The sequence below is a fragment of the Gymnoscopelus microlampas genome (assembly GCF_963454915.1).
Source record: "Gymnoscopelus microlampas genome assembly, chromosome: 9".
Lineage (NCBI taxonomy): Eukaryota > Metazoa > Chordata > Actinopteri > Myctophiformes > Myctophidae > Gymnoscopelus > Gymnoscopelus microlampas.
This window is the reverse complement of record NC_139946.1, coordinates 21888319-21960005: the sequence shown is the minus strand read 5'-3', so window position 1 is coordinate 21960005 and position 71687 is coordinate 21888319. Positions and strand designations below refer to the sequence as shown.

Genomic DNA, 71687 nt, shown 5'->3' with positions numbered 1-71687 from the left:
TTTGACTTGAACAACAAACAAGACAAATAACTTTAAAAAAATGTGTTACAGCATAAATATAAATCTTTTTCATGGGGGGCCCTGACACTACATCTTTTCACATTGGGGTCCACTGCCCAAATACATGTCAATTTGGGGGGTTGACAACAAAACGTTTCAGAACCACAGATTCCAAGGAAACAGCTGTAGGTGAATGGAGTCACTGACTAGTGAGCCGCAGGTAACAGGTTCAAGCCTCAGCTACAGCAGCAAGTCAGGATGTCATATCAAATAGGTATTATTAGGAGTGAAATGGTTGTGTTTCTTCATCCCAACTGCACATGACAGCAGTTTTATATCAGTTTACATGTACGTTATTTTCAGTGATGAAGACAAAACGCACAGACGTTCACTGTACTTTAGTACATTTTGTAAACGTATGACTCTGAGTAGAGTATAGCCTGACTTAAACAAACAAATAACAACTTAGTATAGTCCGATTATTTTTTACACAACTTACATTTTGTAATCAAACTACCAAAACGAAAGTTGGTCACCACCGAAACGAAAGTTAAATCCGAAAAAATCACTAAGTGTGGAGGCCAAAATCGTCCCCCCAAAAACCTGTTAGGAGTGCGTTTCAGGCAATTTAGAGTTGATTGGTAGTACTTTGTAGTGACTTTTTTTGGTCCCTAACATTCATCGAGCTCTGGACTTAGTAAATTTATTTTTTCACCATTGTGTCACTACCGAAACGAAAGTTTGTCACTACCGAAACGAAAGTTAAATCCGAAAAAATCACTAAGTGTGGAGGCCAAAATACTCCCTCCAAAAACCTGTTAGGAGTACGTTTCAGGCAATTTAGAGTTGATTGGTTATTTTCGTTTCGGTAAAATTTATTTTACAGAAACGAAAGTTAAATCCGAAAAAATCTCTAAGTGTGGAGGCCAAAATCGTCCCCCCAAAAAATTGTTAGGAGTACGTTTCAGGCAATTTAGAGTCGATTGGTAATTTTCGTTTCGGTAAAATTTATTTCACCGAAACGGTTTTAACTTGCTTTTCTATATACTTGCTAATACTAATATATAACTAACTAACATACTTACTAATATATAACTAACTAATATACTTACTAATACTAATATATAACTAACTAATATACTTCATGTTAAATAAACGTTAATATTTATTTAAGTGAAATGTATTCTTTCATTTACGTTTAAGTTTATTTTGAATCAGTATGGGATTTGAAACATTTCCTGCCAAATAATAACATTCTTCCACTAGGTGGCAGTTTTTTTGCATCAAAATAATTTCTGAGCCACACCAAGGTTTGAAAATGTTGTATGTTGTGCTTGTTGTTTGGCAATTTGGTACTTTGGTTTTACAGTATTTCATTTGGTCACTGGAGGAATGAAAGCAATGTTTTGTGAACCAGCGTTTTAGAGAGTATGAGTTCAGATAATATAATTTATGTTGGCTGTTACCTTGTTTACTTTACAAATTGTATCTAATTTCAGCAGGCCTGTCAAGTTCTAATGTGATTGTGCTTCTAGTTTTTTGTTTCATAAAGAAGAACTAAACTGACCGGTTCATTCTAAAATGCAACAACTTATCTGTAAAAAAAACAGACCCTTTTGACAAATAAATGCTAGATAGAACATAACATCTACTGGTTAACATCACTGTCAGTTTGCTGACAAAGAATACAGTAGACATTTGCAAGAGTGCAAATGGAGCGATGAACACCATAGCACCTTTTCTCTGAAGCGTACATTTGCTGTTTTTAAATGAAGGCCCACAATCTGTGCTCTAGACTAGTACAGGGGGTCCCAAACTTTGCCATGCCAATGACCCCCTAATATAGAGTTTTGAACATTTTTGACATGTAACACTCAATTTCTCTCTCTCTCTCTCTCTCTCTCTCTCTCTCTCTCTCTCTCTCTCTCTCTCTCTCTCTCTCTCTCTCCCCACCTCTCTCTATGTATACATATATATACACTACAGTTTATACAATGTATATTAAAACATAACATTCTCTTCTCCTGGCAGACCCCTGGTGGCCATGGCCCTCACTTTGAAAACAACTGCACTAGTAGAGTGGACAGTTAGAGATAACTGAGATGGGTGTGTGTGGCCTACATTCCTTCACTTTATGTAAGCTACTAACCATTCTGACATTGTAGAATTCACCATCATAATGGTGTTATATAAAATGTTGACAATATTTTCTATACAGTTTTTTCCTTGTAATATCCATGTAACATTACTGTGATTATACTATGTTTTGTGCTTCTTACTATATCATAGAATAATTTTGTTTAGATCTAAACTATCATTACTGTTGATCATCAAGTGACTTCAGACCTCAGTTTGGTATCCCACGTTCTGACACCAAATTGTTGTGATTTCGGTTGACCAACCATGTGGTCCCTCAAGAGTCTCCCTCTAACTAGTGGTGAGTGATGTTTCAGTTGAGTCTCGTGCGTGCTAATCTGAGTTCCCAGAAGTTTTCGCCAGCTCTCGCATACAAACGGAGGGGCGTGCAGTACAAGACGACACCAGGCAGTATCACATAGCAAATTCTGAAGTTTATTACACACATAGAGAATATATACAGTATTGGACACATGACGTGACCAGAACAAAATATGATACAAGGAAAAGAACGAGTAAGAACATGCATCCTGTATCATTGCATTGCAACACATGTATGTACTGGGTCAAGCAGATAAAGGTCATAATTCATAACAATTACAAAAACACAAGAGTCAGTCAGAGTTTGTGTAAGATTACTTTCCACACCATTGCTGGCCATAATGTGATAATACAGCATTATTTCATAATTTCAATCAGGTAACTCTACTTCCAATTTAGGTATTTAAAGTAATTATCTTTTACAAGCTTAGAATCATTTTATTTCCAGACGTATGTGAACACACATCAGTTGATTTCATAAATGATTTCAGACTCCAGGCAGTAGGTTTTATTCAAAGCATGGTATCATTTTGTATTAAATATTAAAATTGACTGCATTACATCATGGTACAGTGGAAAGGCAAAATGAAATTAGTAGTTCCATAGAGAACCGTGTGATTATCTTTTTGTTCCGTAAATCCATAGATTATTTTTTTCTACAATTAATTGTGTACAATTAATAAATGTATACAATTTTCATAGTCCAGTTCTAAAGTTAAGGAAAACGTGGTTGTAAAAACTGTAGATTACAGACCTGTTGGACAGTATGAAAGCAGTCTAATTCAGGTACAGTGTCTCTGTACCGATACATCATATTAATGGAATCCAGACAAAAAGCAATTGAGATTACATCCAAGTGAGTGATATTACAGTTCATCCAATGTTTCAGTTTTTTTTATGGATTATGTTTGATTTAGACATTAAAAGCTAATCAGAGATAAATCTGCTTTCTTGAGCAGTGTAATTATTGGCCGTGGTGAACGGATCCGCCAGGCACTTTTGTTATAAAAAATTACCATTTTATGGTCCTTCTCCTCTCCAACAGGCCACAGCGCTAATGATCCTTTGCCACAGTAATCAGAGAGAATGTTGGTTTTAAAAGTTCACTGGTAGCTGAGCTGTACTTGGGTGGTCTGGTCTACAATACAGAGTTCTTGCTTCTGCGGCCCAGATTGCAGCCTTCTTGCTTGTTCTTCTGCCAACACACGAGGCCAGTGATGATGCTGCTGGTAATGGCAGTGCACACCACCAGTGTGGTCGGTAGAGTAGTGGAGGTTGATGCTGTAGTTGTGGTAGGTAGTGTAGTGGTGGGGGCCGTAGATGGAGTGGTTGTAGTTTGTGTAGTTATCAGTGTGGTGGTTGTGGTGGTGATAATTGTTGTAGGAGGGGGAGGCATGGGACATATCAACTGATCCTCTGTCAGCGACATGATCTCCTGCCCCTTCAAATCCTCTGGATGCTCACAGACTTCAGGTGTAGTGGACTTGATTTTATCGGAGTTGGCCTTCATCCACTGGTACAGATGAATCAGTTTGCAGTTACAATGCCAAGGGTTGCCGTTGAGATAGACTTTGGTAAGTTTTGGTAAAGGTGTGAATATATCCTCAGGAAGAGTCTGAAGGTTGTTGTTAGCTAACCTCAGGGTGGACAGAGATGCTAGTTTTTCAAATAAGTCTACATCCAGTGACTGGAGCCTGTTGTTCATTAGATTCAGCTCTGTAAGCTTCTCAGGGCCCTCAAAATATTCAACAGACAAGGTTTCAAAATGATTTTTAGACAGGTCTAGCTTTTTAAGTTTATCCAGAGCGCTGAACAATCCATTAGGAAGAGTGCTAAGGTTATTTTCTTTAAAACTCAACTCTGTCAATTTGGGCATTTCTCCAAAGAGCACTGGAGGTAGACTAGTCAGTTCATTTTTGTCTAGAGTCAGTGTTTTAAGCTGCGGGAATCCCACAAAGAACTCTTTTGGTAACGCAGTCAGACGATTCCCGTCCAAATACAGCTTAGCCAATTTAGCTTTATGTTGAAACAAACTGGGCGATAATTCAGTTATTTTGTTTGCCTGCAAGTTAAAATCCCTCAAGTTGGGAAGGTTGTGCAATATCCCCTCAGGAAGGGAGGTCAAGTGATTTCCATAGAGTCTCAATATCTGTATTTTTTTCAGGTTTGAAAACAGACTTGAAGATATGGCAGTGAGATTGTTCTTGGCCAAATATAGGATCGTAAGGCTTTCTAGATCATCAAAAGTCCCTTCCTCGATGTATTCTATCTCGTTAACATGCAGTTGGATTTCATTTAGGTTTTTAAGGCCATCAAACAAGCCTTTCTCTAGACGACGGATCTTGTTGAGTTTCAGGACAAGCCTTTCTAGATTGCCGAGGCCCCTAAAGACTCCCACTGGGACAGATGTTATTGGAGTACTGGAGATCTCAATTTGTTTGAGGTTCACTAAGCGCTCAAAAGCACCAGGCTGGATAGACATAAGTGGAGTGTCCATGATGTTCACCTTTTCCAGCTGGGGGCTTTCATTAAAGACTCCTTCAGGGATGGCAGTGATCTGACTTTTCACAAAGAACACCTCTGTCACCTTTGTGTCCAGAAGTCGTGGTATGTCAGTTGTACGTGCATCAAAAACCTTCTGGTGTTCCATGGGACACTCAAAGTCACTTTGACAATCTGGAAATGATTCAGATGAATATTCAAGCAACAAAGGCAGAAAAAATAGGACAATCTTGCTTCCAGGCATGCTTCTTCTATAGAGAGAGAGAAAAAAAAGGTTTGGTATTGAGTTTGGGATCAATCCAGTCATTTCAATGATGGCGTTGACAATGTAAACTGTTTTAGGAGGCAGCTTAAAGCACATCCTTCTCTCACACTTCTTCACCGGAATTGCAAGCCATTATAATAAAGTGAATAGTTTAAAGCGTATAAAGTAAATTGATGTGGTTTCAAACGCACAAAATATGACCTACCTCATTGTCATTTGCTGCGCCAGACGTGTTATGGAAGGTTATTTCAGCTACCGAGAGAAACAAACAAGGGTTATGTTATCTCTTTTATGTACTGTATCTGGGCTGGGGTGTGTTGGATGCCTCTGTGAGGCGTGGCGTCAAAAGTTCTCTGCTGTGTGAGATAAGATAGATAGAATAGAATAGATGGATAAAAATAGTCCCCACTCCTTAGGGTGTTTTTTTTTGTCACCGTATAGTTGCACAGACGTGAAATTCGTCCCCTGCATTTTATTTACTGGGGTTAAGAGTCTTGCTCACACGATCGACATCGCTGGCCTAGCCTGGCCTGGCATCAAACCTGGGACAACCAGGACCTCTGGCTTCCCAGGTGGGCTCACTGTAACCATTAAGCTCTGGCCGCCCCTAAGAGAAATTAAAGTCCTTGTGCAGTGGTAAAGGTCTGTGGAGAATATCTGAAGAGTGCAAACTGACTGTGGAAAGTGGACTGACTAAAATAATCCAATGGCAGGTGTGGGGAATTCGATAGGTGTGGGGAATCAATTGGCTCATTTAGGCCACGGTTCTGGAAAACCACCTATCCGACCAACTCGATGCCGGGCACTGCACTCCCTCAGGTCCATAAAGTTATGTATAAGCTTCGGTCATCTGCGTGTGGCGAATTTGAAGTAGACCGGTTGAACGGTTCTCGAGATACGTGGATTACATACGTACATACGTACAGAGATTCCCTGCATTTATTGTAAGATTATTATTAGGGGGCCAAGCCCGTAGTGCGTAGGACCCCTATTGTTTTTGTTAGTTGTCTCCGCCAGGCCGAAGGCGTTTCAGTATGTTTAAGACATGCATGTTTCAAACATAGGACATGGAAAGATATGATTAACTGGATTTATTTTATTAACATTAATTTGTTTATTTGTATGGGACAATGCAAAGAAACAACATTGTGGTTACAATAAACATATTGGCTTTTCTTGTATAAAAACACTCTAATTACAATTAACACATTGCAAACAACAACAGTGAACCTGTATCAAGTAATAACATAATTAACATGATCATAAAATACTGTGTGTGTGTGTGTGTGTGTGTGTGTGTGTGTGTGTGTGTGTGTGTGTGTGTGTGTGTGTGTGTGTGTGTGTGTGTGTGTGTGTGTGTGTGTGTGTGTGTGTGTGTGTGTGTGTGTGTGTGTGTGTGTGTGTGTGTTTGAGTGCATGCATGTGCCTAGTCTATGAGTATGTATATATTTATCTATGTGTTTATCTATCTGTATGTACATGTTTGTGTGCACAAATGCATGATCAAAGAAATGGTCACAGATTTGGATTGGTTTCAGCAGTGATTTGATCCGGAAAACTGAAAGGTTGTTTAAGCTCACGCCTATAGACCAATTATTTGTTTACCAACATTGAGACTGGGTGCACAGGTGATTGTTTCACGCAATCAATTCTCAACCTGTTGTTTTGGGGTGCGCTCTTGTGTGTTGGCTGGTGAGGCGCATCCTAGTGAGACCTGACAGAATGGGTTTCATTGGGCGCATACTGGTTGCACGCATACTGGTTCTTATCAGTGTGAGGTCGTCTGTTAAGGGGTCTATGCCAAAAGAGAGGACTAGTGTTTATGTTATGTACAACAGTAGTATAAACAAATGAAAGCCTTTCTTGCCATGTACAGTACAATGGCTGTGCAGGAATTTGGCTTGGTTTCAATGGTGCAGGGACCTATTGACACTCAATGTGACAGAAACACAATGTGTTCCCTCACAATGTAAAACAGGACCTCAAATTCAGAACAACATAACAAACATGACATTCTACAAATGCCTTCAAATCAGTAGTTCTCACACTTTCAAGATTTTTCAAAAATGTTAAAAAATAGCAGATTTACAAGTTTGCGGCATGGCACGAAGTGACGCGCTGTGGGCTTTTATAATCTGCTATTTTTGAATAGCCAACACAAAAATCTAAAATGAAACAGATGCTTTTCCGGTTTTAATGGGTTAACTATTTTTTTCCTTTGAGTACTTAGAAAAGTGCTATATAAATTATATGTATTATTAATGTTATTATTATGTACAATCATGTATGTACGAATTTATGTTCAGTCTAATGAAACATATTGAAACAACATAAATCGCTTAGTAAAGTAAAATCTGCGTTACATATGTCATATCAGTCACACAATTATACCTCAGTGTAATAAATCTTTCTTTTCTGCACAATGAATGTTAAGATTTCAACTTATAACCATCACTAATAACAATTATTGTGACAAAAAGTCACACATTGGTAGTGGTAGCCCGCAGAACAACATCTTCATTCTCTCTGTTCCTTGGCCAAATTTTCCGAAAAGAAAAGGCATAAAGAAATGGGTCAATGACTGCACTGAACAAGGGAAAAACATGAACCAATTTGGCCTTTTCTGCGAAATGTTCAATTGTATATGTCACATCAGGTTGCGATGTACGTAGTAAAGCTCCCGCTATTCCCACGATACCAACAATCTGGTGTGGAACCCAGAGAGCAACGAAGGTAATGATGATTCTTGAGATCAGCTGGCTTGTTCGCTTGTTGCTGGACAGAGCCGTCTCTCTCACCTTCCGGTAAAGACAGATGTAGAAAGTTGTCATGACAGAGAAAGGCACAAGGAAAGCAAGACATAGCTCAACCACAGTGGCAGCCAGGGCATGCCCTTCCATCTGCGGTGGTCGGCTGCAGACAAAGCGCCCATCCTTCAACCTGCCATAGGAGGCAACTGATGGCCATGTCATGAGGCAAGACACCGCCCACAGTCCCAACAGCAGAGCCCTCTCACCCTTTTTGCCTATTTTAGACCAGCTGTGACGATGAAGTACTTTCACAAAGCGATGGATGCTCATTAGTGTCATAGTGAAAATGTTGGCAAAGAGGCTGCAAAAGTTCAGGAACGAGATGACCTTGCAAAGCTCGTAGTTTAGGTCCCATTGTCTCAGCGTGTCAACAATCCACACAGGCAGGGTGATCAGACAAAGCACGTCACAGATAACCAAGTTCAGCATCAAGAGATGAGTGTAGTTGTTCTGCTCCAATTTGCGTAGTAGAAGCATCAGCACAGCCACATTGCCAGGAATACCCAGGACACAACACAGGCTTAAGAGAACCGTTGCGGTCAGATTTGCTGGGCTTACGGTAAATTCCACTTGGCTGGAGGGTGAGGTTGGTGAAGTGAGCAGACGTGAGTTGTTGGAGATAAAAAGCTCTTCCATTCTGTTCTAGAACACAAACGTGTTCATGTTGGTTGCACCAGCAAGTATGTGGACCGAGGAGTGTTTTGCCTTAAATGGTGTGTGGTTTATATAGGACAGTAGATGTGTATATTATATTCTAAATATAGGCAGGATAGAGTAGAGAGACAGGAAGTTGCACAGCAAAGGTCCCTGAGGACTAGTCAAGCACTAGTTGAATTAAAACTATGGTGGACCTGAGTAAATTCCTTCTGACAACCCCAAATGGACATCCATGAATAATAAAGGAACAGCAATAACAAAGCAAGCGTAATTAAAATAATCAGAGATTAAGTATTTTGAAATTTTACCTTTTGAGTCACACAGATACTGTATGAACCAGCTACACAAGCATGGCTTCTAATAAGAAACATATACAGATATCCCCTGAACAAGAAAAGAAAATATGGTAATAAAAACTGTTTTATTACACAGCACACTTTAGATACAGTAAAAAAAAAAGACGACAAGCCACGTGACATTCTGATTCAGAAGTGTGAGATCTAGGTCCCTGGCTGTAACCTATACTATGCATGCTGACTAGCCATGTTTTATAGTGTAGTTACACAGAGAGGTGATGGATGGAAATGTTAAGTTGTAAGTGTAGATGTTCAGTAAACAATTTACAAATACTTCTTGCAAATGTTTATCATTTGAAAGAATGGTTGACTCACACTTAATTTTTTTTCATTCATGTCTACTCTAGGAGTTTCAAATTGATGGTCAACTTGATATAAAGACACCCTCCTCTTTACAATGAAAACAATCTCACTCCTTTATGCAGACCCAGTTGTTAGTTTCGATTCAAAATGATGTTCAAAATTGCAAATGACAATACATGACCTTTTAGTAAGTATTCCCAATTTGTGGGTAGTTTGTGAAAAACAACAGCCTTCTAATGGCTATAGAAAAGTGGCCAACAATCAAAACTTTAATTTGAGTGGTAATATATGGGATTTCAAAACTCAGACTACGAAGTCAATGTTGGATTCTAACCAACTCAAAGCTGTATGTGTTTCCCCTCTCTATCCTCAGCTTCCCGTCTCTCTCATGTCTCATGACCTCTTACAGTATGTTGCTCTTTCTCTGTCTGTCTCTTTGTCCATCAGATCTAACAGGCTATGTACCAGTCCACCACCTGTCGGAAGGCCTTGTATATCAAGGGATGATGGGAGCACACCAGTCCCCCACCCCGCCAAGCCTGAGCCCTCTCCCTGTTCAGGTCCCCCAGGCAGGCCCACTGGTCCTCATAAGCCCGGGACACGCACCACTTGGAGTGGTCATAATGGGACTGGAACAGAACCGGCCCGGGGAGCCGCACCCTCCTCACATTCATGACGTGTTTGGGAAGAGTGCAGTTGGAGGGCAGCTCGTGGTTCTGCGTCTGCCATGTCTCCACCAGCAAATCTGAACCCAGGGCTTGGGCAACCCAACCCGCATAGATATCTGAGGGAACACAAAAAGTATTTTGACAATGCAGTTTATTGATGAAATATGCTGCATGACTTTAATGACAAAACTGAAAACCTGATTTTATAACGTACTTCCATTGAGCTATTAGAATAAACTATAGAACAGTGTCCTCCAATAGTGGCTTTACTGAATAAAAGTTAATGAAGTTAAAGGAGAATTTTGGACTAAAGTTTTATTACCTTTTCTATGATGTTATATCTTAGGATGAATGGTACAGTAGAAAAATTTCATAACTCCACCCCTGAGCCGCCACAGCTTAAAAAGGTGCGCGGATTTTTTTTTTTGAGAGATCTGCTATTAAAGAGAGATAAGCTATTAAAATATGTGATCTGACCTAAGGCCAATCCGCTTCAACTGTAAGTGAGATTCCCCATTCAAGTGAATGAGGCAGCTTAGAGGGCTTTTTAGCTCTGGCGGACCAGGGGTGGAGTTATGAAATTTTTCTACTGTACCATTCATCCTAACATATCATAACATCATAGAAAAGGTAATAAAACTTTAGTCCAAAATTCTCCTTTAATATGTTAGTTTAATAAGTTAGTTTGCTCTCTTCGGTAACTCATGAGAAGGCACAATCCAGGTGTGTTGTTTGCAAAGATAAATGATGTCAAAATGACAAATTACATCAAACTCTCACACTCTCACACAAAGGTCACAGACACATACGTCTAAACATTCTAATTTCATCAAATTATCTCCATGTAAAAAAAAAGTGATATAGCACTAATGTGACACGAAGAAAACATTGTGGAAGAATACTTTTCCAACTTCAGTTCTCCAGCTTTACTGAATAACCATGAATTTCATTTCAAATATTAATTCAAGAACATTTTTTAACAATTATATACCTTTCCGAACATCAACGAAATGGCTACAATTTAAATAACAGCCTTTCCCCAAGAAATCACTTACCATCAACAAAATGTTCTGATTTGGCAAAACTGACAAACTTCTCTCCTTGGGCAGAGAGAAGATGGTCAACTCTTTTACTGAAGGACAGTGGTGGTTTGGAGCCCTTGCATAACTGGGCAAGTGGTGTCAAGTCACTCAGGAATGAAGCAGCCACAGAGCAATTATACACACGTGGGTTGAAATACACCAACTGCTGGGCTGTAGGTACAGTAGTTCACAGCAGAAGACAGAGAGGTACAGGAGAGAACAGTCATTGTATTGGTCAAGCACCACTGTGTGTTCAACAAAATTCACACAATAGAACAAAGCAAAGAAAGAAACAAGAACAATGTTGGTGTAACTTTACAGACATTTTTAGTTTTTCCCTTAAATTCATGGTTTATACTTCACTGGCTGTTCAGCCAGGAAATTACAGTGAAAGTAATTAGGAGAGTTATACATAATGCCTAGCCTAATATAAATGACATAATCTATGCATACATGATCTATATGCATTAAAAAACTTTAAATAAACAAAAAGCCACCAAAAAGTCACACCAACATTGCTCTTGTGAAGCAGTATTGAACTGCACTTTATTTATTTTTTAAAGATTGCTAAAATGTACTGTGGAATGTCTGTTTGCCAAGATTTCACATGAGATTGCATAGAACACCATCAATGCTGGAGTTGTGTCAAAACACATTATGAAAACGTGATTCAGCGAACAATCTGGTACTAGCCTGCTGTTGGCTAATGGAGCTTGTGTGTCAGAGAGAGAGGGGGGAGATCTTTTTTGCTTAGCTGGCTTATGGCAGTACAATGTGTGTGTGTGTGTGTGTGTGTGTGTGTGTGTGTGTGTGTGTGTGTGTGTGTGTTTGTGCGTGCGTGCGTGCGTGCGTGCGTGCGTGCGTGCGTGCGTGTGCGTGCACAGAGAGAGCAAGTAAGGATCATCTGTACTATCGCTATAGCCAACATTAGCTTCATAGTTCATTTCTAGACATTGTGTTTTAACCGTGTTCCCCGGTTTAGCCTGGAGTCAGCTAATGAATATTAATGACAAATAAGCAGTTGCAAAAACGTCCCGAGTTACAAGGGAAAGAGGCACCTACGGGAAAACATATTTTTCGTATAAATATCAATACAATATCAATATCCATCAATTTATTTATAGATAGTCAGGAATAAAAAATAATATTTGACTTCAACACCCTCTAGTGGACAAATTTGTGTACAGGCAGACAAATAAAATAAACAGACAAATTAAAATAGTTTTGTACTCTCAGGTTCGCAGTATCTCAACTATTGACCAGTTTATTTGTTTTTAAGTTCCATGTGCCACAACTTTATAAACTGTAATAATTTGGAATTTGTAGTGATTAATGAAGTCTGAAGGCTAATATATAGTATAATCGATGGACTGTTGCACAAACTATTCAGTCACTCAGCGGGAAAAAAGGTATCTTCAAGTAATGTTTCTCGAGAGACAATTGTCACAATGTTTATGGGGCATGATATAAATTAGCCTGGAGTCTTTCCACATTTTGTGTGCATTTGGCACCCAAGAACCTATATGGTAGTCACTGTAAATGTGTTTATAACAAATATAGTAAATAATAAGTGGAAGTTAGACAGGGATATGTACAGAATGGCAGTAAGGCCTGCCCTGCAGTTGCTTCATCATGTCCTTTCTCTCACCTATTATGGGGAACTGTGCATATTTGTAGGTCACGCACAGAGCCGTCTGGCCGTTGACTTTGCCAGAGGAGGGGTAAAGGTAGCCTCTCTCAGGGAACGAGGGGAAATGAGGTATACTGTGAGACAGCCAGAAGCCTTGGACGTGGTCAAAGAGCAGCACCCCTGCGGGATATAAACAACTATGACACCTCCAGTATACGTACGGAATGTGGAACAGGGCACGTAGGCTACAAACACTCACATGCACCTGCATGCACACCAACACGGTGTATTTCTTTCAGCAAAATTCAGGTTAAGGGTGGATCACCTTGTAAGAGTATTGACTGCAAAGCAGAAGGCCTGCAACACTCCAGGTTGAATAAAAGGCTTAAGGTGCACGGCTCAACAATGTCATGAAAGTAAGGAAATAGCCACGTTTTTATTGACCTCTCGCGACCGTTTACGTGAGAGGTAAATAAAAAAACTATGTGAAAACTTTCATCACCTCTTAAGAGTGCCTACAACATAAATACAGCAAGACTATATAGTCTTTACCGCAACTTGCCCGGGTTTGATTCTGACCCGAAGCTATTTGCTGCCATGCCCTTTCACTCTCACACTATCAAAAATGAAAGCTGAAATTTTTAACCTTTTAAGAAAATATTGTATTAGGTTAGTCAGTGATCCAGAATAAACACATTGTATCAGACTTTGCACTGGGTCCTCCCCCATGACGCCACTCATAAAGCACACAAGTCACTGAGTGTTGTGGATCACAAAAAGGAAGGTTGGTTTTCATTGGGTTATGCTCCTACTGTACAATTTACGGCAGACGCTCTTAATCCAGAGCAATTTACAGTAAGCAAGGAAAACACGAGGTAATACATCAAATGCATAGAAATAGTAGTCTAGGATCATAGAACCTATCATCAGTCTGAGCAGTATAATATAGAAAAATCCATAATCTGTACATTTAAACTATACACACTATAGGATGCCAGGTCTATAAATGACCTGGCATCTGTCTACATAACATGCTATCTAAGTTACATTTTCGCCTTTGCATAAGCCTGCAAGGTCGTCAAGGCTAGGGCAAATGCTACATAATGCACGTGTGTGTGTGTTCTCATGAGCTTTAGGTCTGGACAGGTTAAAACAAGGTTACACAGGTACAAAAGTTATGCAGCCTAGAGAAATAGTGAACATTTAGGAGTTTCATATTTATCCAGGTCTTAAAAAGCATTGGGCATCGCACAGATGAGGTTTTTATAGTAGTACAGTGTTGCTCAGTTCCAGAAGATTGTCATAGTTTTTGTTGGTAAGATTACTACATTTCTGCTATAGATGAATCAAATCCTCTGTCAGCATACATTGTATTCATTAGCAAAAAAATGTTTAAAATGTATAATGGAGCCTTGGCTACAGTACCTTTAGTGTGTCCATATCCTTTGATGTATTCCATGTCTGGAGGTCCATCATTGTAGAGAGTGTAGACTGAGCTATTGGACTGAGAAAACATTAGCTGTAGGCGTAAAGTAGAAAAGCATAACATCATAACATAATACAATTTGTTTCTTCTTTTTTTCTGGATTTGTTTCTTTGGACATACAGTGCATCTCCCATTACTGTGGATTTATGGGTTAGGGTTAGGGTCTATGGGTTAGGGTTCGGGAAGGTAGTGCTAGTTTTGAGGGAAAATACATGTAGGCTGAGGGAACATAGGTACGTTACCGTATTGCCTATACTGGTTTCTATGAAGAAACTTTGAACCTTATCTAACTATAAACCATGAATATAAGAATGGATATGTGTGCAGTCTATCAACAATCTATTTACATCCATATTCTGAAGGGAGGAACATCAATTACATCACAAATAAAAAGCCACAAGGAAGGAATCAGCTGTTCCTTTCATCCACATGGGGAATTCATCACTGCTTAACCACTAAACAACTTCCTCATGTCATCTCAGACCTGTCCGAGGACAAGTAATACAATTATTGTGAAAATAACAGATCTACAAGCTCACAACGCCTCGTGTTTGCAAGGCGTTGTCAGCTTGTAGATCTACTATTTTCACAATATTTATCTGTGGAAACAAGATAAAAAACAAAATGTAATGCCTCAACTCCTACATTCCAAGTGCTTATCAGGGTGTGGGGTCCTCAGTTCAAATATGATTATTTTGGGGGGTCGCGGCCTGAAAAGGTTGAGAACCACTGTCGGGTCTCTTCTCTACATGTAAAGTGTCTTGAGACAACTTGTTGTGATTTGACACTTTAATATAATTGAATTGAATTGAATTGCTCGAATGAAGCAAAAATTAAATTAATCAAAAAATAATATGTCAAATGATCCCACCTTGTAGGCGTGCCCTTTGTAAAGCTGGTTAAGTGTGATCCCCACGGCCCCCTGGCTGCTGTTGACCATAAAGTTACTCATCTGCCAGCTTCCCAATGAGGGGTCCAGGTACATGTAGTCAACTCCACTACCAACCTCTCCAATCTTATACTTGGGCACCTTGTATATAATAAACCTGTTAACAGTTAGAGAGAATGATTTGCAACCTACTGTATGTAGTAAGCCCTATATACTTCATTGCATGACGAATAGTGAAAATAGCCAATCTACCAGCTCACAACGCATCACAATGCAATGCGTTGTGAGCTTGTAGATCTATTTTCCCTATTTTGAAAGGGAAAAAAAACACATACTATTAATAATAAAAGACAATTTAGCCTATAACATGCCCAAAATATGTACGCCAGGTTAAAAGTGGTAAAATAAGATGTACAAATGGTTACAATACTGTATGCTTGTATGTAAGCACATCAAATGAGCTAATAGTCTAGCAATCAGCATTATAACACAATTCACAGAGTAGAATGTAGTAAGTAGGTCTTAGCCTTTATACATAAAATGAGTGAAGAGCACACAAAATAGAATAAATCAGTAAAAGGAAGAGAATAAAATTGAATAATAAGTGCCTCCTCAAATGAACACAATAAACTCACCAATCCACAGGCTCTCCAGCTTCATTCCTACAGGAAATGTCTGTTCTACCTGCTGTGAAACATGAAATCACAATAACAATATGCAACCATGAACCAAACCGTGTGGTCATCTTGAGTTAGAGAGAACAAAAAAGGAATTTAAAATCTCTCTTTCACGTTTTGTGTCGTGATTGAGCAACTTATGAAAGTGAATAAGACACATCTGACTGGCAATGCAGAACAGGAAGTCATGAGGAGTGTCGCATGACAGGGAAGTACCCGTTTAGCGACTAGGGGTTTTAATACTTACTGAACCTGTAGGATGTTAAATAACGTCACCTTATTAAACTAATGGCCTAAGTCATTTTTTAAAGTTTTTCAGGAAAAATAAAAAACTGATCTAGAACAAAACTATATGATATTTCTTAATCATTTCACCCAAAATGTTTATAACAAATTATGACTATTTAAATAGAAATAACACTGTCTGTCAGTTATGTAACATAAGAGATTTAAATAGGTTTAAATAGGATTAAATCTGACTTAGGCCAAAATAAAAAGCAAAACAAATTACAAAATGGCCTAAATCAGTAAATAATTTGGCTTAAGTCACAAAACCGTGTGACTTAGGCCAAACAAAAGGCCTATTTTGTCCTAAGTCACACTAGGGAGTTAGGCCATTATACTAAAAGGGGCGTGAACAGCATGATCCTTTTCAATTAGGAGATAGGCGATTTTACCAGAGGTAGCCAGTGTCATGAGGACCTGACTTAGGCAAAAATATCATTTTTGCCTAAGTCTGACTTAGGCCATTAGTTTAATAAGGTGACGATAACCAAGAACCTTGCATAAATACTTAGAAACTATTTTCGAGTAACGTTATAGCCCAGATTTACTATACCTCACTGTCACACACTCACACAAGAGAGATGGGTTTCATTCAAAAGCCTGTTTATCTTAACTTAAAATTTGTAGAGAAGTTTACCCCAGCGGTGTCACTGGAGTTACTGTGAATGTGTTAACAAAACAAACAAAAGTTGATTGTAAAAATTACAATTCTTACTTCCAGTTTTTTTAGCAAGGCATATATCTAGAAAAGGAGCATCTTTAAGGCTTGACATGGCATTCATTCTGACATACAGTACGTAATAAAACATAACCACATTGACCCTGATGTTCCCATTATGGGTATATCATTATAATTGGTGCATTTATATAGCGCTTTTATTCAAAGCGCTTTACATAGATTGTGCATTACATTCACCCATTCACACACACATTCATACACCGATGGCGGAGGAAACCATGCAAGGCACCAACCTGCTCATCGGGAGCAATTTGGGGATCAGTGTCTTGCTCAAGGACACTTCGACACTAACTCTCCTGGGGGAGCCCGGGATCGAACTGGAAACCTCACGGGTTCCATCCGGCCGCTCTACCGGCCACTCTACCCCTGATCCACTGCCGCCCCATGGTGAAAATGTTCAGAAATTGTGAAAAAAAAAAAAAAAAAAGTAGCACAAACAGCTGTCAAAAATAGCTCTTGTGAGCTTGTGGATCGGTTATTTTCACTTTTCAATGTACAGCAAAGTACTGTGTATAGGACTTAAGTGGTTATGATGGCACAAGAGTGAACTCGAGTCATCTAGCAGCCAAACAACAGACCACTCACAGTGCACATGGGACCCTGCTGGCTCATCCCCTTCATTATCTATGTAAATGTGGTGGCAGTGGAACAGGAGGTAAAGTGGCCACTTGGGTTCAATACCCGGTTGCTACAGGCTTAGTGTTTTGTTTAGGGTGGGGGGCATTTTCAAGCCTTTGTATTATTTGATAGAGATAGTGGACAAGCAGGAAAAGGATCTCGAGTCAGAATCGAACCCGGGTCGCCTGTGCAAGGACTGCACCATAATGGTTTACTGACTCTAAATTTGCTTGGGAATTTACAGTTACAGTAAATACTGATTATGTGCAAATGTGCAACTACTAAAGGGGACACGTTTATTGGAAAAGCCAAAGTAGACAGAATGTCAAAGAACCGTCAAACTATAGCTGAAGTGGCATCACATAAAAGATGTTTGGCTAGGCTGTCAGGTAGATTCCATGGACTTTGGGACCACTGTTACAATTATATAATAGGTTAGTTAACAAATGTATTGTTGTGTTTTACATGACAGCTGTAACATTTAGATGTTGACGAGGTTATCATGCAGTTTTGCTGTTTGCTTTACCGCTAGCTACTGGTTGATAATCCAGACTGACAAATGACCTCAAGCAGTGTTGTACTGTACTGGTTTTTCTAGATGTTTGAATATTTATGAACCACATGGAAACAACAAGCCTTTGTTTTTTTTGTGATTATCCATTTGGCTTTTTTAACGTACTGTCTTTACCTTTTAAACCGTCAATACAATATTCAATCAATCAATCAATCGAAGTGGTTCTCCACAGGTTTTGTTTTGGACTCAAACCTTATCTTCACCAGGAAGCAACGACCCAATGTGCTATGTTCCAATGTGTCCGTATCTTTCGGTTCACGACCCTCTGGTTGAGGCCTAAAGAACTGTGTACACAATGCAAAGGTAGGACCGCCCTGTCGACAAAATCCTCCATCAGGGGCAAAAGCATCTCTCTCTGAGGACTGTGTTGGTTTGGATAACTAACAAGAACTACACAACTTCTGCAACGAAAAGACTGGCAGATCAAGACACCATGGCTACACAGGTACATAGATTTAATATGTTCTTATTGGCATTCAATTCATTCTAGGGTGAAAAATAAATCATAACATTGTAATACTTTATTTGGATAATTATTTGTATATATATATATATATATATATATATATATATATACATAGATTTTTTAATTAACCTTTTTATTACATTTTCGTGTCCATCATTAAAACATTTCATTACATTTCACTTCACCCCTCAGCACAAATTCATTAATATTCTCTCTCTTTATCCTGTGTTCAAACATACCATCATACCCTCAGTTAATTTGGCGCTATATTTAATGGTACAGCATTGGATTTTGTGTCACCTGTGAGGGTCAATGACCATGGAGTCATAGCATTATCTACGTATGTATCTAATCACAACCAATTTCTAAAGTAAACTATCTATCTATAAATCCTATTGCACAATTTCATTTTTATCTATTTTTTACCTCAAAATATTTTCACTTAAGATATATATTTTCTGATTTCTTATTCTTATCCTCCGGAATAACCAAAAATATAATCATTATTTCTCAGTTGAGCTTTCTGTAGACAATCCTTCAGGAGAGATCTATCAATAAAATGCAAGCATAACCCAATGTCTGACTCTAAATACATTTTCACATTTACGTCTTGGTTCATAATGTAATGTAGTATAATATAATATACTGTAATTAATATAATAATGTACACGTATAGAGTCATAATATTTGTGTTGCCTATGGACAGAATGTGGAGTTTGTGCGGACAGGCTATGGCAAGAATTCAGTCAAAGTACTGTTCATCAGAAGAGAGGGACCCCATCAATCAATTATCGAACTGAATGCTACTGTGGAGCTCACACTGAAATCCCATAAGGATTACCTGGATGGAGACAACTCGGACATCATCCCCACAGACACCATCAAGAACACTGTCCACGCCCTGGCCAAAATCAAGGGGGTAGGTGTCCATCTGCAATGACAAATGTATAGCCAACATAAGGATGCGCCATTGAGTGTGACCCAATGTCATTTTGAAAGCCATTAGCTAGTTGTACGTACCATATCAGTATGTTTGGATAAATGGTTTGTTTAAACGGTATAGACAAATCCAAGATTTGGAATTAGAGCTCAAAACAATAACCACACATCTTAGTTCAGTGGTTCTCAAACTTTTTCATGTCAAGGACCCCTAAATCAATATTGGCCACAGATCCCCATCTGAAAATATTTTGTGCCAGGGACCCCATACAAGATTTGTGTTGTTAAAATATTAAAAAAATATTCCAAACGTTTCAAACCTTTTCACGATTTGTTGAAACTAGCAGATCTTCATTTTTCAAAATTGTTTTTTTCTTTTCTTTTTTTAAATGGCAGCTCACAATGTAGCAATGCGGTTCTTTGAGAGCTTGTAGATTAGCTATTTTCAAAATAGCCGATATATATATAGGGTTAAAGTGGTTAAACTGATTTGGATGCTATATTAACACATTTTGTGTTGTGTGGGACCCCCTGGAACTCCTGAAAAAGGTAGTGCACACACATCCGTGGTAATAAATCAATCAATTACCAAGTGGAGCTTTTTGCAACTTTACCAGTGTGCAGACTCTATTCTTTTTTCACCCCCTGGAACTCCCCCAAGAACCCCTGGGACCCCACTTTGAGAACCACTGTCTCACACTGCACTTTGTTTCATACATATCATGTATTCAGGTGAAGACCATTGAGCAGTTGTCTCTGGACATCTGTCACCATTTCCTGACAGCTTTTAACCATGTGCTGAAGGCCAAGGTTTCCATGGAGCAGGCTCCTTGGAGAAGGCTGGAGAAGGTATTACATTACATTACATTACATTACAGTCATTTAGCAGACGCTTTTATCCAAAGCCACAATAAGTGCATTCAACATAGGTAGGGAACGAAACTACTAATCACCAGAAGTCTTAAGTGCATTTCCTGCAAAAACAAGCAACCAAGAGTATACCTAGCGCTAAGGTATAGAACTCAGTGATCAGTCCAGAAGTTGAAGACACCTATAAGCCATTTTATTACACCATGTAAAGTCTGGCGTAATGTTAGCCTGGTTCCAGACGAGTGTGTCGTGTGATATTGTCTGGCTACGCGAGGCTAGCGTAATGTTTGCCATTCAAGGTCACATTGATGATTTCCCAGTTAATTTTGGACATTCTGCTCTTTTCCTTGAAGATCCTCTTTTTTGCCTGGGCCCTCATTTACTTTGGACCACAACCAAAGGGTGGGTGTAAAAACGATTGGAATCGGCATGTGTATTGCGCGAGGACCCGAGGGCGTCATGCGCCAAGTGGGAAGAAAATCCATACGGAATACGCTGATGTCATCAATATGATGTCACAGACTGGCCTAGACTCCATATTTGGGCATGCCTGACACGGAACTCCATATATGGGCATAAAAGGGACACAGACAGATACAGCAATCTATATGGACATAAAAGGGACACGGACAGACAGGCGGGTACAACAGGTTTCTGGCAATGGGTACAGCGGGTATTGTATAACTGGGTGGGGAATGAATTTCCAACTTGCATTATTCCTGAGAGGGCCGGTGAGGCGGCGTGGTGCCCGGCATCAAGTCTGTCGGATATAGGCAGTTGTCAGGAACCGCCGATCCTACTGATATGCCCATAATATGGGCATATACTGATGGCATCAGGGTACACAGACAGACAGACAGACTGACAGATGGGCTGACAACTGGAACAACGGGTATTGCATAACTGGATGGGGAGTCGTTCCCGAGTAAGAACTCTAGTCTAGTAATTTGAATTACCAGCTTTCCCCTCTGGGCGCAAGACATCCGGAGGCAACTGAACAAACAGATTCGAATCATTTTACAGTTAAACACCCACCATTTATTGTGGTCCAAATGATCCAACAATACGGCCCAAGTTTAATTTGTATATGAGTTTTTATTAAACCCCTTTAAGATCAGCTAAGATAATCACTGGCATGATTTAATTGTCTTAAGTATTGCTCTGGACAACAGCGTCTGCCAAATGAGGTAAATAGTAGCAGATAACATACAACATAAATGTACTTTATGCTGCTGTAAGGGATGTATACAATCTGACTGTTAAAGCCTCTAGTGCAATGAATCAAGTATACCATTAGTATTTCACATATTTGAAATGTTAACCATGCTGTCCTAGTTTGCCATTCATGAGTCCTATGATAACTGAAAGAGTTGCCATTCATTCAAAGTCTCTCTGTCTCTTCACAGAATGGGGTAGAGCATGCACATGCATTCATATACAGCCCAGAAGCATGGCGCTTCTGTGATGTTGAACAGGATCTCAAAGGTGCAGAGAAACAACAAACACAGTAAATGCGCAACACCATTGCATAACACCATCTAAAGTAGTAATACTGCATCGCAGTTGTATGTTTCCGCCAACCAGTTTACATCCATGTCTATAGTGAAGACTTTAAAGGCATTTAATAAAAGGTGATACATGTATTTTATTTAGGTGTAGGTTATCACTATACTGTATGATACATGTTTTGTGAGTTTGACCTTGATATTTACTTTGACCACCAAATTCTACCACCAAATTCTTCACTTCAAACTGTGAAAATGTGCATGAAATGCGTATGAAATCTTGAGTTATGGCCAAGAACGTGGTTTGTCAGTTCATCCAGGATTCCAAGTGGACATTTGTAACATCTGTAATGAAATTCCCTTGAGGCGTTCCTGAGATATTGCATTCATGAGAATGGGGTGAGGTCACAGTGACAATGTTTTATACCCCTTTTAATCGCAATCTGGTTGATCCTTCCACTGCTTGCCACGGCTGTTGTACCCTACTGGCTCACCTGCCAATGAGGAGCCCCCACCGGGAGGGCGTAGCACCTCTGTCCTACTCCAAATGTTCAACGTTCCCTGCTGACAGGCAGGGAATGTCCCACCCCAGCCCGTATTCGTGCAGTGACAAAGATCACCTTCGTCAACCAGCTTCCTTTCCCCAAACACGGCCAATTGTGTTTGTATAGACGCTCAGCAAGCCAAATGCACCACGGTGGATTAGTTACCTCTGACCACCAAAATCTTCACTTCATTTTATCCTAGTAGTAGATTCTAGTCGTAGCAATTTCTATCATAATTATCTATCATAATTAGTGAAATAATTATTGCGTTATGACTAAAGATGTGTTTCGTGACGTCACAGTGACCTTGACCTTTGACCACCATCATCCTTGAGTCCAAGTGAATATTTCTGCCAAATGCTATATTGAAATTGCTTAATGGGAGGGTGGACCACGGCCACATCACTCTGACTGAGACATAGCCATAAACAAACCCGATACGGTCATATATAGGCAGGGCCACGGCCATGTCACTCTAACTCAGAAATAACCATAAACAAACCCGATACGGTCATATATAGGCAGGGCCAAGGCCACGTCACTCTGAATCAGACATAACGATAAACAAACCCGATACGCCCATTGCATGTCACTATGACTCAGACATAACCACAAACAAACCCGATATGCACATACATATATAGGCATAGATCCGGTTAAAACATTTTTAACAACACAAATCTTGTATGGGGAACCTGGCACAAAATATTTTCAGATTGGGGTCCGTGGTCAGATACATATTAATTTGGGGTTCTTTGACATGAAAACATTTCAGAACCACTGGATAATACATTCCACACTCCGATTCTAGGCAGGTATTCAGCATTCCGTGTCAGGTTACAATTCAAAAGCAACCTGTCAAATCTCATAGGTGTCCCGGTGCTTCACAGCGGGGTGAAGGACATGACGGTGCTGAAGACTACTCAGTCGGGGTTCGAGGGATTCCTCCGAGACCAATTCACCACCCTGCAGGGGGCCAAGGACAGGTGTTTCTGCACGTCCGTCTACTCCAGGTGGCGCTACAACAAGGTTGAGAACGTCGACTTTGACGCTTCATGGTAACAACACAGTTAATGACCTGTGATGGATAGCACAGTCATAAAATGTTAATCATTGTTTATCTCAATGTTCATCCATGTTGGTGATTGTGTGTCACTGAATAAGATGGCAAGCCATCATTTCAAATCAGGTTGGAATGGATTGAGATTGTGCTCTTCATTAAGGGAGCAAACTTGTAATCTTAATAATGATGTTAATGATCACTAATGTATTAATCAGTAATCTTCCAATTAGAAATTAAGATGAGATATCTGTATGTCAATTAATACTGCAATCCCACCGTGTTCCATCCTCGTTATAGGAATTGTGTCAAGGATACAATCATTGAGAAGTTTGCTGGGCCATATGACCTTGGAGAGTATTCCCCCTCCGTGCAGAAGACCCTCTACGACACGCAGGTTATGGTGCTGGATAGAATCCCTGAGGTACACCTGATTCCACAGCAGAACAAGAAGGAAGTAGACACAATCACGTCACATCCATTTATTTTTTTTTCCCTTTTTTACAATGATGGATTATGCTATTGGAACCAAAGGTTAAAGTAAAAAATAGCTGATCTACAAGAGCCTATTGCTTAAAGCCTATAGATCTCTTATTTTCGCAATTTATTTGTATTTCTTTGGCCAAAATACGGACACCAGGTTGTAACACATGTAATAGTCTCAGCAGTACTGTATTAACTACACAGTCCTGCACACACAGAGGTCCTGCCCATTTCTGTACAAGCCCGATTGGACGGAACATCAGTATGGAGGAAGCGTTGTTTATGCACTGTATCTGCGTTACCCAGCCAAAACCTTTATTAAATTCTCAATTCTAGCGTACAATTAGATATTCAGTGTATTCGTTTTGTGTTCTCTTTCAGGTGGAGGAAATAGAGATTGTCATGCCTAACAAGCATTACTTCACCATAGACATGACCAAAATGGGTCTCACAAACAAGGATGAAGTAAGTCCATTTATAACAATTATTCCATCATTATAGGCAAAATTTACTGTGCTGCAACCTCAACTGGAAAAAGGTGTTGCGTCGACGCATTTTTAATTTTGAAAATGTTATTTTTAATGAGCAACACTTATTTATACATTGTCACACTGGTTTATACTTTGTCTCATGATAAAGTGTGACGAAGTATAAATAAATAAAGTCACAGGTCTCATAGGGTGTCAAGTGTTGTTCTCAGATGCCGAGTAGAGACAGAATAACACTATGTGAAAGAACATTAACCACTTTAAGCCTGATTAATACTTTGATGCCAAAACCAGCGTACTATGGACTATAAATTGAGCATATAGGCCTTGGCTTTTTTTTGCCTATAATGATATGCCCAAAATAGGGATGCTAGGGTTAATGTGGTTTACAAATGGTAAATGGGTCTGAAGCCTTTCAAAGAGTAGCTCCATCTGTGACCTCCCTGTAGTTCTAAGACTAAGGGGGAGGTCAGAGATGGCTCTATTCAGAGAACAGTAAAATACATACTGTCATTGTTCTGTGGCCAGTCATTGAATTTCCCTTCTGTCTCCCAAGGTTCTCCTGCCACTAGATAACCCCTCGGGGAACATCAGAGGCACAGTACGCAGGACACGAGCCAAGCTGTGAAGAGCCTAGAAACACTGAAACACATCCATAGGTTATACATTCTAGAACAGTTTCCCAAACAGTGGGTCGGGAAGTAAATATCCCCCTATTTTTTCATTAAAAAATCTAATAATTTCCATAAATAAAAAAACCTGTAAGAAGTGAAAATAGCTTCACGCCGTGTTGTGAGCTTGCTATGTTCACTAGTTTGGGTCCCAGGAAAAACGTCTAATTCATCTTTTGGGTCTTGGGCTAAAAAGTTTGGGAACCACTGTTCTACAATCTAGAATACAGTGGTACAGATTAGAGCTCTATCACAATGTAAAACAGCATGACCAGTCGTCCAATAAAAAGGACAACTGTGTGTTTGTGTGGTTTTCTTTCTGAATGAACATAGGACTGTGAAAAGTAAAACAATCATTATTGTTTCAAACAGCACTGACTCAAATGATTATGATTTTATGACGATCCAAGCCACTGACCAATGACCATGTAATTGACTGTATGATCAAATTAACCCATTACCCATGAATGTTCTTTGGTGAGAAAAGAGCACCATTTATTGCAAATCTCTGGTTCAGATAGTCAAACTCCAGTGTTATGTTGGACATAGACATTGGTCACACATACACTTCAATACACTTTGTCTTGAAGACAATGTTGAAAGCACCACAGGTAAGAAAAAGAATGAGAATCTGTCTTTACACATAAATATCTCATATTTCAATTACCTCTAACCAGATACAGTAGAAGTGCAGGAAAACAGGGCATTCAAAAGGATTGGTCTGCTTTGTGTGTCCACTAGGAGAACACAATTCTTCATTGTTGCATGCTATGAACAATTTGTGGACTCGATGCAACTGTGCATTTTATAGCATAAAAAGTGACCGCAGATCAAAGTGGGACGCATCAGGTTATTTTCTGCACGTATCAAAGTTTTCACATACGATGGAACATACACAATTTCAGCTATAATATGATCTTATGTACAAATACTTTTTTTTAACCAACATTGGTTAACTCATTTTGCACGCGCACGCACACGCACACACACACACACACACACACACACACAAAATCACATCAACAGAATATCCTCCCCCAATTCCCCTCATATTAAATAATAACAACAATATAACAATATAAAAGAAACATAAAATAGAACTTTCAAGCAGCAGAAATAAGAATGGCTGAAAGGGTAAACAGCTGAGTGCAACCCGTGTGTCTCAGGGTCAACGTCTATAAAATAACATTACAGCAATAAAAAAGAAAAAACGTTCTTGTCTTTCCGCGAAGGTGCCACCGTGGCCCGGAGGAGTCTTTGTGAAAGCTTTCTCCTCACATGTTGATTGTCACTGAGGGGGGTTTGTGTGCCACTGGGCTGGTCTCTCTCTGCAGCGCTATGAGGCATTGCTCTTCAGGTGCTGAGTCTGCAGCGGCTTCACGTGGTACTCGTAGATCTTCAGTGCAGGGCCCAACTTTATCGACAATCCCGTCAGGACGTCGTTGCGCGTCATCAGGAGCAGCGACTTCCCATCGATTTCCTGACGGATGCAGTGAGAAATGCCTAACTCATACTCTGTGGTGAGATGGGGGCCCCTCGGCTAAAATAGCCGATCTTCAAGATCACAGCGCGTTGCACTGCGACACATTGTGAGCTTGTAAACTGGCAATTTTCGCCGCGGGACACCATCGTACAACAACAAAATATAAATCAGGCTTAAAGCTGTACTATGTAACTTTCCTCTTCTACCTATTTGAACCCGCTGTCTGCGCAAGTGCTGACATTTTTACCATTGAGCTAATAGATAGCCTGCCTGCTTGCTCAGGGGGGAAATTGAATCTTGACCTTCAGGTCAAAATTCGTGTCAGATCCCGTGTCTAGGTGAGACATGACCTTTGACACAATCTAAATGTCTCAACAGAAGAGCAGGGAGACAAAATACAACCACCCCAATTGTATAAGTTATATTGTATTAACATACCATCCACCATACAGATTGGACGAAATTAGATTTTATTCATAAAAAAAAGTTACATAGTGCCGAATGCCGATTGACCTGTGGTTTAGTGCACAGTTATTTTTGTAATTATACAATGATGAAACGTAGAGGAAGAAGGTACCTGATCCTGGAAAGCAGTGGCTTGCTCTTCGAACCCTGTTGCTTTGAAGTAATTGACGACGTCTGCTACTCCCCAGTTAGCAGGGTCAGGCAGCTGACCATTCTCAACAGGGCTGTGGGGTCACATTGCATGGAACTGTTTTAGCTACTCTTACAAAAACAAAAACACCATGCAGGTACTCTAAATCAACTCCATAACTCTTCCTTTCAATCAGCTAGTGCAGAATATATTATTAATTCGACACAACAACAATATATACCTTTTAGTGTCAACTGATCCATTGGCCTTGTCATCCATGCCAGCTGTTAAAAGAAGAGAATGAACAATATAAAATATAAATTACATCACAAACAAATACATAAATAAATAATAATTTAAATAATCAAAAACTAGACAGGATATCTCTATCTTTTTGGAACCATGGTAAGTCAGTAGGAAAGCCCACACTATAATTCCAAAGCTGTCCAACTATTGTATATTGTGCAATATATAAAGTATACTAGTGGTTCCCAAACTAGGAATCGGGACCCCATATTATTTTGGGGGGTCCTCAGATGATTAGCTTCATGGGCAACATTGTTTTCTCACAGTATACGTGTATACAGGGTATGTGCACATTTCTAAAGTTACAATTGAATGACTTTTAAGATCTTTTTAATACCAAATATTCCAAATTGTCGAATATTGTCAAATATTACGTTTTAAAAAATTGCCTATCTACGCAAGCTTATAGATCAGCTATTTTCACAATGTTTATCTGTGGAACCGAAAAGGAATGCCTACAATTCCAAGTGTTTGTCGGGGTGGGGGGGTCTCCAGTTCAAATATAATTATTTTGGGGGTCGCGGCAATAGAAGTTTGGGAATGTATACATGTACTGTAAGTAGCCTACTTGAAGGAAAGCCTGGGGAATAATGGCAAATTCCTTAGATCCTCTCTAACTTTTAAACTTCCTTATAAGGATCTAGCTTCCCTGTCTTGCACCCTAATTTATGCTCCATTGTACGACTGTGTCAACGGCCGAAAACAGCAGATCTATAAGCTCAAAATGTTGTGATTTCAGCTTATAGATCGACAATTTTCGGCGACACCATTGTACGACAAAGTATGGTTTGCGTTTGACAGATATATCAAGAGCGGAAAAGCACTTGAAAGAATAGATTTACACAGAATTTGTTCAAATGTGTTTTCAGCATTAGACCATTATAATAACATGCAAGATGGTTTATTATTGTAAAATGCATGACAGTATTAAGCAATGTTTAAATGTACTCAAGTACTGTACTTGTTTTTTTTAAAGGTATTTTCACTTTACTGGAGTATTTCAAATTCTCAATACTTTTACTTTTGTACTTTTACTCAAGTAAATTCTGAATACCAGACTTGTACTTGTAACAGAGTATTTCTGCATTGTAGTATTGATACTTTTACTTAAGTAAAAAATGTGAGTACTTCTTCCACCCCTGTCATTGACCAAGTAAATAAACTGACAGACTGTGACATTTCCAAAAGGACCATTTATGACCAGACATGCATCCACTTTGGATTGGGAAAAGTACTCTCATTATTTGACCAACTTTAAACAAATAAGGATATATATATATATAAACACACATACAAATAAACAACAAGTGATCATGTATAAGCTGATGTTTCAACAAGAATTTGACAGCTGCAAAAATTGCAATCTGTGATGTAAAAAAACAAAACTAACTTATATCAATGTCACCCAGACAACGCTACTCGGTTTAAACGAGTTTAACACCAAATGGAATTAATTTTAACAAGCGGAAATAATAAGTTTAAGTTATAAATAACGTTAGGCTAAATGACATTAGCAGACGTAAGTTAGCTATAGCACTTGCTGTATATATATACTGGTAACCAGAAATCTCGCCCCAATACACGCTCACCCCATTTAGTTTGCGGACCAGCGGTTCTTGTATTCTTGCATTTATTTTACTAAGCATAAGGTTAGAGATAAGTTCACGGTTAGGCATAATTTTTACCGAGGTTATGTTTAAGAATAAGGTTAGATTTAGGCATAGTTAACTGAGGTTACGTATAGTAATACCTGGTGAATACCGCCGGAATTGCCCCGGGGCGACTGTGTTTTGGGGCGAGCGTTTTGGTATTCTATCGCTAACAAGGGATAAGTTAGCAACATTAGCTAATACGAATCTTACCTTATTTTAAATGATTCCAGCTTGACAGCGTGAGTTCAGCCAAGTCATAAATGCAGTTCAGATGTTTAATATCGTTCTCATAACGGCGTTCATTTTCAAGGCAGAAACATCTAATAATTCCATGCAATAAAATTAAGGTTTGATGAAGTAACAGCCAGTTTTAGCGTATCTCTCCTCGGTTACAGCTTCCTTCGCCCACATGATACTGATGGTTTATGGGAAATGTAGTTTTTACAGCCAGGTGCCAGTGTTCGTAGATTTGTACAAACTACAAACGGGTACATGACAAAGATAAAGGACGATTAACCACTTAAACCCCATATGGGTAACCCTCAGTCCCTCAGGGCTCAATACTAATGTATTTTCTGTTTTCTGTTATTGTGGGGAAAGCTTTCGCTGAAAAAAGCCAATCGACAAGCTCAACACGACGCAATGAGCTTGTCGATCTGCCATTTTCAGCGAAAGCTTTCCCCACAATATACCGATGCTGGGGTTTAAGTGGTTAAACCACACTGGGACAATATTATCAGTCACTGCAAAATTTGCATATTATAAACCATGTTCTCCTCAAATTAAACAAAACGATTCTCGTGTTTAATACAAAGAATTTAATTTATTACAGTGACATATATCCTTTGTTACATAAAATCTGCTACAGCAAAGTATGTTATACTTCCCTTGCAAATACAAGTAAATATGGGTGGGAAAACGGTGTCAGCCTTCTAAATGACGTTGTGCAAAATATCCAACAAACTAAATACATAGATATTTCATATTTATGGCCCATACTGGCGTGTGTGAAAGAAGTTAAAAATAAACTGATATTCCTTTTGTAAAGAGTGTCAGGTGGCTCGGGAAAAGAAAATTGCCATCATTTACATCAAATAACTTGGACAATCATTACACACATATGAGTTGGGGGGGGGGGGGGGGGGGGGGGATGACACTTAGGAATTGCTGTGGATTTACTGCACATTTTCTGGAAAGACTTCACATATAGGCAGTTTGGATTGCAACATGCTAATTTCCCAGCGAGTGGATTTTCAGACCATTTTTTCCAGATCACAATGATCTTGGATTCTCCTATAAGCTTAACAATGACATTCTGGTCACCTTCCTTATGCATCTGGGAAAACAAGATTGAAATGCCCATGAAAGCACGAGAATAATTTAGTTCACAATGGGGACTGAAAAGACAAAGGAGCGAAATTAATGACTTGATTTTGACTAAAATGGGGGAAGAAACATGACTGACATATGATCCTATTCAGGCATAAGAGAATTGATGTCTATTGACTGGTGAATATGAATATTTCCATAAGGGCAAATGGAAAAAGAAATTGTACCAATAAATAATTATGAAATTTTCACCATTTATAACACTTCTGAAAATAAAACATTTGCACCTTCATACATACTGAGAACTATGCAAGTTGAAACATTTAGAAGGTAAAATTGATTAGACATCGGAGTATAAATAAATAGCATAAAAGCAGTTGTGCCTTAATAAAAAATAAAAAAAAATACGGGCCAAATGAAATGGCACGTCGTGCTCAATTTCCGTGAAAAACAAACAAACCAAAAGAAAAGCGAAACATATCACAGCTTAAAATTTAGGCATTGCCAATATCTATTTACAGTGTCTTGAAGAAGTATTCAACCCTCCAACATTGATGACAAATCCACCACTCAGGGTAACATTTACCAGCTTCAAAATCACACCCCGAGACTCTTTCCTCCAGTGAAAAAAGAGATGCGAGTCAAACACCTTTTCCAGGCACTGTTAGCTTGTTGTGACACTGTGGCCAAATGTAACAAATGAAGACTAACATGCAGGGGGGAAATGGAAATGAAACAAAAATGGCAGTTACACAATGTCTTCTGAAAAGTTTGCTAAATAAATCTTAGCAGTTAAAAAACAAAAAGTGAGAGATGTCCCAAAGTGGTCAATATACTATGTCCATGTAACCAACACTGTCATAACCGCAATTTCGTACCATCTGAGAAAGAGACATTTTAACAAACTGACCTTTACATTTTAACAATGTGTAAAAAAAAAAAAGAAAAGAAAAAAAAGCCTTTTCAAAACAATATTATTTATTTGGACATGCCAAAGAAAGATGACCTATTATATGCAACAAAGCAATATATTTAACGCCCACTGGTTTCTTTTCTGGCAGATGAAACTGTTGTACCTGAAAAATATATCTCTTATATTCATTTGAATACCATACCTATTCTGAGGTAAAAAGGAAATGCCCCATCACTGGATAAGGGATAAAACGATGCTACAATTGATAAAAACTAATACAGCACATACATGTTTCTGCTTAATAATTAGGCTTGCCACAATGTGCTAATCGCGCTTTTCCAGAGCTGAATGTCCGAGAGCTTAACACTGACAATTTCAAGAGACATCATTCAGTGCTGCTGAAAACTTACTTCCTTCACTGCCATTTCGTCAAAGTTTTGGTCATGCTTAAAAAAAATAAAAATAAAAATAAAACAAAAATTAAGTGTTGTAAAATCTTATGTCTGATATATGTGTTTCTCTATATGCACAAAGACAAGGTTCTACTTGTTAAGGACAGCAAAAGGTTTAGGAGTATAGACCGGGCCGTTACACTTCATTCAAAACCCTAAAATACACTCAGGCATGTAACAGACAATAACTGGCAAGACTCACTGGCAGGAATTGGAACCTTTCTATTTCCCCCGAAAAACTTAAATCACAAAATGTGCAATACCGGCTAATACAATCAATCACTCTTTGTGCCACTGTGAAATGGGTAGATAATTGGTTTTGTCTTGCTTTGTACATAATCACCTGAACTTAAATAAAGGGAGTAGGGAGGAATTCTAAAAAGCGGCAAATGTAAAAAAAACAAAAAACTAAACAAAACAAACAGAACAGGAAATAAGAGATAAGAACACATGGTCTAGTATTTTTGTGTTGCAGCACGAGGGGTGTCTGCATGATGTGCCTGTGTATAGGTTAGTGTGCTAGATGCACGCGACAAGGATCATGGCAAGAAGGACTTCATTCAGCCTTGTGGAATGAAGGAACTAGGCAATTGTTTTGAACATATGATGGTCTCAGCTCCACCTTCACCCTCAAAAGAGTGCAAAAATATCCCAATGCATGTGAGCCCTGAAGGGGCTTTCCCACTCACTAGAATTCAGCAAACTCTTTTGCACATTTTTCTGTTTCTGAGACACGAACGTCCTCCTCTTCGTAATCGTCAAAGTTGCTTGTGTCTCCTGGTCCTCTGCACTTTGGCATGAAGGGGGCCTCAACCTGTAAATACAGGAGATAACTAAACTGAGGACACCACTCCAAAGAATATAAAATTATCACACATATCACACATCACACATTTTTCACCCCAAAATGGTGAATATATATAACACATTTTTTGTGAAATAAAATAAAATAAACAAGCAAAAAAATTATATAATCACATTCTTGAACAATAAATAGTCGGTACCTACCTTCCTCTCGTAGATGGCGATCCAGTCTGTTGTGGAGAACCACTTGTGGTTTTTGATGTCGTTTACGCCATTCTTCAAGTTTCCAAATCTCTTTGTCAAGTCTACCTGTAGCAGGTTTCTCAGCAGATCCTTCAAGTCAGAGCTAAAGTGAGAGGGGAATCGTACCTATGGAACCGAAGAAGATGTGGATTGCTGGTTATAAAATATGGACGATATGACACCCTTAACTGAATGCTTCAAACTAGCTCTATTCCACAACTGTGTTGGAATAAAGCTGGGTTTGGAGTAGAGCTCGACCGATTCCAGATTTTTGGGTCCGATGGCGATTTTGGAGAGTCATACACCACATTTTATCAATGTTTTAAACGATATAAGGGGGGGGGTACTTTTTGACAGATTAAAATAAATAAAGCATACATTTTAAACTTCGATATACAGACCTGCCAACCATGGGAAAATGTTTTGAGTACCACACACGCGCTTTCGCGCCACGTCCGCGCCGCCTCGCTTACACGGTAATTTCCCACTCGCCTCCATATCACCAAGTTATTCAACGTATGAATCAGCTTCTTATTCTGAGTAATAGAAATGTTGTGTTTGATATCATATCATTAATTACAATATCATGTTGATAAGTTATATACTCTGCGATTACTGTAGTCCCGAGTTTCCAGAAGGTGGCGTGCTCATTTCCTGTTCCAGTTCAGCTGCCGATACTTTGATTGACTCAGATTTGAACTGGAGACACATGTGAAGGTGTCATGTGTTTCTGGGTCAAACCTGCAGCCAAGCCAATCAAACAAAGCTGGAAATCTGGGACAACAGTAGGCACAGAGCCTACCGACTCAACACAATAGAAATGTTTTCATCAGCATCATCAGCCCCAATTCACATGTATGCTATTTCCTACATGCATGTACAAGATAAGAAATACAGTCAGACCTCTCACCTGTTCATCAACACCGGAACACCAATCAAGCACACTAGACACCACAAAGTCAAAGGTAGTCATGCACGCATGCAGACACACAAGGCAGACACACAAGACACAGACACACAATTTGAGCTTGTGAGCTACGGCTTGGCTGTGGCCTGCTATTATTATAGTATATTAAAGTAATACCATGCTGAAAATTCCTTTGTTGCTGATTTATTGGTGTGGCTTAATTTTCTCTTTTCAGCCTAGCAGCTCTGATGGAATTGCTATCATTTATGTTTGAGGTCTGAGGTTATCAGCATCGTAGTGATAGCAGGCCACCACCTACAGTATTGCAACACATCATGAGCACTTATTTTCACTCTGGGGATATACTACCTGAATACATTTTTGTAGTAATTCTATCCCCTTTAATTCACAACACTGGACAATACCAGTACTTGCTAATCCATGATGACTAATGTCAATATCTTGCAAATACATAGGCTATATAACATTAGACTAACATTAACTTAATTCAATTCACAATTTCAACTCCCACAGGACAAATGCATATTATATCAAATAGGATATGCATTTGCTGTGTGCGTTTGCAACAAAGTAGCCAATCGGGTGCAAGCTATCCGTCCGACCTATGGGATTCCTCCCTACTAGTTGCTTCTGTCCCGTTGGCTGCAAACATGTTGCAACCTAGTTGATCCTTTAAGCATACATTCTCGAGCACATCTCTTAGTTTCACAAACACTTGTCATTGAGGTGATTTCTAAAGATTGCAACGACACGCAGCATCTCTTCCACCCAGCATCATACTGACAAATACAAAGAGAGGGAGTGAGGAAGCCACAGAGATTCAAAGATCAGATCCAGTACTAAAATTTCTGCCTCCTCCATCCGTTACGGTGAAATTGGTGACCTGCCAAAATATGTGACCATCTTATGGACTTCAAATAATGCACATTGAGGTCTTGCAATACATGCCCTAAGGCAGAAATTTGAGTATTGGGTTCTGGCTAAAGAGAGAAAAAGAGGGAGAGAGACACAGAACACGCATCCTGGCAGACCTGCACAGCGCGTAGACTTGAGTACTGCACAATTAAACTCACGAGGTGTAAAGGTTTGCGTACTTTGGAGGGACAAATCACACCAGCATACTTTGATGTCAAAATGTGTATCTGGTACTCATAATTCGTATAAGTTGGCAGATCTGAATATGAAAAGAACATTTAACTTCAATTATAAAATGAACAAGAAAACAAGTAAATATGAAATATACATAAACTGAAATTTACTGCCCTTTTAAAAACAGACGATCTACCAGCTCACAACCTTTCGAGACACGCTGCGAGCTTGTAGATCTGCTACTTTGAAAAAATCTTTGAAAACATTGTACATTTTCAACTATAATGGCATGCCCAAAATAAGGATGTCAGGCTTAAAGTTGTTATAAATCAGGACACATCAAATGCATAATTGCTAATACCTGTAGTAATTTCTTTTTTATAATGGCCATATATCGGTTGGTCGGTCTCTAATTTGGAGCCTTCCATTAAGTAAGCTAGTACTATCACTCAAGTCGCTAAGCTGACAATCGTGGACTGAATGGACTGTTCCCAAAAAAAACACCACTTCACGGCAATAATATCTCTGGCTTGTTTTTGTTTTAATCCTGGCATTAGAATTTAAAAATGTTATGCTAACATGAGTCCCTCTCTGCTGACCAAGAGTACTTTGTTCGAGCTGTTGTTTTGGAAATAACTCAACTTTTGAACGAGCTCAAGCCAGAGCTTATCGAGATGAAAATACACTACCTTGTTTACACGAAAATGCAGGCTAAAGATAACATAATTTATTAATCAGACGGTGTATCATGCCTTAAATACTGTAGATCATCTACAAGCTCACAATGATGCTTGTAGATGAGCTATTCTTTGATTCACGTTACATCTACAGCCACTAGTTTAAATGTTTGTTTTCAAAATGTGCTACTTCCTACAACCTGTTCTTTCAGCTCGAGTCCAAAGGCACAACAGGCTTTCACCGTCGCTCACTCATAACCTCGTCTCATTGGCTACTGTAAATGCCAATCAATATCGGTGATATGTCTCGCCCTAACTGACTGTTTTCAGAGGCAATTAGAACCAAATATGATGGTTTCTGACCATGTGATGGGAATTTATCAAGTGCATATCGAACCAATATTATTAAGAACCGTGGCATCACTACTGTCTGCACCTTGCCAGATACAATCTTCTCGTAGATCTGGATAGGCTGATCTGCAAAGAAGGGAGGATAACCAGCTGCCATTTCATAGATCAGGACACCCAGGGCCCACCAGTCCACAGCTTTGTTGTAGCCCTGGGAAACAAAATCAGGAACATAACAAATATTACATTATCATCCAACATCACTTAAAAAGAGCACTTCCCCCATTTTCAACCCATCTTCATATAATTGGTCCTCATCAATGCTCATTATAAGATACTTGGGTCTGTGTCTCAGAGGAGGGCTGTGGACAATCCTGCCTACCAGTGACATCGGTAGGGAGGTTTGGCCATTTCAACCCTTTATTTTTTCATCAACACTAGAACAATGGCTTCTATTTCAGCTTACTAACTTTCCATGAAGAGAAAGACTGTAGCTATTAGTTTGGAATCACACATTATGAACGGTCTATAGCCCACCTCTGGTACACAGAGCTAGGAGACAGAAATGGTCTTCTTAATGTCATCTTATAATGCCATTAATACGGACCAATTATAACAAGATACGGTTGAAAATGAGTGATGTGCTCCTTTAAGGTGCAAACAAACCAAAGATGTCAGTAAATGCTCCTGTGTATCAAGTTCTGCAGGAACATGGCTGGCTCACCTTGCTGAGGATGATCTCTGGAGCCAAGTACTCAGGGGTTCCACACAATGTCCAGGTCCTGCCTTTTACTCTCTTGGCAAAGCCAAAGTCTGTGACCTGAGGGAGCATGAGAACATCCTCCTCATCATCAAATGTTTTGTTAACTAGGCCTAACAGCCTAGGCCTATGACATTTTAATTTAAACTTGATTTAAATAGACACTTTGGAGCTTGGAAATTACAGACCAATTACTTTATTGTCATTATCACGATAACAACAATGTCTCGATATAATTGTTGGCTATTATAAGTGTCTTGAGACAACTTGTTATTTGGTGCTATAACACAATTGTATTAATTGAACTATCGCTGCTATGTCTCTCTCCTTTGTAGTGACTCTCTCGCTGAACACTGGTTATTTTGCTGAGCAACTTACTAACCCATTGTTGCTGGCTGTTTGGCTGAGCAACATAGTCTTTAACCTTTAGCTTAGCGACTAACTTATCTTGGCTAGTGATTGGCTTCCCTCCTGAGTTTGAAATGTATAAAATCCAACACGGCCATACTTTTAGTCCAGGGGTCTTCAACTTTTTCAGGCCAAGGACAAACAAAGTAACCTCCTGTCACATAAAGATTTGCTGGGTACGCCACCCTAAGAGGTCCCACAACCCATAGGGTTGAAGACTCTATATTAAGCCCGAGTTAAACTTTGTTGCAAAAATAAAATATACCAAGTATAAATCAGGCATTGCAGACTACATATTTCAGTCATCATTCACTTGTTGTCGAAATATCGTGATAAATTTCCTATCGTTGAGTTTTTGTTATGGTTGCATCCCTTTTGCACACACCATCTAAACTAATAATAATAATAATAATAAACTTTATTTGTATAGCACCTTTCATGACATGAAATGCAGCGCAAAGTGCTTTACAGAGCAAGAATACAGCTACAGTTACAACCAATTTAACAATAAAGCAAACAAAAAATAAAATAAAATAAAAGCAAAAGCATAAAACATTAAAATAGGCAATACAGTGAGGACTTAAAAATCAACCAAAGAGTCAGCTAAAAGCAAGAGTGAAGAAATAGGTCTTGAGCTGTGCTTTAAAGCTATCGACAGAGGCTGCCTCTTTTAGGTGTAATGGGAGTTTATTCCACACTGTTGGTCCGTAAAAGCAGAATGCTGCTTCACCGTATTTTTTATATGTCATTTTAGGCACCTCGAGTAGGTCAGCACTTGAAGACCTGAGGGTCCGGTTTGGAACATGTCTCTCTAGGCAGTCATAGAGGTAGGAAGGTGCCAGACCATTTAGAGCTTTATAAACTATTAAAAGAATTTTAAAATCAATCCTAAAAACAACCGGGAGCCAGTGTAGTGAAGCTAGAACTGGAGTGATATGTTCTCTCATTCTAGTTTTAGTTAAAATTCTGGCTGCCGCATTTTGAACAAGTTGTAATCTGTCAGTTGTTTTCTTAGGCAGGCCAGAGTAGAGTGCATTGCAGTAATCAAGCCGAGAGAAAACAAAAGCGTGGATCAGCGTTTTTGCGTCGTCTAACGACAGATAGTCTCTAATTCGCGCAATATTTCTAAGATGAAAGAAAGCAATCTTGGTGACATGATTAATGTGTGCATTAAAATTCAATTCAGAATCGATAATAACCCCCAGGTTCTTTACTGTGGTGTTACTTTCTACAGCCAGGTTACCAAGTCTACTTATTATTGATTCTCTCTGCTCACTGCAGCCAATTATGAGAATTTCTGTTTTATCCTCATTTAGCTTAAGAAAGTTCTCACTCATACAGCATTTTATACTGGACAGACAGGTCAACAATGGGTCTAGAGCGCAGGGGTCGTCTGGAGCTACCGAAAGATACAGCTGGGTATCATCAGCATAGAAATGGAAGTTCACTCCGTGATCGGCGATGAGTTCTCCCAGTGGTAGTATTTACAGGGAGAACAATAAGGGACCCAGAATTGAGCCCTGTGGAATACCAGAACAGATGTCATGTTTGTCTGAGTCAAAATTAGCTAGGCTGACAAAATAGCTTCTGCCTGTTAGGTAAGAGTAAAACCAAGACAAGGAACTTGAAAACTGGACATACATCACTGACAGCGTACCTGAATGTACCCATGTTGATCTATGAGCAGGTTTTCGGGCTTCAGGTCTCTGTAGATGAGGTCTAAAGAGTGGAGGTACTCAAAGGTGAGCACTATCTGAGCTGCATAAAATCGTGCGTGGTGTTCACTGAGAAAATTACACACAAGAGACAGACACCACATTAAACAAGCAAAGACAAAAATGTAATGGCCTGCATAATCACTTCCTGCTCCTAGAAAAACTGTTCAACAAGAAATGACACTTTAAAGACTTTGTATTCAAGATTTAAAAAGCTATTTATCTAACCTTATTAAATACTTTAGAATTTTAAACAATTAAATGTAAGGCATTTTAAGGCATTTTACTCTAGGGACCTGTCGTCACCTTGGTGACAAAAGGCCTTTTGCATGAATGAGTGAGTGGATATTCAGCCGTCAGACGGGATTTTTAAATTAAATGCTATTAAGCCTTCGGGTGCCCTTCATTTTTTCTGCTCTGCCTCAACAAACCCATACCTAGAGTCCTAGACATAACTGTACTAACCGTGCAAAACTTCAAATAAAATGATTTAATTAAACACACTATAAACGTAACCATATTAATAGCGCCTAACCTGAACCAGCTGCAAGCTATAACCATATGGTTATAGCTTGGGGTAGATCGGAGGGCCGATCTACCCCAATCAAACCAATCAAATGGGGTGGATCGGAGGGCCGACGGCTGAATATCCCCTACCTTACACGTGTAGACCTGTACCTGAATCTCCCGATGCGTCTGAGGTGTGAGAACATTTCCCCACCAGGAACATATTCCATCACCATGTATAGATTTGAGTTGTCCTGTTAAACAGAGTGAGAGAATTCAATATCTACTGTAGTACTTTCATGTGTGTCTTTCATGATTGCAAATAAACAATAGCCATCAACCAAACACCAGTGCATTTTCTCTGTTGATGTTATGTTTTTGCTAAACTGAACACATAGGCCGGCAGATACAGTAAACAAATATTTTGTTCTAATATGCAGTATATAGCTGGCTGATAAAACTGTGAAATTGACCTGCAAATCTTGCGTTGTACTGAATACTTTGTCTTGAACAGAAACAGTTTAAGTTTCATGCACTAGGTGACCTTGACAAAACAAATAGGGAGCCTGGTAAAGGGTTCCATGTTATCAGTTACAGTAGCTAGAACAGAGGCAAGTGTGTACTTTGAAGGAGTACTCCAATCTGACGAGGAAGGGGAAGGAGACAGCCTGCAGTATCCTCTTCTCATTTAGTGTGTGTTCTATTTGCTTCAGCTTCACCACCTATGATTCATAAACACACACAAACATGAACAGAATAGACAGTCGTTATCATATCATTTGGATGTATTCTTGGAGATCTGTACATTTGTTCTGTTAGCTACTAGTGCCAAATTGAGCAAAGCTTTGCCATTTGAAGCTGAGGGCCTTTTGAAAACCGTGTTGTGTGACTTTTGAAGTGTGTTTGATGGACTGATAAAGGTCAGTTCACAAAATGTCAGAAAACCAAAGGCAACCAGTTCAAAAGCCATGCTACAGAAACTGCTCTTTTTCTGTAACTTATCAACAATGGAACTGGATAAAATGTATTCCATCCATCAACGTCTATGTAGTGAAGACATGCTAATGACTTTCACTTCAGTATTTCCAGATATAAGCACTTGTGTGAAGCACCTCTGAGGTTTTCAGTTGAACCACGTTTGAAATGTACCGATATGAGATGAAACTTTCCATTTCCTTCTGTGAGGTGCAGCATTTAGCAACAACATTAGAGTATCACTGCACAGATTCAGCTCAGAATTGACACATGATTGTTTCAGTTCAAAACCATCACCCACTTTCTGTTTGTCCAGGATCTTCATGGCGTAGAACTGGTCTGTTGCTTTATGTTTGACGAGCATGACTCGCCCAAACGAGCCAGTGCCAAGGGTCTTGAGCCTCTCAAAGTCATCCAGGCCAGTTGTGCTCTGAGGAAACATGTTATCATTCAAATCGGACATTTCTGTTCGTATACAGTATCTGTCTAGCACATTATACCACAATATTTCCACAAGTCATATCCACTGAGGTATCTAAAAGTTTGCAGAGAAACTTAGGCTTAAGTTGAGAAGAAATGTTTTGATTGGACACCATTGGCATCAGGTATACTGTATTTTGTTAAGAAACCAGAACTGAAACACAGAAAAAACATAACTCACCAGGCATATGACCTGTTTTTTTCAGAGTATTATGGCACAATAAAAGTCATGCTTTCAAATCTATATTATATAAATGTTTTTAAGTAAAGGAAGTGGCTTTTATAATAATTTGCTTGATTAAGCAAATGAGACAAAATGGTCAGACAGAACTTTATTTTATTTATGTTACCTGTGGTGGACACTCCCATTTTCTTAGAAAATCTTCTTTGGCTTTGGCTAAGAACTCTTTCACTAAGAAAAGTGACAAAAAAAGGAAAAATAATTAGGATGATGGTAAGGGCTAATATGTCAGATGGCTAACTTGGCAGGTAACATGTTTAAGGGAGGGAAACACTTCTACTCTATCAACCAAATAACTTACAATAAAGGTCAGGGCAATGTCAAGTACAGATGAGGTAGTACTGTATTTGACAATGAGGGAAAATCCTTTATAAACACAACAAATCCAAACACCAAGGCAGGCAATTTAAAATGATAAAGAGATGCAAAGAGCTCTTGTGGGCTTAACAGAATGGGTCAATTCAAAGAGACCATTCTGCATCCCTTTCAAACATTGCTGAGGGGAAAACAGCAATATAACATAAGCAGAGAAAGACCAAAAGGCAGAGCATAACTGGGTCTGCAGAGCAGGCATTAGAAAGACAGTGCAAAGTGAAAATCACAGCAGACACATGAGCTGTCCATAGTCACAGAGAAACATAATGCATCTTGGTCAAATTGCTGTGGCGCTTTCACAGGAGGTACATGCAGCCAGTAATTGTATGTGTATCTGTATATCTGTAAGTGTATAATCTATATTTATAACAGGTAGCCTAAATAGCCCCAATCAAACAAGAAGTTGTTGGAAAACATGTTGGCATATTTAGGCTAAGTATAAGGCCTATGATGCTGTGACAAAGTACGGTACACACAAAATGTTCTCTCTGTGATTTAGGAAAGCTTATGGAGAAATAAGCATACCAAAAGTCTCTACAGTTCACCAAGGGTTTGCAGGAACATTCACCCACATGGATGGAAATGATGGAGGAGAAAGAAAGGGAAGAAAGGTTTATGAAGTGCAAAAAACAAGAACATTGTAGTCAAGTGGATTAGATGCAACACACAACATAATGACATTGAAGACGACAATGTACACCTTCCATGTAAATGAAATAAAAGCCTGAATTTGGCTATTCTGGATGTTTATAACTTTTTCCTATGTCCATGGAAAGAATGTAGCCTAAAAAACAAACATACATATTATTGTTTCAATTGAATTGACATGTTTTTTCTTTTTTAAAGCTAAATTGTAGGTCAAATCAACATTGCAGTTCTCTGTAGTTAGGTGACACAACAATATATATTTTTTCCTATTCAGAATCTTAATTCCCAAGCAAGCTTTAGATTCTTTAAATTAACTATTGTGAATATATGAAGTTCTCATTGGCCTACCCTGGCGAACATTGATACAAATAGAACAGCTAAGACAAAGAACGAAAAAGCAAAAATGACTGAACAAATAAAGAAGATTACAAATAAAAAGTTAAAACATGTTAAGACATTTCATAGTTAGACATAGAAATATCAGAGAAAATGCCAGGACAACATATTATGATGAGGAGAGAAACTGAAGCACCAACAATGTTCTGCACTAGTACACAGTAATGTGTCCCATAGAATGTTTCAGACCAACCCGTTGCTCCTGAGCACAGGCCATCAACAGAGAAAACAAAGTGAGTGACATATTGACAGTTGGACACAGCTCTCAAATAAGCCTAAGTTCAACTTCCTGGTTGATCCGGAATAACCTATTTTTTCTTTACGAACTTCAATCAAAAAGGTTTGCTGATATAACAGACTGAATGACTTCTTTGTTCTTTCTTGAATTCTTTCTCTTTTTCGAAGTGATCTTACGAAACCTTCATTAGGAAATATTTTGAACGTTAGTAGGAGGAAGTTAAGAGAATCCTGTCTCTGGCAGATAAAGACAAACTCTAAAAACAAGACTGTTGCTTGTGGTTTTGAGACGTGACGAAACAATGGAGACCGACTACCAGAAGTAACTGAGACACCAGTGAAAACGTAGAACAATTTCATAATAAAATGTGGATCTTTAGAAAGATTTTCAGTATAAACTATCAAACACCAGTTACCCACAGAATTCTAAGCCTATAAAAGTTTTTCTTTAAAAGACAAACAAAACAAACTACAGCTCTTAGCAAGAGAGGAAGACTAACACCTGCATACAAACACAGCAAGACACTTACTGAATTTATCCCAAATGATGGTGAACTCAGAGACATAAGGCACCTCACTCTCTTGTCCTTTCTGATCTTGATTGCCCTTGCGATATCTGTGGAACAGTCGGCTGGCCAAGTCGTCCAGTTTCCCCTGGGCCATTTCACACAATTATTTCCCAGGCGTGTGACTGACAAAGCAAGCTCACAGCTAAAGTGGCGCTTTTTGACTTTATGTCATGGACTGCCAAACACTTCCTGTATGCAGTGAAGTGCAGTGTGTGATGCTTGGCTAACCACATACATTATAGTGGAGCTTCCTGTATGAGTGCTCTACTTCAGTTTGAGCAGTGTGCTGCAAATGTTATTAGTGGTTGCCCGAATAGGGCAACCAGACTATAGTACTCTACTATCTTTATTCTTCCTAGAATCTTTATTCTTCCTAGAATCTAGGAAGAATAAAGATATTAGAGTACTATAGTCTGGTTGCCCGGGCCTAAAGTGTATCTAGGACCTAGATAAACTTTATTTTGGCACGCTACTCCTCTCACAGTTTTTTTTCCCCAATTTCGTGCCATATGTCAAAATGACCGGCTTCAATGGGAATCGTGCACTTTTTAATGCTAAGAGATTGGTTACATAGTTTAATTGATATTGATTTATTAGTGCATTAAATTTCCCCATCCACTTTAATGGGAAAATGAAAAAACTCGATTTCAAGTATTTTTTTCTCAGAAACCGTAAGGGCTAGAGTTACAAGACTTGGAGGGGAGGTTCATAATTTAGTCTGAAATTACCCCAAAAAATAGTACACCAGTCGGCCTCATGGTGGCGCTATAAAAGCCCCCTTACGTTTTGGCCTATAACTCTTGAACCGTAGGTCGTAAAATATTTTTTTCCCTAGATTCCTTGGGTCTAGTTTTCTTAGTTATTCTATCAATTACTTTTTTTGATGAATCGAGCAATCAATTAGCAATTTGATCATTCGCTTTAATACATCAATGATCACGTGAAGAACTTCTTATAGATTTTTTATCATCGACTGAAACGATTAGTGTGATTATACCACTTAAGCCCTATGCTACTACTACTAGTGACGCATAAAAATAGCAAAACGCCAATATACAGCTTGTAAATCTGCTATTTTTGCTTTAGTTTAAAAAAATATTTAAATATATATTTTCCCCACCAAAATTGATATTCCTTTTAAAACCTAAAATCAATAATCGATTATTTTTTATAATCAATTAAAATTGATTAGTTCAAATAACTGTTGCACCCCTATGAACATCCAACTGCACATGTGTTTGTTGTGTTAGCTGAATTCATTTATATGATTTTCATGCACAACTACGTTTTCTGGCTGACAAGTGCAAAATATGCAAAACACACTTAAACAGTAGAACCTTCTAGGCCTAATGTCAAAACACTGCACGGCTGTGGTGCCTTAAAAGTACTGATAAGGACAACAACGCCCTCTAATTAGCCTTGAGACAGCTAACATAAAAGGTGATAACCAGGGTTGGGTAGTAACTGACTACAAGATTATGAAAAATTAAGTAACTATAATCTGCCCAGATTAAATCTGGAAAACATGTAATTAGATTATAGTTTAAAATTTGTTTTACAAATTTAGAATATGCCCATTTTCAACTCCCACCTCTGAAAGTTCAGCAGGACAGTCTGGGTCTCAATCCAGACCCCCTCTGCTAGATAGCCTCTCTCTGTGTTTTATTTGCATTGATGTGTTTAGATTTTTAACCACTTGAACCCAGCATCCATATTCTGGGGGGGAACATTAGCCAAAAATAGACAATATGCAAGCTCACAATGCATCGCTTTGTGATCTTGTAGATCGGCTATATTTTGTGTAGACGGAAAAAGCGGTCAAAGTACAGAGCCAACTCTGGTCCAATTGACTATGTCAGGGGGGTTTAAGTGGTTAAAGAGAAAAGTGAGTTTGTGGTTGTGGAATTCAAATTTTTGTGAGTGAGTAAATTGTTTTGAATAAAAAAAAGTGCAATATTTTCAATGTTGGATTTTGCAGCAATCCAAAAGTATTCAGATTGGATTACATTTTTTGTAATCCAAGGGATTAAATGACTAACTTCAAGCCATGTCATTTGTATTCATAAACTGACTACATTTCAAAGTAATCTGACCCAGTCACCCAACCCTGGTGCTAACACTCTATGGTGGGAGAACACAACAATGTCATTCTTGAGCCCACTTGCTTCATGCTTCATGTCAATAACATGTGTAGTCCTCACTACTGGCCACTTGCAGTGAGTGTTCTAGTCAATTAAGATTATGCTATTGTGAGGTCGCCCGCTGGCCTAGCGGTCCGGGCACATACCACATCACATATAGGCTCTAATGCAGCGTGACAGCGTGTCGCGGGTTCAATTCCCGATCCCGAGGACCTTTACTGCGTGTCACTTCCCTCTCTCCTGTTTATCTACACAACACTTGTACTATCAATTATTATTTTTATTTTTTTTAAAGATGATGCTTTTGTGGCACTCATTGTAAATTAGTAAATTGCTCTGAATGCCATTGCCAATAATGTAACTTTACCACCCAAAAGGGGCTGGTATCTTGTCGTGAGAACCCGGGTTCACAAAAATGAACCTGTGTTCTCTTTGTAACACACCATCACCTTAACATCTAATCTAACGTGTTTCTGTGTTAACTCTGACACAGTTTATCAGAAATGATGTTACTGTACACAAGCCCAGCTCCTCCTTGTAGAAAGCTAGTCACAGGTCTGTGCAACAACACAGACAACTGCCAATGAGAGAGCAGGTTAAGACCGGGATTCTCTAGACAGGCAACAAGGCACGGCAGTTTAGTGGATTAGCTCGGTCATTACTGACAAAAGCATTCAAAACATGATTGCCCTCTGGCTATTGCTTTTCAGGTAACAGGATGAAAGCAAGAGATAGAGAGAGCAATCTGGATAATGTTAATATTTCTTTTCAATTTGTGTACAGCCTCATTTAGGAGCATCCATCCACACATATATTTAGTATCAACACAATGAGAACAATGTAAGAAAGCAGTGACCCTAACATTTTGATTTACTGTAAATTAAAGGGGAGTGGAAATTGCTTTTCTGTAAGCTCCCAAAGAATATGGATAGCCGACTTTAAATATTGTTTGCCAGTTGCTGCAAGGGTGTGATGTATGGTTCATTGTCAGCTAGTTGGTTATCATCAATCCTTAATCTAGTTATTATAAACTAACAATAGAAATCAATGAATAGCAGCTGTCTGTATCAGCTAAATCAATAGCAGCTAACTAGCCAGCATAGCCTGTCGCTGCTATCAAATACCTGTTGGTGTTAGGCAGGCCTTTCACTGCAGCTACAACAGAACTGCTGATGTTATCTGGCTGGAACAGCAGCTAACGTTCCCAGCTTACGTAGTCAGTGAGCGACTGTGTTGTGCCCTTCCTGCAACCGTTAAACGCCAAGATATCCATCTCGAACATTGGCAAGCTAATTTGAAAGCATCTCACCACTGACTGAACCAAAGGATCCAGTCTCTTCGAAACCACTGCATGAATAAAACAGCTGACAGTGTGTGTGTGTGTGTGTGTGTGTGTGTGTGTGTGTGTGTGTGTGTGTGTGTGTGTGTGTGTGTGTGTGTGCTGCAACGGTGACACTTGCCTGTGCTGCTGCCCCAGTGTCACATTATAACACTTTAATTATTGATGCATTTAGGACGCGAAAGACCATTGCCATCGAGCTAAAAACCTGGCCGTGGTACAACAGGGGGGACCCTTTCCGACCAACAAGGGGGTCCTAGTGTAACTGTAACAGCTAACCCAGCCTGCTAGCTCAGCTGATGCCCCACCAAAGATGGTCCTCCTCTAACAGGCCTGTGTTCTTCCAACTCTGTGCCAACACAACGGCTTAAACGATGCTCTTCTTCGGTAAACCGGTGCATTCACGGTCATTATTTTGTAAATAAACTCACCGCTTTCTTGCTCGTTGCCTTTCTTGGCCGTGGCTGCGTTCCCCATGGTAGGAAGACAGGGCGATGATGCACAACAGCTGAGCTGAGCTACAGGCTAGGATGGTGTGATGGTGGTGGTGACGATTAGCTAACAGCTAGCTAACGAGATTTCAGCTGATGTTAGCTGGCTGGCTAACAACAACAACATCAATAATGTCCTTGTTTTCTCTTGGAACGTGGATCCCTACGACCGTGTGCTCCGCGAAATGCCCTGTTTGGTCGGCGCTTATTCTTCTGCACGACGCAGTGTGATATTTCTAAATTAAACAGACCTCCAGTGAAATGAAAACATTCTCCTGGACTTGTCACCTCCTCCTCAGCCTCTATGTCGTTGTACCAGTGGACAGTGTTGCCAGGTTTTGCAAGAGAAATAAGCAACCAGGTCTAGGAAAACAAGCCCAAAAGAAGCGACTGAGCACTCTACCCTTTGGCTAAATACATAGCAGCAGATCTATAAGCTCACAATGCGTCGCGCTGTGAGCTTGTACATCTGTTATTTTCAAAGAAAAATCTTGGAAAAAAGGGAACATTTAGGAATATTTTCAAATCCACCAAATCTTATCTTAGGCACAACATATTTTCAGAAGGTTGGGTGTACAACAAATATATATTAATTTGGGGGTTCTTTCTTGACATGCAAATGTTTGAGAACCACTGGTTTAAAGTTTAAACAACATTAGACAGCAAGCCCAAATAAGCAACTACACTTTAGAAACAAGCCCAAAAAAACACAACCCGCAATACCAATATTTACAAGGAACTTCACAGAAAAACAAGCCCAAAGTAGCTTATAATAAGCAGACATGGCAACACTGCCAGTGGTGGTGTGGGGAGAAGAAAAAAAAACAATTTAGCACCGGAAGTTATGTCATCGTCGTAGGGTGTCGCGTGCCATTTTTAACTACATACTTTTTGGATAGCATTAATTTAAAAGAAGCAATATTCTTTATTTAATCTGATTAATCTTCTAGCCAAATTTGACATAGCCTCAGCTAATACAGTGTAGATTTTATCTACAAAAAATATGTTTTCTGTTTTCAAACAGGTATTTAAGTATAATAACAGCATTCAATGTACTCAATAAATAAGAAAGTGGTCAAAATATGTATGTATTTATTTATGTATTACTTTATTTTATTTACAGCCCCCTTATTTATTTGCTTGTTTCTGTATCTATTGTGGCCTAATACTGTTCTTGGTATTGTTTGTAATATTGTTTACAAAAAATAAGGCAATAAAAAGGAATAAGTAGCTAATCTCTTGCACACTTAATACAGGGTCCTCAGGTCTAAGTCACTTAGGGATTTTCCGATGTTTACTTTAACATTTCTCAAAGTGTTTTATATGTGTTTAAATTGTATTTTATTAAACCATTATTTCAAATAAATTCATGAAAAGCACAGTTTTCAGAAATTAGCCTATTTGGTGTGATTTTATGTGGAACTCTTTAATGTGGAACAAATCTATTTGGGGGTTTCTGTGTGAAAACGTTATAACTTATATAATTAGTTTGGACTGTCATTTTAGAATTACTGTAGTTCCCTCGGTTTGTGTTTGCCAAGATGCATCAAAGAAAACTTTGAGAAGTATCCTGGAACAAGCATACCAATAGGTAGTCGCCTAAAGACTCAACAGCTGTGTTGTCTTTGAGTGATACCCCCCATTGTCTCCCTATATACATTGTATGGCAAATAACAAAAATAGCCCGGCTTGTTAGATGGTTTCTTAGCTTAACACCAGAAATGAGTCAGTGTTTACTGTATATATATATATACGTTTTATTGCTACTAGTGTTGATGATGACTTTTATATTATTGTATAGTATTGTATGTCTTTAAATGTCTCGATGAATTGAATACACAGGACCACAATGGAAACAAGGCCTTAGGGATATTTGTGTTATCCTTTTAGCACCATTGCATAATCGTACCACTGTACTATTTGCAAACTGTTAATAAAGTATTCAATCAATCAATCAATCAATCACAAACACACACACACACACACACACACACACGCACGCACGCACGCACGCACGCACGCACGCACGCACGCACGCACGCACGCACGCACGCACGCACACACACACACACACACACACACACACACACACACACACACACACACACACACACACACACACACACACACACACACACACACTGGCACAATGAAGGTGATTTCAGCTTGCGCATTGTCATTTGGGCTGTTTACAAAAGAAGCACAAAAGAAGTATTTACACATAATCCCCCGCAACCTGCCTGGTTTAATGGCTGGTCAGGTTCCTCGCCCCATCTCGTAGTGTGAAGCAAATTCTCAGACAGTATAGGCAAATTCTCAGACTATAGGCAAATTCTGATTACAATCTGAAGAGGGTTTCACCCTGCCCCCTCCCCCTTCTCTTCATCATTTGGGTTCTGTGGAGGTGTGAGACCTTGGGTTCTCCTGACCCTGCGTAAGTAAAGGTTAAATAAAAATAAAAACAAGAACAGGGTTTATACGTCCTCAAAATGAACATCAAGTTGGACATCACAATTCAAATCCGACTCACAATAATTGACTCTGTTATGTAGCCCAGTGGTTCACAACCTTTTCAGGCCGTGACCCCCAAAATAATCATATCTGAACTGGGGACCCCCCACCCTGATAAGTACTTAGAATGTAAGAGTTGAGGCATTCAATTTTGTTTGATTCAGTTCCACAGATGAATATTGAGAAAATAGCAGATTTACAAGCTCACAGTTGCAAGGCGCTGTGAGCTTGTAGTTTGGCTATTTATTTATTTTTTGCCTCTTTCTTATATTATTTGACAATTCGTCCAATGTTTGACCAGTTTTTATAGCATAGTTTGTTGATCACTTTTGATGCAGTGATGCAGTCTTTTCTTTTCTGTCTTCTTTTTTTGAGGTAAAAGTTCTTAAATTGTTACTTCACTGTCATCTGGGGACCCCCCTGGGGATCCTGACCCGCAGGTTGAGAACCACTGATATAGCCCATTTCCTTTCATGGTGAGATCTGGGGTCCACTTGCCAACCAAGATTTTACTAAATTGACAAACGCAATGTGGAAGACATAAAGACTCATTGTTCCATGTGTCACTTGTTTGAACAATAGGGTGCTTTATTATGAGACTTTTTGAAAGAATATGCTGAGGTGTAGAAGCCATTCACCAGCGCTCTAATCTTGACCTTCTGCAAAGCTAAAATAATGCTTCTTCGGAATCCTCATCCCCACGCTAATTACTCTTAAGAAGAATCTATGTGAGAACAGAGCTGCAACACGTTTTTGAGCTTATATCATTGGCACCATCTGGGCTGGCAGCAATAAACACACTTTGCACAATTGATCATCAAATGAAAAATAATTGCAACAGTAACCATTCCACAGTTTCATTTGTGATGGCAGTAAGAAGCTGAGAGAGAGAAATATAGGCAAACTTTGTGTCAAAGGCAACCTGCCTGGATGCAGTGATTCTGTGCCCAACATCAACAACATCAACAACATCAACAACAACAGAATGACTTTGACATCGTCCGAAGGTGGTTCCTTCAGTTTTGGACTTGGACACTCCAAGGCCAAATATGGTGTTACTGATGAATGCCGGAAGTATTTAGAGGGGTAAAGTCTGGACTGCCTTAATGACTTTCCAATCGTGAAGAGGCTCTTTCTCAAATCCAACACCATATTACCCTTGAGTGCACCTGCTGAACTGCTCTTCAGCCATGGTGGCAGCATCTTTAACCCCCAGAGGAACCACTTGACATTTAGAGTGTTCCTCTAAATGTTACAACAGCAACAATGTTTTTTGTACGGCTAATTTGATTACACCAGCTGTAAATGCTGAATATTCATAATGTTTTACAAATGGTGATTACAAATGTTGAGGCGTTTTAAGAGAAAAAGAGAATTTGTGGAACTCATTCTTTACTATGAGTTCTTTACTATTTTTTAGTATAAGCCAGGTCCAATCCTTTCAATGTGTGATTTTGAAGTCATCCGAAAATAATCAAATTAGATTACAAATGTTTTGTAATCTAAGAGATTATGTTACTTATTGTAAAATTGCTGTGTAATTTGTATTCGGTAAGTGACAAATATAAATAATCTAGCCCTGATCTGTGGGCTGCTAATCAGAATATTGCAAACGCAGAATAAATCAATTATGTAATATTCATAATAAAACCTGTCATTCTGGGGAAAATTGCTAGCCTCTTTCAGAGCCACTCAGTAAAATATTTATCTTATGATCTTCGTGACCAGCCATGAAATATTTCAAAAAGCAGCAGATTAAGATCAACAAATGAAATTCAACTTTACAAAGATGTTAAAAACTACTATGTAAAATATATTGTGGGAAAGGTAACAATCATTAAAAGAAACAAAAAATAAAAAATAACAATAAGTAAGAATATTCTAAAATGAAAAAGAATAAAAACTTACCAGGATATGAATATAAAAGATTTGATAGAAAGATAGATAGACACATAGATAGATAGATAGAAAGATAGATAGTTAGATAGATATAGATAGATTTTCTGTTTAATAAAGAGCTGGAGAGACATGGGAGACTCCTTTTACTGAACAAACACTCACATACTGTAGTCATGAGTACTATATAGAAATCAGCAAAGTAACTAGTAACTCAATTATTCAAATAATTGTAGTGGAGTAAAAGTACAACATTTTCCTCCGAGATGTAGTAGAGTAGAGGTAAAAGTATTGAAAAGGGGAAATACTCCAGTAAAGTAAAAAATACCTAAAAAATGTACTTAAGTACGGTACGTGAGTAATTGAGTGAATGTACTACGTTACTTTTACTTTATACCACTGACTGAAATGCTTGTGTCAGGTGAACGCTGGTCGGGTTTGTCTGATCCAGCACCATGGTCAGCGACACAGACAGTTGCTAGGTAGTGTCCTATGTGTTGTGTTTGTATCAGAGCAGCATTGAAACCTAAACAATGCCACATTATAGGTGGATGTGACATCACTCTAAACCGTGGTAAGACACATTTTATTTCCAGAAACGGTACAGACACAGACGTTCTGCCATAGGTCACTATAACATACACGCTCTACCGTGTAATACAGATGACGTTACGTCGTATTCGAGGGGAACGCAAACTTCAGCTATTTATCCACCCCCCTCACCCGTCGGAGGAATGGTTTCGCCCATGGATTCCTGTTCAGCACTGATGGCACACCACACTACAAGCTAAGGGACTGTATTGGTCATAAGAAAACGTCATTTTATTGTCTCTTTACATTACGGCATTGTTTTCCCGAGAATACTGGGCTTTTTTCATGTATATAGCTGCAGTCAAGAGGTCAAGAGGTGTATTACTGTGTTGTTGGTGGTGAGAAGATGATAACACAGCAATGCACTGTGCCAGTCACTGGGAATAAATGAGGTAGGCTGCCTTCGCTCTTTTGCCTCAACCATCCTTATAAGAGCTAGTGTGGCTAAACTTGCTTGCTAACTAGACAATAGCGTGCTGCATTACTCGTCATTTGCGTTATTTATTTTTTGTATCGTCCTAGAAATGGCATTTTCTTCGCCATGGATCTTAAAGTAGCTGTGATTGCTGCTGCTATCTATCGTGGCAGGTTAAGTTAGCTCGTCGTACCGTTGTAGTGTATGGAGCACAGACAGTACAGTGTGTCACCTGACCTTAGCAGCCACTGTTTATTATAGCCGTGTTATAAAGAACAGCGTTGCAACACATTGATGTGATCCACTGATGTCCTGAACGCACCAGGAATCGTGAGCGGGATTTATGAAATTAAGCCGCAAACACCTAATCCTAAAATTGAAGACATTAAACAAGATCTGCGAGATGGGATGGATGGCCATGGCCTATATAGATCTACTATCCTCCAGTGGTCTGGAAGATACCATATTGGATGCTTAAGCATGGCAGGTCCCTTTAGCTGCTCGCAGCATATACTGTAGCCTATAGCATTGTTTCCCAAACAGTGGGTCGGGACCCATTTGTGGGTTGCGAACACAGTTTTATGGGTCACGAGTAAATATCCCTTTATATTTTGTTTCCTAAATTTTGTTTTTAATTATTATTATTTCAAAACATTTTTTTTAAATCCCTCCCAAAAAAAACAAAAAACAAACGTAAGAAATTCCATAAATTCAAAAACAAAGCCGATCTTGTGAGCTTGCAGATCTGCTATTTTCACTAGCTTGGGTCATTCTCTTTTGGGTCTCAAGTTAGAAAGTTTGGGAACTAGTGCTGTATAGGCTGTAGCATCTTGGCTCAAGATACTTTGCAAGGCATCCTAACAGCGAATCAATCTCGCCTGTCATATCTGCTGCTTGTGCTGTTTCATTCTAACCATTGAAAATACAGGGAGTATAATAGTATTTTGAGATCCTTTCTCTCTGAATTTGACCTTAACCCGATAAAGTTAATTATATGGAATTTGGAGATAGCATTCTCATATTATTGGTCTGTGCCATATTAACTACAGACCAGCACAGCATCCCATCTGAAGATGACCAATCCCACAGATTACACAATCACTGCAAGCATAAAATAGGGACTCCAGATTATTGCCTACTACGTGTTGACATATCCAGACCATAAGCATATTAAAGGTGATTTGATATCATCAGTAACCATTGAATTGATCCAGACTGCAGATGGGATCTGTAATATGTTTTACGCTTAAAGGGGGAGTGGTGATATATTCAGCAATACAAATCTAAAAGTAAACACTGAAACCACACTTAGGTTTTTTTTGCCCAGAAGTCTGCCAGTTGGTTTGTGGAGATGTAAACCTAAATTTAATGGAAATAAGCATATTTAAAATACAGTACACAATTTAAAATACAGTACTAAAGTACATGCAATGACAAAAATATAGAAAGTGCCAGGAGAAAGCAAGAGACCCAGAAGGGCAAATACTGCATTCAAATGTTTGACAATCATTATAAAATTACAATGGAAAATAACTGCATTCCCTTATAAGCCTTTTACATGGCAACATTCTATTTCTGGAAGTGGTAAACTTATCACTAGCCCACAACCTTTGCTATGCTAGTTTCTAGTTTAATACTTAATGCTTAATTTATAGTCTGCCATACGACGATGTCACACGTCGTATAGCAGAGACAAGTTCACATGAGCTTGATAATCGGCTATTTTCGGAGAGTGTGACACCGTGGGACTAAACTTAAATCAGGCTCCGTGTTCTCACTTCCAGCAACAGGTTCACCTTTCCACATGGATTACTTTACCGGGTATAATACAGAGTTCACTCAGTTCAGGTTTAGGACCGGGCCTTCCTTATGCAATGACTTGACTTTTCAAGTCACTGCAGCCCCTGAAAAGGTTGCTGCGTTGAAGCCCAATCTAATCTGGCAATAATCACACAAGGATTAAAAAGGTGGTTTGGGCTAAGCGCTTGATTAACAGTTTGAGTCCATATTCATATGCGTTGATAATCCTCCCGCAAGTGCAAAGTCTGCTAGGTTACTTACAACAGCACAAGGATTTTCAACACACTACAGGTCTATTCTGTTGGAACATTTTCTGTTCACTCAGATATATTTCCCCCCAATTTTGTCTTGCAGCAATTAAGGTCAGACGAGGGTGTCACCAGCATAAATGTTTAATGGTATTTTCTGAAGGCGCTGTGCCTGAATTTTGTGTTTGACTGTTTTTTCGGGATGTAGCATTTGTTTGTACAGTGTTTCTCGAAGAAAGCTAAGTTTGGCATTCAGCTCTGCTGGTAGAACGTTTCATTTCTGTGCCCGTGGGTTGCCAGTTCCCACGCTTGCTCCTACACACTTTAGGATGACAGCATGAAGCCAGAGTTAGGTCATCAGTTGGGTCTAATTTTAGATTCACTGGCAATTCTAAACCAACTTGTTCTCTTGTGTCATGAGGATGTCCCCCGAAAGGGCAACTTAAGTAGAAGCAGACGGATGGAAACAGAGCCTATGTTTATACATAAGTTTCCCTGAAAGTGTGTTTCTGGCCTTTGTGGTGGGGAGTAATTTTGGCATCATTGTCCTCCTTACTAGGTTATTTAAACAGAAGAAAAAGACCAGCAATAAGGCCGTTTGAGCAATCATATCTCTACACAACTCAAGAGTCCATTTACTCCCTGAAGATGCTTTTGTTTACATGTGCTCGTTATTATCCAGGAAGTGCGGTAATGTGTGGCTAGCCTCTGCTCCTTTTAAATGACTACAGATGGCCAGCGGCCTTGCTACTGCTGAAAAGGCAGGACCAGGGTGTACCACGAGAGCAAAAGCCCACCACCCCCATCCTCACTGTAATACACAACTTGCTAAGTGGTGTTTCCCCGGGCTCCGTGTATTGATTCTGCGTTTGACAGTTGCTATGAAGATGCACTTCCATGTAAGGCTACAGTGAGCACAAAACAACACCTCCAGGGACGTTCCACGGGTTGTTCAAGGGACTCATCCTCTAGGTGTTTTGTCAACCCTTGTCATGTGTAAATAGAGTCAACCTTCCCTTTGTCAGGTTACTTGTGAAGCTATTTGCTTTGTCGTTGTGATTTCTTGCCTTTGAAGTAAAAACGTTAGAAAAGAGAAAAAGGTAGTTTGTTGCCATGTGACAGGAGGCTACTGTCTATGCGAGGATGTGTTTTAAACTACGTTCACTCCACTATGCCCCACCATGCAGAATATCTGTAATTTGACACTCCTGATAGAGAACCAACTAAATAGCTTGAATGGCATACAAGCAGAATGTTCTTAAATACAAGGCCTGAAATAGTATGTGGTATAGTACACACTTGCCCACATGTGCTAGTGTACAACACTTGTGGGTGAGCAATCGGCCCAGCACTTTTACCCTGACAGACAAGGTTCCATTTGTTGTGAATGTGAATTTGAGGGGCTGCTGAATGGAGAGATGCACATGAGCTGCTTAAAGAGCTGACTCTCCACAATGAGGTCTTTCTCTACTGTGTGGTGGAGGATGAAGACATGAGCTCAGCATCCATATAGTAACGCTGGACACAGTGTGGCACTGCCGTTCCTCCAGCTCCCTCTTGTGGAGATCTGCAGAACTGCAGCTGATTAGATTGACTTTTTGTCTAAAATGCTTTAGTTAACACTTTGGACTTTAACCTTGACTTTAACATTACCAAACATGCTATGTAGGTCATTTAATGCATTTCTGTGCAAGTAGCTGTGATGGCTTATTCTGATGCTAAAGCACAAGGCATGCTAAAAGGCATTATAAAAGTCTATTATATGGGTGCTGTCAAACTTGTCAAATAAAAAAGAAGGAACGGCCAGCACACGCAACAAACAAGTAATTTATTGACACAGTTCCATCAATGGGTTGCTGGACATAACTGAATCAGAATGTGCTTACTTTTATTTTATTTTAATTACATTTTCTAGTAGTTATTTCCTTATTATTTAATGGCTGTATGAGAAATGAACTTTGAGCACTTAAAAATACCTTGAAGATGATTTATTTGTACTTTTAAAAAGTACAAAAAAAGTAGTTTTGTTTGAGAGTCTTCAAACTTAGTTTTTTAATTTCAAGTAATTCTTCATGTTAAGTATACAAAGTTATAGTATTAAAAGCAGCGTGAATGGGCAAATAAGTAAGGGACAATCAGTGGTGGAAAAAGTATTTTTTACATGTTTTACTTAAATAAAAGTATCAATATCAATTCTGCAATGTAGAAATGCTCTGGTACAAGTAAAAGTCCGGAATAAAACATTTACTTGAGTAAAAGTACAAAAGTATTGGTATCAAAATGTATACACATCTTTTGAAAATAGCAGATCTACAAGCTCACATTGTGAGCTTAGATCTGTTTGCTTGTGAGCTTGTAGATCGGTTATTTTCAAATGGTCGAAATAGGGTTGAAGTGGTTAATGTATGTTTTGTAATAATAATCAAAATCTACAAAGTAACTAGCAACTAAAGTTTTCAAATAATTGTGGTGGAGTAAAAGTACAATATTTAACTCTAACTGAGATGTAGTGGAGTAAGTAAAAGTACTGAAAACTGGAAATACTCCAGTAAAGTAAAAGTAACTCAAAATTGTACTTAAGTAGTACTTGAGTAAATGTAGGCCTACTTAGTTACTTTACACCACTGGGGACAACAATGTACAGTGAGGTGGTCATTACTGGAAAATAAACCCTGACAGGATGACAACAACACCAAGTGGAGGTCATGCTTCACCCTGAAGGGATTACACTTAGTTTCCAATAATGACTGCTTCAATTTACATTGACCCGCTACATGGCTACATGAGGAAAATCAATAACCTGACACGTAATATTGACTTAAAATTGTTTTATTAACTTACAATATTTCACTATCATAGCAATGTAAACAGAGGCAGTGTAGCAGTCTGTTATTGAGAACAGCGGTCCGCTATTGAGAATGAACAGACCATCGGGTGCCCTGACTGACCAATCACAATAGGCTCTATGCACAGCAGCCATATTGGAAAGAAATTGGGCCTAGTACTTCCTTCACAGGTCTTACCAATGATACTAATGAAGGCTATGTTCCATTCTGGTCAGGGTGCTGATATCGTGCATGTTGGCTCACTAGAAACACTCCATTTTGACTCCCAAATGGTGCGTAACTCTGAGAGTGTACAAATGGAACCAAATGAACCGGTTCCATTTGTACACTCTCAGAATTATGGGGGTCCTTGAAAATAAGACAACCACTGTGCCACACTAAATGGAACAGAGCCTTAATTAGTATCATTGGTAACACCTGTGAAGGAAGGAAGGGGCCCAATTCATTCCCAATATGGCTGCTGTGCATAGAGCCTATTCAACAAAGCTGTGTAATAATGAACTATGAAGTATGCATGTTGAAAGCACCTTATGGGAGCTATAGAACAGATGGGACAGGGTGACTAGATTTATTGAGATGGACCCACATATCAGTCACTCTCTGTGGTGGACGTACTCAGGTACAACCCGATTACTATCTCTACTCGTTTTGATTACACTGCCAGCCTGCCCCGTTCATATTGGATGCAAGTGAAACTGGGACATCTTGTGGTCGAGTAGGGAACTGCCACCACTCAAACAAATAAAGGGACCGTGAGAGAGGCTCTGTTTATGTTTGGAAAAGGATCATTTGTCAGTACACTACCAAGTAATGCAGCTGTGGGACCCAAGTCAAGTGTGTGTGTGTGTGTGTGTGTGTGTGTGTGTGTGTGTGTGTGTGTGTGTGTGTGTGTGTGTGTGTGTGTGTGTGTGTGTGTGTGTGTGTGTGTGTGTGTGCGCGCGTGCGTGTACACACACACTAGTGACTAGTGTACTGTATGCAATCTTTGGCTAGCAGACAAGCACAAGGGAGGATGGGAAAGAATCATAATAAAACAGGAATACTCAACCTTATCACCAAAGAGAAATGATCATGAACATGGTGAGTCTGTCAAAGCTTTCTGTAGTATCGCTGAAGCAGGAAATTGAAAGCAACGGCGATGTAGTTGAGTGGACAGTTCACGTCAAAACATCTAACATCAAGACGTGCAGCCATTCTCCCCTCTGCCACTGGGGTCACAGCCACTAAAGCAGTGGTTCCCAAACCTTTTATCTGGAGACCCAAAAGAGAAATTAGATGTTTGCCGGCCCGGCAGCCGAACTAGTGAAAAAAGCAGATCTACAAGCTCACACAGCCCTTCATTTCCCGAAGTGTTGTGAGCTTGTAGATCTGCTATATTCACTACTTCTTACACTTTTTTATTTATTTATGCAAATTATTAGGTTTCTTTCATTTTATTTATGAAAATACTTTTGAAAAGTTTTGTTCAAACTTTTTTTTAAATATATTTTGAAATATATATATGTAGAAGAAAAAAAAACAAGAAAAAAACAGAAAAAATGAGATATTTACTCGTGACCCATAAAAATTGGTCCGCGACTCAAAGATGGGTAACAATAGCCTCCGAGGTGGAAAGACTGGTGACGCGAGGTTACAGTAGCCTGATTATCAGCCTAAAGCTAAGAGGTAGTCCACTCAGAGAGAGTGGGCTGGGTCTATGGTTTGGAACCAGGCTAGGGTCTTTCTTGAGGCCTGCTTGAGAACTATACAGTAAGCCTTCACAGTGAATTCTGGGTATTGTAGCATCAGAAAATATAAATTTCTTTCAATTCCTTGTATGAAGTAAGATTTATTAGCAGGTTGGCCATGTTTATACTTAAGTATTCTGTGTGTGTGTGTGTGTGTGTGTGTGTGTGTGTGTGTGTGTGTGTGTGTGTGTGTGCGCGTGCGCGTGTGCTCGTGCGTGGTGTGTTTTTCAGAGTTCAAAGCAAAACTAAATAAAAGCCTGGCCCTAGTTACTTACAGAGCATTTGGCTTCACAGGCCCAAAGGCAACACGATGTTGGCATAATTGCCAATGTTTTGTTAAATTTGTGTCCTGTTTACCGCTACTATCTTGTTTGTTTACAAACATTCTGATTTGGTCTATTGAATGTAGACAAAATATTTATGTTTAATCTGTAATTTCTTTGGCACAGAAAACACAGTTAATATCACAATTGTTAACAATGGAGTATTTCTCTAACATCAAAGTCAGTTGTGCCCTGCAGATGTAGTAAAGTGCATCCTGACAGTGTTAATTTCGACATATCTCTTATCTTTATCTCTAGTCATTTAGCAGATGCTTTTATCCAAAGCGACTTACAATAAGTGCATTCAACAGGAACGAAACTACTAATCACCAGAAGTCTTAAGTGCATTTTCTGCAAAAACAAGCAACCAAGCGTATACCTAGCGCTAAGGTAAAAGTACAATATATCAGCTACCTACATTTTTTATGTAGGTTTAGTCATAGTCTTTTTAATGAAATTCCATTTAGTTGTAGTCATATTTTTAGTTATCTGAAAATGTTTGTTTTAGTATAGTTTTAATTGACTAAATATCATAAGATTTTAGTCGACTAAATCTAGAGATGATTTAGTCGACTAAAATGTATTTTGGTGTGCTGTGATGGCATCGTAATGCCTGATTTATACTTGGCTGCACTCTCACATCGCGTATGTGACGCGTTGTGAGCTTGTAGATCGGCTATTTTCGCAACGAAGCATAAAAAAGTTCTACTGGATCTCTTGTCCACTAGTCCCTCCCTAGTCTAGTTTTTATTTGTTGACGAAATTTCAATATATATTTAGTCATAGTTTTAGTCATCATAGCTTAGTTTGTATTTAGTTTTTGTTTAGTTTTCATCAGTGAAAAATGTTAGTCTACGGACATTTTTTGTTATAGTTTTAGTCGACGAAATTAACACTGCATCCTAGGCATGTAACGATTGACTCCACTCACAATACGATTCGAATCACGGTACTAGGTTCATGATACGATTTTTCAAAAAAGTTTCCAGACAAATGACAGAATTTCTTTTTTTATAAGAGAAATCATTTAAAAAAAGAAAAGAAAGATAAGATAAGATAAGATAACATTAAAAGGGAAAATACTGGATTTGTGTAAGAGAAATTCTCTTACACAAATCTATTATTATCTAGTATTTTCTTCTCTCTTTTTTTTTTTACAATACTGTTTTTTTTTAATCAATTCTCTTATAAAGATCCTGTACTTTCTTTTTACTAAATCGATAGAAATTGTTACCAGTTTCAATCGATTTGAATCGATTTACGATAAATCGTTATATGCCTAATGCATCCTGACCCCCCTACACTGATCCCAGTCTCAGAGTTGATCAGGCAGTCAGTGTAATGGACTCTAGTACTACCACACCTGTGAGGAAAAGCCTGGTGTCAGCGGCTGTATTCAGCTCAGCGCCTCTCTCTCCATCTCTGTCCTTTCCCAGGATCAATGACTCCTGGCTAGCAGAGGCAGAACCAAGGGTCTTGATGTGGAGGGCTGCTTGAGTGGTCGAGTAATGTGATTGGATGGTTCCTCCTTTCCAATTTGTTGAGCTGACATAGACAGAGTCAATGCGGTCGCTCTCCAGGTTGACAGACACATTGGTTAGCACAGTGGTTCTTAAAGTGGGGTCCGGCGACCTCTAGGGGTCGTTGAGGGGGTTCCAGGGGATCCCCAGCAAAATGAGTTAATAGCATCAAAACCAGTTTAACAACTTTAACCCGACATGATTGGCTATTTGAAAATAGCCGATCTACAAGCTCACAATGCCTCCGCTCGCGATGCGACGTGCTAGCTTGTAGATCTGCTATTTACAAAAACATCTTTAAAAGATTGAACACATTTTGTATATTTTTGAAAAATTGAATAACACAAATCTTGTTTGGGGTCCCTGGTACAAGCTATTTTCAGATGGGGGTGTGCAGCCAAGAGCCAATTTCATGTTAATTTGACATTAAAAGGTTTAAGAACCACTGGGTTCATGGATGCACGTGACAGTGTGAATGTATGAATGTGTGTGTGTGTGTGTGTGTGTGTGTGTGTGTGTGTGTGTGTGTGTGTGTGTGTGTGTGTGTGTGTGTGTGTGTGTGTGTGTGTGTGTGTGTGTGTGTGTGTGTGTGTGTGTGTGTGTGTGTGTGTGTGCGTGCGTGCGTGCGTGCGTGCGTGCGTGCGTGCGAGCGCGAGCGCATGTACTGTACCTTGTGCTGTGTGTAAAGTACTGTATGTGAGCCAACAGGAACATTTCTAGTAAATGACTGAAGAAGTGAGATGGGATGGTTGGTGCCTAACATTCTCACCACTAGATGCTACTCTTGATCTCTTCATGAAAGGCAAGCGAGGCACCGTTGCAGACCTGATGCTATAGCCTGAATTCCTTATGGAATTCTGTACCACAGTATCAAAAGGTTTTCACTTTGTACTATTTTCTTCATTTTCACTGCAGTATCATTAAGGCCGGTAGCCAGGCATAAGAAAGTGGCCATTACATATATACAGGCAGCAGCAGGTACAGTGTCTAGTACTTCCCAAAATCCTCCTGTTGCCTTAACTATTGTCCTAGCCAGCTGTGTAAGTTTTGTTTTTTAGTCTGGCATTTCTGCTTTATTTTGATAGCGACAGTGAGAGAGACAGGAAAGGTGGACAGAGGTGAATGACACGCAGTCAGACAGGAATTGAACTGGGGAAATTTAGCTATTTGTTCCAAAAAGTTTTATACCAAGTTATGCTTACATGTATATATAACTGCTCCTAACAGCAATTGCACAATTATTTTTAACATGTTTTAACACGTTATTTTTAACACGTTTAACACATTATTTTTCAACGTGTTAAGATGTGTTTTGGACATCTTTTGTAGCCTTATTGAAAGCAACAGTGGAGTGAGACAAGAAATATGGAGAGAGAAAGTAGGAGGATCACATTCAGCAAATGGTCCGTCCATCCGAGAATCGAACTGGGGACTTTCCGACCAGAGCATTGCACCATGTGTTATGCGCCTGCCCTAAACCGTTTTGGCTATTGAGTCACCCCGTTTTTAAGTAAGATTATTGACATTTTATACTCTGTCCTTGAGATGGGAGAGTGCAGAGAGACACGAAACCAAGGGCAGAGAGAGGAGATACATGCGATATGAGACAAGACGGGAGCTGGATTCTAAATTGGGTCCACACGGCTCCAAGGAACATATGGTCTGTGCACTAACTGGCTGAGCCACAAGTTACCAGCTAGCTGTATTTTATTGTGTGTAGATATATGATCATTGGGTGTAGAATCTCTTAATGATCTCAATGTCACCTTCAAAGGTTGCTGGCACAGAAGGAAAAACTTGCCAGGCGCAGCCAAAAATATTTCCCAGTATTTGGCTGGTGTTCTGTGGTGGTGCGGTGCCCTCCAACCCTTCCCTCAGGGCCAGCCTGAAGCATACTTCATCGTAACCTCTAAAAAAACGGCATCTGTTTGAACGGATTGAGCACCAGCCATAAAAGGACGCACAGCTGACACAGCCACGAGACGCATGAGATTCTGCACAGCCTTCTCTTGACATCCGCATTAATATTTCACGAAGCCTTCATCGAATACCAATTAGTCCAGCGTACACCGCCTGGCATTAGATCATTTCATTAGGATTAGCACAGTGGCAGAGCTCTCGCTGAAGCGGGTACGGTCAGTGTCACATTGACTGATGTAGCATGAGATAGACCTGTGTGATGGTGAGGCTGCTGGGGCCGCGCTAACATCCAAAGCATCTCCATCAGCAAGAAAACCACCAAGAGAGAGAGACAGAGACTTGAGTAAAAGTGCAAAAGTATTGGTATCAAAATGTACTTAAAGTACCAAAAGTAAACAGTACTCATTATGCAGAATGTTTTCAAAGGTTTTCAATGTATACAATTGTGAGCTTGTAGATCGGCTATTTTCAAATGGCCAAAATGTATATAGGGCTGAAGTGGGTAATGCATGTTTTGTAAAAAAAAGTATAATATTTGTCTCTGAGATGTAGTGGAGTAGAAGTAAAAGTTATGAAAATTGGAAATACTCCAGTAAAGTAAAAAAGACCTCAAAATTGTACTGAAGTACAGTAGTTGAGTAAATGTACTTAGTTACTTCACACCACTGGACATTGGTGTATATTCTGAGTGTTAATTCAACCTGAGAGTTTACAATTGTAACCAAATGTACCCATGAGAGTCCATTTGATTACATTTGTACATTTGTATTACATTGTATAGATTTTACTGTGTACTGTTTTGACATCCACCCAATCAACTTAATCTCCAACTCATCTGCAGTATAAAAATAAATCTCTTCTTTTCTTCCTCCACAGGCTTTGCCAACCATCCCTCCCTCTCTTTCTCTCTTCTCGTTCATCTCTCTCTGTCTCTCTGTCTCTCTCTCTCTGCCTTTCCATCTGAGAGGTTGAAACACGCCTTGGCTGTGCGGACATTTTCCTGGAAAGGCCCACCCTCCCCTTTCCCCGCCAAAAAACGGACTCTGGCGCTGCTTTCCATGACGTTGACTGCCTCTGGCCACAGGCTCCGATGATCCAGTGGCCTGACCAGATCTGTATCGGGACGGACAGGGAAGACTAGAAGCAGAGAGAGAGAGAGAGAAAGAGAAATTGCCGCCGGCGGAGCCTGGGAGAGAGTGCGGCTTGCAGCTTTAATCTTCTGCAGGCCTCTGACATGCCCTCTCCCCCCAATGATGGAGGTGAGTGGGACACATCAGAGTCTCCTGGGTGAGAAGTGAGAACACACACAGCCAGTTGGCTGGCTGACCGGGACATGAACGCAAATTACACATGTAAAATATACCTGTAGTCCAGTGGTGTACAATTTTGAGGTACTTTTACTTTACTGAAGTATTTCCAATTTTTGGTACTTTTACTTCTACTCCACTACATCTCAGAGGCAAATATTAAACTTTTGCTCCACAAAAATTATTTAAAAAATGTAGTTACCAGTTACTTTGTAGATTTTAATTATTATGATTTCATGGACAAAAATCCCACACACTGCTCTTTTCTCAGCAGCATCAGTTTTTATTCAAATTGACAGACGTTTCGGTCCCTCTCTAGACCTTCATCAAGAGTGAAGACACTCTTGATGAAGGTCCAGAGGGACCGAAACGTCGATTTGCGACGCGTTGCAAAGCGACTCGTTGTGAGCTTGTAGATCTGCTTTTTTCTAAATAATTTTATACATTTGGAACCTGTGAAATAGGACCTTCTTACTTAGTACTTTTACTTTTCGTACTTTAAGTACATTTTGATACCAATACTTTTGTACTTTTACTCAAGTACATTTTTTATTCCGGACTTTTACTTACACCACCGTTTGCAATCTTCTCCTCTAGAGGATCAAGGACCATCCCCCATGAACGGACCATCTGCAGGCTCCTACCAGAGCAGTGGGAAGAGGAAGGCACGCCGCAAGAAGAAGAAGGGCACCATCACCGCCAACGTGGCTGGCACCAAATACGAGATTGGTATGGCACCTGTCGCAAAACCATGTAATCATAATCACACATGATGTCAGTACTGTCAGTGCTACTAATAGTACACTCCACTAATAATCTCATTTGTTCGTGAAGCACCATCCAACCCAGTGTTAAAAAACACTTCACAGACAATGAAACACTGATAAATGGTTTAAAATGAGATAGAAGATAAAAGTCTGGCATGAATTTAAACGGGTAGGATTGAAATGTACTGAACTGGCAAATGCAATCAGATTCGCAGATGGAACACACAACGACATAAAGGTCAATAAAGAAGGTAGATAGACATAGATTCAAGATTCACTTATATATATTTGTCACGCGTTCATACAAGTATGAATATGCATTCCCCGTCATAATGGTTTAATCGTTATGACAAAGCCCCTGATTTTAAAGGTTCTTTCCAAGGTACAGTGTCAACTTCATGAAGGGGCAGGACGGTTGTATTGAGGTAGTACTAGAGCAGTAAGACAAACAAGTTGTGATGTAGTGATTTTTGCCTTAATCCACTGTTTGGGAAATGGTTCTCGACAGCGGCTCAGTTAGTCCCTCTAACCACTGCAAATCCAATCACAATATTGGCTCAACAATAAAATCTAATTTGCGTCGGTAGATCGTTTAGAAGAGGCAGCTGTTCTCTAATATCTTAAACGAGTCTTAATAGAACCACAATTCAAGCCAGTGAAAACGCTTCACAAGTAAAAGATAAATAAATCTTCACTGAGGTAATTGAAGTTGGCAGCATTTTCTTTTTATTTGGGTGAACAGCCAAAAGAGTGGAGTAAGCACTCTTCACATTTTCAGTATAGTGTGTCACGGCACTGCTCTCAGGGGTGAGCTACAACCCTTGAAAAGAAGAGAGTCAGCAACAGCCAGAAGGGGTTGTGGGCTGGCGGGGAACCTACTGTTAGCAGGAGGTCTAGCGTTGAATCGCCTTCCTATAGCTGTGAGGAGACCCCCGTGGCAGCCATTTTGAGAGTAAAATGAACCTGAACGCCCATATGGACGGCACATTACTCTTGTTGCCCCCCTCCCCGCAAGTTAAAAGACAAGAAAATCTATAGCATTGCAGGGTAAAGCCTGCTTTATTTGTCCTATACAGTGTCGCTCACCGACTATAGCCAATTTACGATCTTGTAGATCGGACATTTTCAATGGAGTATAAATTAAGCATTAGGTGAAAGGTCGGCAAATATGCTGTTGTAGATTTTCTCTAAACCCACTGAGAAGGGGATTGAAGCTATACTGCCTCGAGGATGCCTTGAAGGCAACACTTTTACTGTAGGAAAGGATTGATTGTACTGTGCCCTGTACTTAAGAGCCATGACCAAGAGCGCACAGGTAAACTGTAACGCTGAATTCACACCAGCAGCAGCAGCAAGCGAATGTAAGCAGTCCTGGATGTTGCTAAACGGACAGGTCCGAGGTATCCGTTACACCCTCCTAAATAAGCAAGTTGTGGTCCAATGAGAGCGGCTCAAGTGTCTGGCAGGAGAGCTCACAGGCAGGGAGGAGAGGGTTGGTGCCCGTCTCTGGCAGCCTTTTTGCAAACGGTGTATACATTTTAGGTAAGCTATAGACCATGCAGTTGCCCTAGGGGGTCCTCAAATCTTTGGGTGATAGGAACTTGTTTTTGTACATTAACCACTTGAACCCTAGCATCCCTATTCTGAGGGCGAGGCGTTGTGAGCTTGTAGATCTGACTATTTTCGGCAAAGAGGTTTGGTGTAGGGGGAAAAAAGAGCAGACAAAGTACACGTTTTCTAAGTATTGAGGGTTTAAGTGGTTAACTGTCTGAAAATACATATTAACATAAATTCAACACAATGCTTAACATTGACAGTGCTGTCAAACAAGTCTATGAAGCTATCTATGAAATCTATGAAAAAGTGTAATCTACCACATAATATTATACAATATGTGGTGGGGGGTCCCTGCTCCATCTCTCTCTCACCTCAAAAACTTTGTTATCAATATTATGTGTATGCCTAGTCCACACACAGAGCACAGTGAGCTTCTGGTTGGATGGCGCTCTGTCTCGTCAAACAGCAGCAGCATCAAAGTGGAACTTTTCTCTAATTTGCTGCTCCGCTTTTTGCTGGCTCTGCCTCCAGCTACGATGGGGAAAGCAGCAGTCTCTCCTCTCCATAGACAAAGCATTGCACCTCGCCGCTTTCACAGAAAGCGGAAGCGAAATAGCACTGCTGGAGTGAATTCAGCGTAAAGCATAGGCCTTTTGCCATCTAAAGCCGGATTTAGTTGCGCTTCAGTGTCGCACACTGAAAATAACAGATCTAAAAGCTCACTGTGAGCATGTAGATATGCAATTGTTTGTGCGCGACACCATGCACCACAAAGTATATCAAGCCCTTAAACCCTCCTCTGCCTGTTTCAGTTAGCCAACTGCTATTAGACTTTGCTGACATCGACAGATGAATGCAGTCACGTCGGAAACATCTTTTTCCCATTCAAGTGCCGTCACGCAACATTAAGCCTGCCGTCTCCAGGTTGGCAAAGGCTTTCACAAAATTAATTAATACCTCGTTTCGTTAGGCCATATGAATTTTTCATTAGTCACTGAATAATGAATAGTCGTTGGATTAATGTCCAAATGCGCCTGCCACCTATCTCTCATACGTTCAGGGTTTCCAGTGGGACTTGAATGCATTACAGGCCATTAATTCATCTTTTTGAAGAAAGGCATTACGAACGGCTGCTCTGGAGCCATCCCGCTGATGGTAAATATAACTCTGTGAGCTTTTTTGATCCAGACTTTCAAGAACTAATATCTCTCTTAATGTATAGACAAACACCACTGGAATTCCAAGAAATATTTAAGCAAAACACTGATGTGGAACCTAAGGCAAGACAAAGTCACGTATATTTGTAGCTCATTTCACACAGGCAATTCAAAGTGCACACAGAATAGAAGGAATAATACATAAATAAATAAAGGCCAAAGAGCAATTATAGTTGTACTTTTTCTACTTGTTTTAGTTGTACACTATCAGCAATAAACACATTCGTCAGTACTATCAACATTTGAAACATATTTGGAGTGCCATATCGCAGGGTTTCCAACATCCTCTCTTAACAGCGCTCATGTATGTTCCAGACAGCATTCTATTCCTTAATCTATTTACTAAAAGACCACCAACATATACTATGTAGTATGTCCCCCTGAGCATGCACCCTGACTCGAGTCCCAATCCCCTTTTCTCTTTATTCTGTCTGTGTGCACTGTTCGGGATGTCCTTTCTGCCTACAATACGATATTCCATCAGAATCAACAACTGTTGATTAACTCCAGTCAGTACTTAGTTAGGCAGACATTTTTAATAAAGGGCAGTGGAGAACAGGGCCTTATTACCTACAGTATTAATTAATGCTTATTACAAGGACCTTCATATAAAGTGTTACCAATGTGTTTAAACTGGATTTAATTTAATTTAAAGTAGTCAGATTTGGTATCAGTTCCTCTGGATGTTTATTCCAACTATGTGTGGCATAGTAACTAAACACTGCCTCACCATGTATTGATATAACCCAGTGAACGGTTAATAGACCCTGGATGACCGGCTGAGACTTCTCGAGGGTTCATAATGTAAAAGCAAATCAAGAGATGTATTTTGGCCTTAAACCACTGGAGTGCTTTCTGTCTGTACTGTACAGTCCACACATGATTCTATGATGGTTATGAGTACAGACACCTCTAAATGTAATATATATTAAATACTGTATAAACAATGTGCTCAGTAGAGCACAGAACTCCATCAATGTGACAGTTTGTCTATAAAATGTTGCACTGCTTCTGGCGCCACATTCCCTTTTGGCCATAGAACTTCATAATGCCGACACATGGGGTACACACAGCAGCCTCTGGATGTTAACACTGAAAAGGTGACCAGTAAATCAGTTCTCCCTGCGCCCATCATAAAGTTATTAAAATGTTTAAGATATTATTTTTATCAGTCCACAAGCTATGTGCTTTTTTTTGTGACAGGCTATACCCCTTTGGCCAATTGTTGTGAAAAGTGAATCAGTTCTTCCTTGGTCCAGAACCTATCCATAACTAGAGATATCCTGCTGACAGACAGACAGACAGACAGACAGACAGACAGACAGACAGACAGACAGACAGACAGACAGACAGACAGACAGACAGACAGACAGACAGACAGGGCAAATTCATTATGCCCTTGGCAGAGGTAATGACTTTAGGAATTCCCTTCCAAAGGTAAATTCAAGTTTTTTTTTCTTCTGTTTTCATTATACCTTTGGCAGTTCGTATAGTCATCAATGAAATGGCTTTCCTCAAGACCAGGGACGAGGACGAGACGGCCAACCTCATCTGGAACGACTCAGCGGTGCAGCACGAGAAAATCGCTGAGCTCAGGAACTACCAGGTACAGTCCACTCCACCGCAGCCAGTTCAGTCATCCAGTCAGTTCAAAGTCAAGTCATCATGCACTGTATACAGCCTCAGTTAAGTTCCTGTCATCACTTGTGTTTGTCCCCAAAAGGGAAATGTGGTTGCAGCAAGGTACAGTATATAGTAACATGCTCACAGCTTAATGTACGGAAAAGCTACAAGACACATTTTAGACACATTTTTAACACATAGGAGACAAATGGGCAATTGATTAATTGATTGATTGAATACTTTATTATACAGAAATGTAAACAGCACAAGGTACAGTCAGACATTTGGGCTAAAAGGATAACACAATTTTTCCATTGTGGTCCTATGTATTCAATTCATCAATATAGCATAACAATAACACCAAAATACAATATCATCAACAAATACAAAACACTATATGTAAAAAGTAGAAAAGGGGGAAAGAGAAAAAATGGCAGCAGTGAATACCTTTTCGTTCTAATGGGAAAAGTGAGTTTAACTCCCCTTTTGGACTCCTGAAAAATGGAATGATGGACAGATGCAATGTAAAGGTCTGTGAGGGAATGATGAAATATTGCAATATTCGGTATTCATTCATTCTTACGTGAACTTATGAACGTGTTTCTCCAACTGAGGGCTCTGGGAGTCTGGAGACGGGCCTAAAGGCTGAGGTGAGGTTTCAAGATAAGCAGAGCTCACATCTGTTGACCTCGGACCTGGCTGTGATAGCCTGTGGCTGTAAGATCAACATTTTGAGGGAGATACATATTTTAGGAGAACTCAGAGTAAATATTCTTATCATGTCAGCTGTTGACCCAGCCTATGGGGGTCTGTTCTATCATATCCAACTGTGCTGGAGGTCACAGCATCTGAAGCTAGCAGATAGCGGTCCTCTCTTGTAAGAAATGTATAATTTGAGTTGTAATATATAATGCCGGAAATTCTACATTCAAAGGACCTCCTATTAAAGTCTCATCATATTATTTGGTGGCTGTTGTTAAGTGGGTCGAGAGTCTCTGTTATGGGCTCTGTTTTGGTACAGGTGTACTTTCGTGGGGAAAGCAGTGCCGGGGGAAATGACTATTTCCCGAGACATAGTGGTGTTTTTCCCTTGCCTGCAGGCGTATTTCGGTGACACTCCATGTGCTGATGTGGGAGGAGTTGCACAATGAGGGGTGTGACATTTGCAAATCAGCAGCACACTGCTGCTGATTTGCACTCCTCGGTTGGCAAGTTTGTGAGATGGGTGATGAGAGCATCCATCTTAACAACATGCTATTTAAATGACATACTTAGCATTTGTTGACAAGCAAACCGTATCTAAATAACATACATAGGCATATGTGAACAAGTAACCAACATACATCTATCTGCATAATATAACTAGCATATCCAAATAGACAACAAGAAGTGATACATGGAAATGAGAACTGCTAGGTAGCCTTGTGCAACCAGACGTAAGTTTTCAGGCTGAGGCGGGAAATGGGCAGTGAGTCTGTAGCCCTGACTGGGTGTGTGTGTGTGTGTGTGTGTGTGTGTGTGTGTGTGTGTGTGTGTGTGTGTGTGTGTGTGTGTGTGTGTGTGTGTGTGTGTGTGTGTGTGTGTGTGTGTGTGTGTGTGTGTGTGTGTGTGGGGGGGGGGGGTTCCACAGGCTGTAGCCAGGTAGGGGGTGCCATGTCCTTGACTGCCTTGTAGGTCATCACTAGTGTTTTGAATTGGATGTGGGCAGCAACCTGGAAGCCAGTTATGGGAGCGCAGAAGGGGGAGACACCTGACAATTTAGTGAGGTTGAAGACCAGGGTGTGTAGTAGTAGTAGCATGCAGTCAGACAAGCAAGGTCAGAGTTGCAATAGTCAAGCCTGGATAAGGAGCTTTGCAGACTCCTTGGTGAGGAAGGGTCTGATCCTCCGGATTTTGTACAGCGCAAACCTACAGGATCGGTGATCGCATTGTGTGCCTTGAAGGACACACATAATTCTATCATCAAATGAAAACTCACAGGCTATTTGTTAAAGGTAAGAGAGTCCAAAATGACATTTACGTACAGTATAATCTACATTATTTTCTTATTTGCACTGCAGCGATAAGCACATTCAGTTATAGGCCAATTGAGGTGACACACCTGGAACTCCAGTGGTCCGTAGACCAGTTATGGTCTTTCAGCGTCAGGTCATACCAGAGGCTCATTGTGAGATGACATTGTGCAATGACTGTGGCTCAAGCACAGGGAGCTTGAGTCCATCAGACCATAAGGTGGAAAATAATCGCTCTGACCTTCTCTGTGACTAGAGTGGCCCTATTACTCCTTCTATCA

General features: G+C 39.6%; 6 protein-coding genes across 10 annotated transcripts in view; 2 read left to right on the top strand and 4 right to left on the bottom strand.

The window, feature by feature from the left end:
• Positions 1-3586: 3586 nt before the first annotated feature.
• On the bottom strand, positions 3587-5107 carry LOC311051445 (uncharacterized protein; the record flags this gene model as incomplete). Its single annotated transcript, XM_084066014.1, has 1 exon — positions 3587-5107. One exon carries the CDS (start codon positions 5105-5107, stop codon positions 3596-3598), a length of 1512 nt encoding a protein of 503 aa, XP_083922140.1. The 3' UTR covers positions 3587-3595.
• Positions 5108-9095: 3988 nt separating this feature from the next.
• On the bottom strand, positions 9096-15930 carry dnase2b (deoxyribonuclease II beta). 2 transcript variants are annotated; one of them, XM_084066923.1, is made up of 6 exons: positions 15741-15930; positions 15088-15262; positions 14156-14249; positions 12749-12910; positions 11074-11271; positions 9096-10134 (listed from the first exon to the last, which is right to left on the bottom strand). In XM_084066923.1, exons 1-6 carry the CDS (start codon positions 15848-15850, stop codon positions 9800-9802), a joined length of 1074 nt encoding a protein of 357 aa, XP_083923049.1. In that variant the 5' UTR covers positions 15851-15930; the 3' UTR covers positions 9096-9799. The 2 variants fall into 2 exon arrangements, with proteins under 2 accessions (XP_083923049.1, XP_083923050.1); XM_084066924.1 differs by having other exon boundaries at positions 14156-14234.
• Positions 15931-18380: 2450 nt separating this feature from the next.
• On the top strand, positions 18381-24988 carry uox (urate oxidase). Its single transcript, XM_084066470.1, has 8 exons — positions 18381-18443; positions 19171-19383; positions 20136-20252; positions 21680-21758; positions 23195-23381; positions 23684-23807; positions 24248-24331; positions 24911-24988. The coding sequence occupies exons 1-8, from the start codon at positions 18432-18434 to the stop codon at positions 24980-24982; spliced, it is 888 nt and encodes a 295-aa protein (XP_083922596.1). The 5' UTR covers positions 18381-18431; the 3' UTR covers positions 24983-24988.
• Positions 24989-25360: 372 nt separating this feature from the next.
• samd13 (sterile alpha motif domain containing 13) lies at positions 25361-29462 on the bottom strand. Its single transcript, XM_084066471.1, has 4 exons — positions 29272-29462; positions 27345-27387; positions 27086-27197; positions 25361-26505 (listed from the first exon to the last, which is right to left on the bottom strand). Exons 2-4 carry the CDS (start codon positions 27380-27382, stop codon positions 26362-26364), a joined length of 294 nt encoding a protein of 97 aa, XP_083922597.1. The 5' UTR covers positions 27383-27387; positions 29272-29462; the 3' UTR covers positions 25361-26361.
• A 394-nt stretch (positions 29463-29856) lies between these two features.
• Positions 29857-47431, bottom strand: prkacba (protein kinase, cAMP-dependent, catalytic, beta a). Of its 4 annotated transcripts, none has more exons than XM_084066580.1 (10): positions 47067-47431; positions 41040-41101; positions 40511-40639; positions 39858-39956; positions 39385-39488; positions 38670-38796; positions 36569-36664; positions 35933-36055; positions 32764-32928; positions 29857-32569 (listed from the first exon to the last, which is right to left on the bottom strand). In XM_084066580.1, the coding sequence occupies exons 1-10, from the start codon at positions 47110-47112 to the stop codon at positions 32444-32446; spliced, it is 1077 nt and encodes a 358-aa protein (XP_083922706.1). In that variant the 5' UTR covers positions 47113-47431; the 3' UTR covers positions 29857-32443. The 4 variants fall into 4 exon arrangements, with proteins under 4 accessions (XP_083922706.1, XP_083922707.1, XP_083922704.1 ...); XM_084066581.1 differs by having other exon boundaries at positions 39406-39488; XM_084066578.1 differs by lacking the exon at positions 47067-47431 and adding an exon at positions 43117-43313.
• Positions 47432-64127: 16696 nt separating this feature from the next.
• Positions 64128-71687, top strand: part of ttll7 (tubulin tyrosine ligase-like family, member 7) — a 93344-nt gene continuing 85784 nt past the window's right edge. Inside the window, exons 1-3 of the mRNA XM_084067858.1 lie at positions 64128-64182; positions 64828-64959; positions 69256-69377. Coding sequence (XP_083923984.1) covers positions 64158-64182; positions 64828-64959; positions 69256-69377 — 279 coding nt within the window. The 5' untranslated portion in view covers positions 64128-64157. The remainder of the gene's footprint in view (positions 64183-64827; positions 64960-69255; positions 69378-71687) is intronic.

Excerpts from the sequence above, each read along its gene's own strand:
- samd13 (XM_084066471.1), bottom strand. The coding sequence starts at position 27,382 with ATGGATGACAAGGCCAATGGATCAGTTGACACTAAAAG. Across the intron at positions 27,198-27,344 it reads GGATCAGTTGACACTAAAAG|CCCTGTTGAGAATGGTCAGC; the intron begins GTATATATTGTT and ends GTGACCCCACAG. Across the intron at positions 26,506-27,085 it reads CCACTGCTTTCCAGGATCAG|GAAATCGATGGGAAGTCGCT; the intron begins GTACCTTCTTCC and ends TGCATCCGTCAG.
- dnase2b (XM_084066923.1), bottom strand. The coding sequence starts at position 15,850 with ATGACCACACGGTTTGGTTCATGGTTGCATATTGTTATTGTGATTTCA. Across the intron at positions 12,911-14,155 it reads AGGATATGGACACACTAAAG|GGGTGCTGCTCTTTGACCAC; the intron begins GTACTGTAGCCA and ends TATATCCCGCAG. Across the intron at positions 11,272-12,748 it reads TGCACAGTTCCCCATAATAG|CCCAGCAGTTGGTGTATTTC; the intron begins GTGAGAGAAAGG and ends CTGTACCTACAG.
- uox (XM_084066470.1), top strand. Across the intron at positions 21,759-23,194 it reads TGTTGAACAGGATCTCAAAG|GTGTCCCGGTGCTTCACAGC; the intron begins GTGCAGAGAAAC and ends CAAATCTCATAG. Across the intron at positions 23,382-23,683 it reads GTCGACTTTGACGCTTCATG|GAATTGTGTCAAGGATACAA; the intron begins GTAACAACACAG and ends TCCTCGTTATAG.
- prkacba (XM_084066578.1), bottom strand. The coding sequence starts at position 43,249 with ATGGCCCAGGGGAAACTGGACGACTTGGCCAGCCGACTGTTCCACAGA. Across the intron at positions 36,056-36,568 it reads CAGAGATCATCCTCAGCAAG|GGCTACAACAAAGCTGTGGA; the intron begins GTGAGCCAGCCA and ends TTTGTTTCCCAG. Across the intron at positions 32,929-35,932 it reads AGAAGATTGTATCTGGCAAG|GTACGATTCCCCTCTCACTT; the intron begins GTGCAGACAGTA and ends TCGGTTCCATAG.